Source organism: Ptychodera flava, chromosome 6, assembly GCF_041260155.1.
Source record: "Ptychodera flava strain L36383 chromosome 6, AS_Pfla_20210202, whole genome shotgun sequence".
Taxonomy (NCBI): Eukaryota; Metazoa; Hemichordata; class Enteropneusta; family Ptychoderidae; genus Ptychodera; species Ptychodera flava.
The window spans coordinates 21334553-21406641 of NC_091933.1; the positions used below are offsets into that span (position 1 = coordinate 21334553).

The following is a 72089-nucleotide window of genomic DNA, read 5'->3' on the forward strand; positions in this document are numbered from 1 at the left end:
GTCCCCAGGACAATCAACCGATATCCGCCCTGCCCTACAAAAAAAACTAAAATTTGCTCCCCTACCACCTAAAAACATGTCCCCTGCCCTAGCAAAATCAAAATTTCCCCTGCCCTCGAAAATTGCTCCTGGAATAGCTTTTTCGATGAATAGCTCCGTTGGCTGCACCTGTGTCTCTCTCTGTCTCTCTCTGTCTCTCTCTCTCTCTCTCTCTCTCTCTCTCTCTCTCTCTCTCTCTCTCTCTCTCTCTCTCTCTCTCTCTCTCTCTCACGTGTGTGTATGTACATGTGTGTGTGCCCCGGGTGTGTATGCGTGAGTTATTAAGGGCAGGGGTGAGGTTTTATAAATCCTAAGAGCTGATGTTTTCTATTCGGTAGTTTCCTTAAGTTGCGTCCGTATATATGTTTTGTTCCGTCACATGACAGTCGTTCTAATCGAACATAAATTTATGAGGCATAGCCACACGTTCCGTCCCACCAATCAAACAAAACTCGACGTCCTGTCAACCTTTGCATAGGCTATGCCATTATCGATTTGCAACAAAATGGCGATAATTGAAAACGTTCTACGCATACTGGTAGCACTGGCGTCGGCTATCGCACTAAGCTCAGGTAAGCTCGACCTAACCTCATGGCTGCCCATGTTTGAATTGTGTCTTGTATGATATTCCCTTGACTGTTTGCAGGGAGAGTAACTTAGTCGGGAAAAGAACTATTCTGTTGTTACCTCTTCAGACCTCATGGCCATACACGGTATATTGTATACATTATAATGTATCTAGGCCAACACTGTGTGTCTTTGGTCTATCATGGAGGTATACTCCATGGGTCTATGCACGGGTCTATGATTGTGTATTATTTTGTTTTCAGAGAGTGTCCATCGTAAATAAAACCCGGGAATAAAGTAGCTCTACCCTATAAAGTACAGTACCTCCAAAGTATCCTAGGAAGAAAGTTGTGCTTGTTTCCCGGCAAGCTATGAATAGACCGACAAAAGTAAAATGGCCTTCCCGTTTGGGGGTTTGGTGTCAACTAGATCAGTTGGCCTCTGGAGTGCCACCGTATAGTACACCCCTGCTGTAATAGTCTTTTATTGGATTATTCAGGACGGCACGTATTATCAGAACAAGACCCACTAGGTAGTGTTTCACTGTGTGGATTGAGAAAATGACTCGACTGTAGGCTACATCTAGGCTACGTTGACATGTATCGAACGTCGCAAAATAGCTTCGCGATTATTTTAAAGCTGTTAGCCTTGTTTACCAAAAGTTTAGAGGATATTCACTTTTCTCAATGTCCAACGTCGCGGGTACTTCGCGGCGTTTTGACACATTACACCAAGGCTAGAACCACAAAACCATTGACCCAGCGATGATAGGTTCATAATATTACATATGATCAAATCCTGCATGGTTTTGTAGTTTTGTTTTAGAACAGCCATTTGTTGCTTTCCGAGCCAATTCGCGTGTTACCGAGAAAAAGGAAGACCCATGTTCGATTGCCCGACAATATTGTTGTGCACATATGGCTCAGGGTTTTGTACTCTCATACTCTGAGATCTACCAAGTCCCTTAGAAAAGTCTGTCACACTCTCATCGAGCGAGAAATCCGTTACCCACCAACAGTGTAAATGTTCTGTATCCGTCGACGGCGGGACTCGCAGTACCAATGTCGCAGAAGTTGAACCCATAATACTGGTCAGAAAACTATCCTTTTTGAGCTGACACCTGTTGATTCCTATACAACTCAATTACAGAAAATATATTGACACTCAGCATTTTTCGCTCATTGTCCGACAGATGTACTGTAATTGTTCCTTTAATAATATTACAGATAGAAAAAAATATATATTAACGTTAATTCGATCTCGAGGAAGATTGATGAAAAATATTTGTTGACCCATATAGTCTCGAGGAAAAACTATGTCGTACTCAACTATCGAATGCACATGTGACCGCGTATATTGACTGTTAACATGTCGGCTTGGCGGTCAGTCACGTGATTATGAGGTTCATCACTATGGTTTCAGTTAGTGAACACTAAAGAGAAAAAAACCCACACAAATGAGACAGATGAGTGAAACATATCATGGTGACCGCTTTCTTTCCATGAAAGACAGTGGACAAAGGGTATTATTCACAGTGGCATGTTGGGTATGAGTAACCAACGGCCCCCTCCACCGTACCAGTTTCGTTGTGGCAGCATAAATCATATTTTAGACTCAGAGATATTGACTTGTTATGTTTGCAAGATAAGATTGGCTGATATTTACCAACAATATGTAAAATGACATGCTAAAACACAGACTGTGAACGGCACTCTCTGACACACGGGCTCTATTTGCTCATAGCGCATCAGACAAAGGATTTTGCTGAATTTTGTAGAATTCTTGCAAGGAGGTAGATAGAAGAGCCAAGTAGGGTGAGTTTCCCGTATCCCCTTCACGATAACACAAGAACTGTATAGTGTGCAATCACAGAGACCGACAGTACAGTCACACGTCTGGATTTGTGCGTTTGACAGACAGTGGTCGATCACCTGCTATGCCTAATTTATTCCTCGAGGTTTTCCCCTCGCTGTCCCCACAGCCGGTGGTGAGTACTGCGATGGATACCACGACAAAGACGGCGAATGGCACTATGGATTCGATTGCGATCATGGCTTCAATGTGTACTGTTGTGGGACCTGGCAAAACAAGACATGCTGTCCTTACGAGGGCAAATATGAAGAAAATCCTACTGCTGCCATGTAAGCGATTATTATATTCGTGACAAAAGAACAATCGAAATGTTTACTTATAATAAGCTATGCCTCCGATCCTAGACAATCGCATAGCAGCATAAATGTGAAAATTATCATTGATGGGATAACAGCTAATTACAGGAAATTGACTTTCTGCGTAAGTAATTTAAAATGGTATAGCCACAAACTGACGACATCAAATTGCCGTACACAAAACATAGAAGCCCTGTAATTATGACACTGTGTATTGTGTACGGCGATTTGACGTCATCAGTCTGTGGCTATACCACTTGTAAACTGTTGCCTAAGGGGGTATGCTTTTAACAGCTTTATCTCAAAACAAGCTGATTATCTGAAGACAACTTTCAAAGGAGGACAAAGGTTAAAAATCACACAAACAGTCAATGTCAACGAGCACTGATGAGAGAACTGAGGATTGAGAACTGCCGCTTTGATGAGGGAGTGCACCAATTGTAGGACAGGGCGTACCTGAGTTTATGATGACTAACATGTATCCACCAAACAGTATACTTTTTCACACTTCCAAAGATTAGAGGGACATAGTCGTCGGAACTGCGCTCAAAGGTCGTATGGGACCCATACGACCAATGGCAACAATGTATCCCAGGCACAATGGTGATTGATGACAGTTAAACATGTCTGTCATAATCTATCATCGTATAATTTAAATGTTGCAGCTATGATGATGAGGTGCATCTTGATATCGTGCACGAAATACATTGTTTGTAAACAAGAAACTCGAACAGGCGCAGATCCGACGACTATATCCCTTTAAGTGCTCGATATTTGCTATGACAGGCAACTTGTTTGAAGCTTGTCTAAGACTTGGCTCAGACTAGTTTTCAACCATGTAATACATTGTTTGGAGAAATTGAAACGGAACATCTTCCATTTCACAGAATTGGTATTATCGTCGCATCTGTGATAGCAGTCCTCGTTTTCATAGTTTCAACTGTCGTGGTGTGTATTTGTGTGTGCTGTATTGTGCGAGCTAGCAGAAGGCAACAGGCACAACAAACCGGTAAGTTGGGGAAGCGGGACGATGATTGTATCTGAGAGGCAGTCGACCAGGGTCGATGGATTGCCGATCAACTCTCAACAGTGCGTCACATGGAGATGCCGTTTAAATAAACATGTGACTTCATGAGCTGAGCTAATGTACAGAACGCAGCCTACAACAAAGCATGTAGTAGCCCTACATGTATTACTTCAAATACACGAACCTGATAACCAAAGTCACAGGTGCCTGGGTTGCCGGTGTACATGCATAGAGAAAGATTGGGCCAATCTCTCTCTATGCATGTACACCGGCAACCCAGGCACCTGTGACCCAAGTCTACAGTTGCCAACCGATTTTGTCATATAATCGGACTACTTATTTCTATCGCATTAAGGTAGAACGCACCTCGGGGACAGACATTTGGACTCTAAAACTTTTACAATTCTCTTCTGATATACAGCATGTGGGGGTTCATTTTAAAGCTCTTGGTGTAAGAAAACTTTTCACCGGATTAGTTTTTCGAAATTCGAAAAATTTCATTTTTCTCCATAGAGTTAACACAGGGATGGCGGCCATTTTGAATTTCTAAGAGGTGCATACTACCTTTAGATTACATACGAGCCACTGACTGAAAAAAAAAATCACACAAAAATCGTGTAGCGTGCTTTAAACTTTTACTCTGTCTTTTTATCAGTTGTTGTCGGGGCTACCCAGATGACGACTATGAGCACACAGCGTACAGCAAGCACTGCATACCCATCTGCAACCTACCCGACGCCGCAGTACAACACCCAGCGAGCATTCCCAACTGGCATATACCCGACTCAACAGTACACCAATCAGTCGTACTATCCACAGCAGCAACAGGATTACCCACGTGACCAGCCACCGCAGTATCCCGGCAAGCTGTAGCGCTTGGCTCTTCCAGATAATAGAGAAAGATTACTCATCCATCGAAGTTTGTGTGATTTGAAGGCAATTACTCATCCACCGAAAAGTGCGAGCTCCATTTTATTAACCGAAATGTCATCAACTTCAAGCTGAAAATGAGGCTGAGTTGCGCTAAATAGCGAAACAAATGAACTGTATATGATTTCTCAGGCGATCATCTCTCTATACGGGTTTTTATGATACTTTTCCACACCACAAATATTTACAAATGCCAATTATAGGAATGTAGCAAATATTTGGTCGGCACAACCTCCTAGCCACTGGGGAAAATTACTTACGTTATTTTGTCAGAACTGATAATCTAACTTTAATTATTGTTTGATTGTCTTGAGCTGTACAAATTTCTGACGAAAATGATGCAAAATTAGGCATGGCAGGAAATATGCTTGAAAATGTTTGATAAGAAACCGAAACTAAAAAATTGACCACCACATGAATTGTCAAAGACAAACGTTAACCTTCGGCGTTTATCCTCCGGGCGGCATCCAAGCTCAGATCTTTTATAATTTATAAATCATCAAAGTAAATATATATATATATATATATATTATATATATATATATATATATATATATTATATATATATATATATATATATATCAGAGAGAGAGAGAGAGAGAGGAGAGAGAGAGAGAGAGAGAGAGAGAGAGAGTAAGGACCAGTATGAGTCCTGTTTTTTAAGTCCTGAGCGCTGATGTTCTCAATTTCTGCAGTTGAGTGCGTCCGAATGTTTGTTCGAAACCATGGCAGACGTTCTAATCGAAGGTACTCGAATTTATGAGGCATATCCACACGCTCCGCTCCGACCCTCTGATCAAACGAAACATGACGGTCATGTCAACATGTGCAATGCATACTCCGTCCCGCTGAAAGGACGTCGACCTTGGTTATGTCCTTATGTAGTGCGAAATGATGACGATAGAAAACGTTCTACGCAATCCCATACTGATAGCACTAGCGTCGGGTATCGCTTTCACCTCAGGTTAGCTCGACCAAGCCTAAAGACCTCCTCTGTGTAAAAATGTGGCCTGCATCAGATTTCCTTTAATGTTAGCAGAGAGAGAAAGTTTATTAGGTGGGAAAAGAAATGTTGTACCTCATGAACATACGCGGTATATTGTAAACATGCTACCAGCATAATGTGTCCAGGCCTTCACTGTATGTCTTTGGACTATGCACGGGTCGATGATTGTGCAATATCTTGTTTTCAGTTAGTGTCGATTGCAAATACAACAGCCCTAAAGTAAGGTACAGTCCCTACAGATCAACTTTGAAAGATTTTTTTTTTTGTCCCGGCAAACTTTGTCGGTCAAATGAAAAATAAAATGGCTCCACAGTTTGGCGTGTTCATTATGTTTCCAGCTATACGAGTCTGATGTCAACCAGACTACTTTACCACTGATATGTCCGGAATGTCACCGTATAGACCCCCTCTCTATGATACAATAGCCTTTTGTTGGATTATTCAGGACGCCATGTATAGAGTACACAACTCAACACAACTTCTTGTCACCATAGACGATCTAATGAAATCCTATGACAAGAATGTACAGACAGATATAGCCATCCTGGACTTCTCCAAAGCATTTGACACTGTCCCACACAAGAAACTATTACATAAACTCAATCACTATGGCATCAGAGGCTCACTTCATAACTGGTTAATTTCTTTCCTGTCCAAACGTCAAATGCAAGTCGTCATCGAGGGAGAAACATCTAGACAAGTACCAGTCGGTTCCGGGGTTCCTCAAGGCACTGTACTCGGTCCACTTTTATTTCTCTGCCATATAAATGACCTCCCAGGCTGTGTTAAATCTCAAGTCCGACTATTTGCTGATGACTGTTTACTGTACAGACCAATTAGAACACAGAATGACCATAACATCCTACAGAATGATCTTGAAGAGCTAGAGAGATGGGCAACAACATGGGGGATGCGTTTTAATGCTAAGAAATGTTACATCCTTAGTATTAAAAACAAAAGTTCACATTTCTACAGTTTAAACAGTCATATCCTAAAACAAGTACCACACAACCCATACCTCGGACTCATATTATCTGAAGATCTCAAATGGAATATACACATCAACAATCTGTCAAAAAAGCAGCAGCATCTATTGTCGGCTTCCTGAGGAGAAATTTAAAACACTGTAGCAAATCATGTAGGAAAACAGCATACATTTCACTTGTCAGATCAACCATGGAGTACGGTGCAATCATATGGGATCCTTTCACACAAACCAACATAGATAAACTAGAACGCATTCAAAGACAAGCCATCAGATTCATTACTAGAAATTACACATCAAGACAGCAGGCAGCATCAGCAAAATGTTAGCAGAAAATCAACTTCAACCACTACAAGAAAGAAGACAACAACTCCGCTTGACATTTCTGTTTAAAATCACTCAAGATCTCATACCAGCCATTCATCAGGATACATACCTCATTCCACAAAAACCAAAACGCGCAGTTAAACCTCGGAAATTCACAGATTATCATCACAGCAACCCAGTAACTAAATATGCATGTAATAATTCAAAACCATTCCAAATACCACGATCAAACACAGACATTTACAGGAACTCATTCTTTCCACGAACAATCATAAACTGGAACAATTTAAGTGACTCGGTTGTAACATCAGCATCGGTAAACATCTTTAAGGCAGCTGTCCAGTGCGATTAAGCACCTGCCTCTTCCCCGTTGATCATATACCAGTATTGGTGTCTTCAACGTATTTATTCAGATTCAGATTCAGAGTAAGACATACTACATGTACTAGGGCAGTGTCACCGTTTGGATTGGGAACTTGTGACTGACTGTATAGGCTACATCTACGTTGTCAGCCAGCATTACATTTCGAACTTCGCAAAGTAGCTTCTACATTTAAAGCTGTTATAGCCTAGTTTACCCAACTATCAGAGAACGTTCACTTTTCTCTATGTCCAACATTGCTCTACTCATCTTGTGGGTAATCACCAAGCAAGGACCATGAAGATAATACCATGATATAATAGGTTCATAATATAACCATAGCCTCGTCCGGAGCCTCGTACGGTTGTGTAACTATGTTTTAGAGCAATCATTCGTTGCTTCCCGGAATAGAAGACCCATGTTCGATAACCTATAGCAATGCTGTTGTGCGCATAATTATTCCAATATTCTGATACAGCCCAGGATGTTCTACTCTCTTACTTTGAGATGTACCCATCCCCATAGCAATATTTGTCACACCCTCACCGAACGATAAATCATACCAACTAATCAATCGACGTCTAAAACTACTTTACGCGGCAAGGACAGGATACAAAAGTGGTATGAACATGATAAAATTTAACACATATGCTGACCAGAAAGCCGTCCCGTTTCAGTTGATACCTGTTGATTCCTATGGGGGCCTACAACTCAATTACAGAAAATGTAGCATTGGTTATTTACACTCAGCAGTTTAGCTCATTGCCCGACAGACGTACTGTAATTGCTACTTGAATAATGATGTTACAGGTAGAAAATATATATGTTAATCTTCATGCATTCAGTCTCGAGGAAGATTGTTGAAAATTATTTGGTCCTGAGGCAATACTATGTTGTACTGAACTATCGAATGGACATGATTGTGGCCGCATACATTTTCTGTTCACATATCGACTTGGCGGTCAGTCACGTGATTATGAGTTTCACCATGGATGCAATGGACAGACCCCATGAATTCACCCATTAAGGTCTATGTTTCAACGTATCAGAGTCCCTCTAAACACGCACTCACCACGGCATCTATGGTCTCAATTAGTGAGCACTCGATAGAAAGAAAAACACACAACTCTACGAGTTAAACAGGTCCTTGTGACCGCATTCTTACGATGAAAGGTCGCCACTCCACAATCCGTGTGTCGTCTGTGATAGTGCGATGATGGCATCAATGTGTATTGTTGTGGAACCTGGCAGAACAAGACATGCTGTCCTTACGAGGGCAAATATGAAATCCTATTTCACTAGCATTGACTTGTCATATATGCTACATGAGATTGCTGATATTTGACCACGATATGTAAAATAACATGAAAAGAGGACTCCTAGGCAATAGCACAATAGCATAAAAGTAAAAATTATCATTGATGGGATAAAAGCTAAATAGAGAAATTTAAATTGAATTTCTCCGTAAAGTAACTTAAAGGGATGTGTTTTGATAACTTTATCTTAAAACAAGCTGATTAAAGGTATACTGTCACCTGTTCCGATTTTGCCACAGTTACTAACCAATAACAGATTTTAAACGGGTGGCCGCTTTTTAAAAACAGCGCCCTCACATGGGCATTTTAAATACCAAGAACGCCCCTTTGTCCATATAGATTACAGGTAACTGTATACTTTTAACTCAACACAACTTTCAAAGGAGAACAAAGGTTAAAGATCACACAATCAGTCAATGTCAACGAGCTCTGATGCGAGAACCAAGGATTTAGAACTGCCGCTTTAACCAGAGAGTGCACCAATTGTAGGACAAGGTGTACCTGAGTTTATGATATCCACTAAATATCACAGTTATTTACACCACCAAAAATGAAGAGGTCAATAAGTTCAGTAAATTGTCTGAAGTTTGTCTAAGACTTGACTCAGACATACAGGTAATACATTGAAAAACATCTTCCATTTCACAGAATTGGTATTACATGTATCTTGGGAGTAGTGATAGCACTCTTCGTCTTCATAGTTTCGACTGTCGTGGGATGCATTTGTGTGCTTATAGAGCGAGCTAGCAGAAGACAACGGGAACAACAAACTGGTAAGTATATCAGAGAAGTTGGACGTCGACGATAAGTGCAACTGAGAAACCATGACGATGGATAACCGATCATCATCAAGGGTCCGTCACATGAAGATGCTGTTTCAAACATATCCAACTTTATAAGCTAGGCTAATTAATGTACAGAACGCAGCCCACACAAAGCATATACAAATGTAGTAGGCTCGCCAATATTATCCACAGCAGCAACAGCAGTACCCATATGACCAGCAACCACAGTACCCCGGTATAAAGCAGTAGGCCTTGGCTCCTCCTGAAAATAGGGCAAGATTACTCATCTACCGAAAAGTAGAGCTCCATGTGACAGATAAATAATTGGGATTCCGTGCTTACGACGAAAAAAGGCCGGCCCAGAACATGGTCGCTGTGCCATGCCTAAAAACTATAAGGAATATTTCATCAACATAAAATGGCATGTGCCAAATTAGAGAGAAGCTTACCTTGAGCACAGTCACCTGTGGTCTATTCCGCTCTGCGTCTATGCGCACAATAGACATGTGTACATATGCCTGAGAAGAAGAGCATATGTACACACGTCTATTGGAAGCATAGACTCAGAGCGGAATAGACCACAGGTGACTGTGCCTTGAGTAGCTATGAAACGTTAAAAAGCATGAAAATATATACCGACGTTACATATTTATGTTTGAATATATTTAATATAACGAATATAATCATGTACAAAACTTAATTACATTCTAGTTTTGTCCTCGCCACCTCTTCATTAAAAGGCCAGTTACTTTTACTTTAGATGATTGTTTCATTATTTTTATATTTTTTTGTCAATTGCAAGCTCTTGTACTAGTCCCGAAAGCATGTTGAAACATCAATATGGCGTCTATGTGTGTAACCTACATTGTTGTTAACATTTGAATTCTAGTCAAGACCAAAATTCACTCGTCAGCAATAATAATAATGCAGTCTGTACATACACAGTCTGAGTTGACAAGCTCAATACTGTTTATCTTGATATGCTTTGGGGAGTAAAACAAGGAATTATATTTGATATTAAAAACAAAAGTAGTTGAAAAAAAGCATCTGCGAGGTGAGAGTTGTATGTCACCAGGATGATCTGAGTGTGAGGGCGGTATATTTTTTTCCGAATAGTCGCATAGCTGCACAGCAAGTGAGTTCTCCTAGATTCAAAATGAACACAATATGTGTGTGGTTGGCCAGCTAAACCATGGCATATCTGTGTAGTGTTGCTTTGCGTAGTAATGTTTTCTAGGATAGAGACTTTTATAAATACTTGGACATTAATTTTGGTGATGAAGAAATGGATGAATCGCGCAAACATGTACACAACAAGAAAATTGTAAAGCTAGGATCATACGGACATTGCACAGCTAGAGAATTGCAAAAAAGAAAAAAAATGCACACACGTAGGCTACCGATTCTGTTTGATATTATTGAACAAATACAATCCTTCACCAAAACATTAAAATAATATTTCATTCAAGCAGATTGTTTCTCTTAAGCTTTGTAGAGAACCTGGTCTAGTTGTTCTTCAAGATGCTCCTTCCGTAAGTAGTAAAGTAAACGTGGACAACTGGGATGAAGTAAGAATTTTACACCCCATTTTATTCATTTATCTACATGAAGCGAAGGAAAAATTAACCATCCATGTAACTAAAGTATAACCCTGACCTATATATGAACTCACGCATGCGCAACAGCTGGCGCAGCAGTGCATTGTCCTGAACTAAGCGGGGAAATTCCCTGCTGAGCATGTTTATACACGTTCCGAAGGTGTACGGGAAATTCCGTGTGAGTCATCACCATCAAACTAGCCTATATAAAGGAGCTTTTTTTTACCTGTGTTGTCAGTCCGGCCGGTCGCGGAGTCTAGCTGATGTTGAACACGAAGTTCCTATCGGGGCGAACTTGTTCACCTGATAGATAAAATTTTAGTAATTTCCTCTGAACTTAAAATGTGACGGAAGACCATTACTTCAAATAATATGAGACGTTTCAGATGAATGGTACTGATATCTAAAGTGTTCACTCTTTTATCTCTACGTACAAATGTAGTTCCTAAGTCGTTCTCTATTCTATTCCCACCAACAAAACATTCAATACTCATTTCCCCTCCCCGATCTTTATCAATACTTATGATAATATCACAAGATGTTCTGTTATCTGTTTTCATAGCATAATATCCAACCAAATCGTCAAATTCATCTCCAGTAGCTAACTTTACACATCTAATGAGAACTGTACCATGTTGAAGTATTTTCATATTATCAGTCATCTGTTGATTACAGTCTGTAAAGTTAATTCAGCTGCCTCATCACCGACACTTTTAAGACCCAGTTTCGAGGCGTTGTGTCCCAAAATAATCTTACTGGAACTCCGCTAGCTGTATACGAGCAATAATTCTCCCCCTCGTTTATCCACCTTCTTAGTGTATTATCTGCCTTCATTATTGTATTAAGAGGACTAATTTTAAGATGAATTGGTATACCAAGAAGTGCAATGTATGGATTTGTAGGAGTAAGCCAACTACGAAAATCTAACAATTTATATTTGTTTACATTGCTATCAAAATAAATCACATTCGGAGTTCCTGGTGGTTCAGCAACACCTCCTGCAATTCACTATCCAATATATCTAAGATGTTACGCGGCACATTATAAGGCATGAATTCTGACTAGCCGAATCCCATGTCAGAGCAAAAGGAGTAGAATCATTCGAAGCCTTTGTGGCGTCAATTACAGTTTCATCAATGTCTTTAAGTTCGGAAAATTCTACAGCATGTTCGTGGGGTGGCGCCGCGGCATTGGCTAAAACGAAATATTTTTCGCGGTCTTTATAACGAAGGACGTAATCCTTATTATGATTAGCAGCCATCTTAGTATTATTGTTAACTTTAACATCACTCAGATCTTCAAGCTCAAGATTTTGCATACGAATTGTACCTAGACCGAAGCCACTTGGATCAGACATACTCCGTAGGGACCTATATACAGTGAAAATTAAAATAATACCTTGTAATATACAATACACAGTCATGGCTTCAGCTATAGGAATGACAGTTCTCGGTGCTGTATTAAATGCAACGGCATTCACAGGAGGAAATATTATCGGACAAAAGCTTTCTGGTAATGGTGATGCTCTTATTGAAGAGAAAGTCCGACATGATAAAGCATTAGAAAATTTGAACATGATCGCAACGTCTGGTCAGAAAAAGATTACTACAGGCTGATTGGGAAAGAGAAAATCAAGCAAAGGACGCACATGCTGCAGCTGAGTTAAGAGATACAGATGCAGAAATCCTTGAAGAAGCAGCGGCGCAAGCCAACTATGCATCAGGTCGTTCCGAAGGGCCAGTTCAATTCTCAGATTATTATCAACCCAGTCCTGAGCAAAAGAAATATGAAATGATATATATTGCTGGAGGATTGGTCGTGGGATGGTTTATCTTCCGTAGGGTTACACCGGTAGGGGCCCGCTTCGGGACTACTACAGCAATTCAATACAAAAGCTAATTGGCCAGTTATTGAAATCGATCATGTTCCCATCCTGATCTGTTATCCAGATACGCATTGAATTCATGTAATCTCCCCTTTTCTCAATGGCATAGAAATTGCTCCGTTTTTAAAATCGTAAGTAACCTTTTCACTTATTTCTCTCGTATCCCGGATGGGAAGTATTTGTAAACAGTTCGATACTTTCCCCTGTATGTATCCTCCGGAGGCACCCGAACCAAATGAAACATAATTTCCAGTAACATCGACTACATCTGAATGAACTATATATTTAGTGACTGTTAAGAAATCCACTTTCTTCGGACTAATAGTACTTTTTATAACTGGGTTGTCCTCAGGTTTATCTGAAAAACCAACTACGTTGGCAAAGCTACCTGTAGCATTGAAATAAACTTTAACATCTTTAGCCAAAGTTAGAAGAACGTGGTTTGCGGCAGATGTTTTTCAAAATTAATTTTTTGCTTCAACCCGATTGCTTTGTTTAACGTATCGATATTGTAGTTACCTGGACGTATTGATTTAGTCTTCTTCGGTTGGTCACCTTCTTGATATTTATTACATTATTCGTCGATGTTATGTTATGCCATGAATTATATAGTCCGCACTCTAGCAGTCTTATCTTCGTAAACTGTGTCGTGTCAATGCAAGGGTAAAAATTAACAGTGACTGGTTCACCTGTTTGGCTTTCAATCCAAATGATCATTGTTGTGCGCTGTATATATTACTAAGTATAAATGTTCGATGAATATTATTCGAAGGTGCCCATTACGAAGTATAAGGTTCTGCAGGAATAATATTTTTCTGTTCAAGGAGATCTTTGGTTGCAACCGCGGCAGCAGTCGCACCGCCTAATTTTGCCAATCGAGTCAAATTTGGACGACTTGGATCGCCAACCTCTATTTTCAGAAATTTGCTGGAGATCATAAGATATCCCATCGCAAGTCCTGCGATTACAATACCATCGTACATTGTGTTTACAACTGTTTTAATATCCATGATTGCTGACTAGTATATAAAATAAAAAATAAAAATAAAAAATATGGGGAGTTAATCCATCTCATACAATGTAGAGGAGCTGGAAACCTCTCCCTCCCCCTCCCCCTCCCCCTCCCCTCCCCTCCCCTCGGAACCCCTGTCGGAACTGTTCTGGATGGAGCTGCTACGGGCTCTGTTTTTTTTGCTTTCTGAAGCGGTTCCCGCGGTTTCCGGGGAGGACAGGGGGTATGCCGAGCACGCCCCCAATATAGCCCTAATGCAGTCAATGAAACTCCCACAATTCCTAAAACAAGATAACATTTATTATACCAGCGTGAATTATTATCACACTGTTCTTTCATTGTAGGCGGTAGGTCTGCCGCTACCACATCGCTATCATTCCCCACCATTGCTTGGCGTTTCTTCTCCTTGTTTTGCCTGTTCCATTCCGCTAGTCGCTTGCCCGCAGCAACTCTCCCTGGATGCTTCGGTGGCATTGTAACTTTCTCTATGTTGCGCTGTGTCAGAGTCGGGAAGGTCGTCCCTGACGGAGTCGTTTGCGGTGTGGAGGTCGTTTCCGTTTGCTGAGTCGGAACCGTTGCGAAGTTGAATCCATTTATTTCAGGTACTATATTAAAACCGATTTTTTTAAAATTTAAATGTTTACCCGTAATTAAACCGGTGGAAATTAGAGCAATCAGGGGCCCCCACGTGTACGCTATCCGTCCTGATAATCGTTTTATTTCACTGTTAGAATAATAAAATCCTTTTTAAGATCAGTGGCATAGTTATCTCGATCATCGATTGGAACTACCTGACTTATTGCGCGGGCTCCTAGATCTATGAAACTTTGAGTGATGGTATCACTTATAAGAGAACTGTATCTCGCTTCATAGACTTTAAATGCTTTATTCACCGTTTCATCTCCCCATTTTTCTACGTCAGCAACTGAAATCTCCTTACCAAAAAATAACTTACTTTGACCACTTGCGATGACACAGAGTATTTTTTCACGTTTCGTCTCTATTATGGATCGAGCGTCCGAAGGCACCGAAGGCACCGAAGCCCCTTCGGAACGCGTATTTGCCGCTGCCGATGACTTTATTAAATTCTCCATTGTTTGCAGTATGTTATCTATTCTTAGTAAAAAATAAAAAATTCGTTTAAACCTGAATCCGAAATAAAGTATTAACATAGTCTGGAATGTTAGTACCCCTAACAGAACCGTACCGTAGGGATTCCGACAGGGATTCCGAGAAAATTCTCCTCCATTTAAATCTATATGTATATAGAAACACGAATAATGAGTACAGACTTATTCCCAGTTGCTTTTCAATTGAATAAGACGAGCGTACCGACAGTACAGCATGCTGATATTCCTTCCAAACCGGACGGGGGAATAAAACCTATTCTCATGGACTTAGAAATATATGTAACGCCGACAGATAAATTTACTTTTCATCCACGGGATGTGTTCAAAGATAACGTAATCACTCATCGATCAGCGAAAGAAAGTAATGTCTGGCTGGGCAGCCCAAAGATGAAATACTGGGACCAGCAACTGAATTTCGCTGTATGGTGTAGCACGACTGGTTGTGGTATATCATTCACCCATCTCTTCGATAAGAAATTTCCTCCGCAAATACGATCATTCTGCCGTTTCCATGTATATTTTACAATACGTCGTATCCTTCACGAAATGGGCGTTGCACTTCCAGACGATACCCCACCTTCAAAGCGGGCGACAATCCGTACAATCTCGTCCAATATGAACTTCTATGTACAGAATTTGGAAATATAAGTCCAACGAAGTCCGACTTTCGTTATCGAAAAGGTCAAAATAAAGGTCTTGGTTATGGATATGAATATACACTAATCGTGGTCCCGTTCGACAGCCAAAAGCGATATACAACGGTCATGACTTTTTCCTCTCCGCCGACGGAGGCGTTTTCTATACACATACCATTTTTGGAAAGAAAAAACATGTACTGCCCGACAAAGACAGACCACACTATTATTTCTTCCGAAATGATGGATCGGAGGGACAATACAATAGTTTCATTCCTCTGAAGGGAGACTCGGGACTAACAAAGGCCGGTCTCGCTCGCCTCAATGAAAGCCTTGAAGCCTACGTATATTGCATACTCGGTGCACAAGCAAATATTCGCAGTACCATTGTGGGTGATACTGGCAGTGCACAGCAAGTCCGAAAAGAATTCGGCGTTCTCCTCGAAGATGAAATTCGCAATACCGACAAAGTAATTAGTTATAGGCGATATCAAGACACAATAATGAATACTGGTGTCAAACTTGATATGGCAGTTCGCCCAATTTACTTCTCTTACCGTCTGAGATGGTCATTCTTTCGGGCCCGGCGATCTCAGGTTATAATAATGAATTGCAATACGCAACAGAATCTATGTCCTTCGGGGTGAATGGTGATATAAACACGGAAGTTCGAGAAAGTGCTGTACACGAGATGGAGGGGAGGCGGATCCTGTGAAGTGGCAGGACGAGCCCGGAGAGTCACCTCACAATGACACGACTCGGATTCGGTCCCCTCCCCTCCCCTCCCCGGAACGGGCAGCAGCAGTGACCGGCGCAGACCCTATTCATGAATATGGTAAAATTGGTTTGTTATCTTTAGCAATATTCATTACATTATGTACAGTATATAGATCCGATGTATGCAACTGTACCATTCAACATGATTGTAACTGGACCGACAAATTCTGGCAAAACGGAATATGTAATGGATCTCCTCACCGGTCCGTACCTAGGAAAATTCGAATATATAGTTTTCATTTGTCCGACATTCATGAACAATAAAACGTATAATAAAAGATTCATTTTCACTGATGACAATGTGTTTGTGTTTCCAGTCGGACTCGATGCTGTGGATGATACACTAGCCTTCGTACGGAACGAATGGGTCGGTACAAACACTTTAATAGTACTCGACGACTGCGCCGCGTCCAAAGATATGAAGAAGCGCAGTGACGTTTTAGTCAAACTTGGTTTCAGCGCAAGACACGACGGACTATCTGTCTGGGTTCTGACTCAACAATATACTAGTATTAGTAAACCATTTAGGGAAAACATACAGATGTTAGTACTATTTTACACACCGAACAAGATAGACAACAAAACTATTATAAAAGAATATGGAATGGAGGTGTCAGAACAGGAAGCCGTGGGCCTAATCAAGCAATTGAAAAGTAGGCCATTCAGTAAACTAGTATTTCATTTACGGCATCCGTACGACATAAAATTTTTCGTATAATATAGCAATTATGGAAGCTGAAGCCGAAGGCTCCGCTGAAGGCACTCTTAGAGAATTATATTACAACCCGAAAACTGGTTTTGGAGGTGTACAAAAATTGTATGACGCAGCACGCGCCAGTGGACTCCACGTTACTAAGAAAGAGGTACAGGACTGGTTAAAAACTCAGCTAACTTATAATCTTCATAAACCGGTCCCTCGTACTCGTGGCGCGTTCCGAAGGGGCCGGCGCGTTTTCGTAACATCGATAGACGCTCAGTGGGAAGCTGATCTCGTGGAATTCCCTCCCCCGTTCGCAAAAGAGAACCGTAACATTCGATACATGCTAACAGTAATCGATGTACTCAGTAAATACGCATGGGCCAGGCCGATACAGTCAAAAACGGCTGATGATACGTTACAGGCACTACAAGACGTGATTAAGAAATCCGGGAGAAGGCCCGACAAACTTCAGACAGATGAGGGGCGGGAATTTACTAATCGAAAAATGCAGGGGTGGTTGGAGGAGTCGGGAATTCACTGGTTTCACACCTACAGTGACAAAAAAGCTAGCGTCGTGGAACGTTTTAATCGGACCCTCAAGACGATGATGTGGAAATACTTTACATACAGACAGACACGTGAATGGCTTTCTATTTTACCAGAACTTCTCGAGAATTACAACAACACCGTTCACGGAAGTATCAAAATGAAACCCAGGGACGTAACAGAGGACAACGATTGGCAGGCATTTTATACACTATTCGGTCCTGAGTTGGCAGCCGGGGAGCCAACCCTGAATTCAAGCCGGGGAGAACGTGTCCGAGTTACAAAATACAAGACCACTTTTAAGAAAGGATATTTACCAAATTGGACAGAGGAGATTTTCGTAGTTTCAAAAGTTGTGTACGCAGCTGGCTTGGGAACACCACCAGTTTACAAAATAAAAGATCTGAATGGAGAGGAAATACTCGGCACTTTCTATTCTGATGAACTTCAGAGCGCCCTTTCGGAAGGTGCCGACGAGCTGTACAGAGTAGAACGAATTTTGAAGACGAAAAAAATTAGGGGAAAGAAATATTATCTGATAAATGGCGCGGTTATCCGGAAAGTTTCAATAGTTGGGAGCGCGGAGGAAATGTTATTAGTACTACGTAAGTACTTCGTAAGTTCCTGTGCTGGTACTACGTAAGTACTTGTCAAGTACTTACGTAAGTACTAACGTAAGTATTTACGAAAGTTATTCAATAAGTACCATGGAAAAAGTCTTAATTTCTTGAAAGAAGAAAGTGTCAGTTTACCACCTCGCTTCCACCCACCTGGCCAAGTATTTATCATGTACTGTCGTAAGTAATGTTCACTTATTGCATCTTTTTCGGCAGTATGTGGATGAGGTGGTACCCCTCAGTTCCTGAACATATTAAGTTTGCAAGATCTTCAAAGCGACTTCTCATGTTGCCACGGTCCGTTCTTTCGAGCGCCCCTTTTTCAGCTTTATCAATAAGTTCTGGCTGAAGTATAATGTACACAACTGACATGAACCATAGACAAGTAACTCCAAAGTCCACCCTTTTCATCATATCAAGTGCTCGTAAGTCAAACGGAGCATTATAAGCACACACTGTTTCACAAGCATTAAGAAGTTTGTGTAGGTTCTTGAGTGAGACTCGACGTTGTTCTAGTTGTTCTTGACCAGGTGGATAATAAGCTTTTTCAAGTTCCTCCTCCTCGAAACCGTCTATTAAAATCCCTGGCTGCCGCCGCTCCATGCAATTCCAAAGTCAAAAGCTCGTGGATATTCTACTGGTCCGACTGTCTCGGTATCAATTGTTGGATTAAGTATATTCTTGAGAACTTCAGGCGTAAGGGGCTGACTAATTACCAAACATGGAAGCCTGTAGTCGTGGCAAATTTCTAAGAAAGTCTGTTTGAACTTGTTGTGAATCTCTTCTAGTTCTTTAAGGCGGTTATTTCGTACGACCTGGCTCGAGTCAACACATTCCGCCTGCAATAATCCCAAGGCATATCTTTGAATATGATAATGAAACTATGCAAATGGTCAAATGCTCTAGAAACAATCTTTTTTTCTTCCCACTCCGTGGAAACGCCCCGGATTCGAGAAAAAGTCAGATGTTGAATTATGGAAGAGTCACAAATAATGTAGCGTTCCGAAGGATCTTTCCCAGCCCGACATTGTAAACTAAGAGTATGTTCTATAAACTGATTCTGAAAATCGGCAATCGAAACGTGGCGCCATTATAAAAGTCGGCAATGTTGCTAGAAAAACTAGTGTCAAATTCTGGTACGTGAGACGCAGACAAATTTACTGCATCGTAACTCTTACCACTTCCAGTTGGTCCATTTATGAATATGTATGACATTTTGGGGATACTATATCATAGAAATTTTTTTAAAAATTTTTTTTTTATTAAGATATATACGATAAGACAATGACAATCCTTTCTATTTCAGATGCAATAAAAATACTTGAAACCGGAGAAAACATCAAAATTGATGATGGAGGCAAATTAGTATTTGGTGAATATGTAGATCCTATTATATATGTAGACAGTGAGCTAGAAGTGGTTTTCCCCATCGGACCTAAGTACGGTTCTAAAGATCCTGCTACATGCGATGAAATGTGTGTCCGTTGGCAACCGAGTCTTCAAAAGTTTACCGATTTAATAGTATTCCGTACCCTAGGTGAAAGTTTCGATGCAAGCACTGCTAAAAGTTATGCTGCAAGCCTGGCCGCTCACTCCAAGAATACTACTGGATTTTACAATCCATCTAAAGTGTATCAGAAGCGAGGGAGCGAGACACAGGGCGTGGCGTATTTTAAATTTCGATTTAAAAGAGGGGGAGGGAGAGGGAGAAATCACGATTTCGCTACATGTATTGATATGGTTCAAGAAATTGACTGCGGTTTTAAAACAGTGAGTCCGTTACTACCAGTCCGAGAAAATCCTGCTATTGTACCTCGTAATATCCGGAAAGGTAGTAAGATAGAATTCTTAGCATTTAAACCGCGCTTAAGTAAGCGTGGCCTTTCTTTCACTGTTGAGAGATTAATATTTTGTGCTGCACCTAATAAACCAGAAATTCAAGATGCGGAAGAAATAGTCGACTTAGAAAGATTAGGTGAGATATATAAACAAATAAATGCTGACAAAAATATTATAGTGGATTTTGATGACCTATCATAAAATAATTATTTTTCATTTTAAAAAATTTTAGGATAGTATATATCATAAAGATTATTATGTTTAGGATAGTATATATCATAAAGATTATTATGGCCCATCGATTACATGAGCATTCAAGGGAGCAGTTTTACGAAAAGAATTTCCTGAAGTCAAGCGAGTCGAGGATATCGGGGAGCTGGTGGATATTGAAGGTATGGTCAAAGAAACGGAACGAAAGATGTACTCTGTTTATACCGAAATGGAAGTCAAATTACGGATCCGAAAACTGGTAATACACAACCGCGTACATTGTATGTTAAATTAAAAGATACATACACAAAAGATGTAAGAGGATCGGGATCGGATGTGGGGCAACAATTAATAGATCGCTACGACCTTATGCTTGATACAATTGAAAATGTTGAGGGTTCTGGTCTCGTTCTCGAGGAGATACTTAATTTTGAAGTAATTCTAGTAGAAGTTTTACTCGGGGCTGGGGCTGCGCAGTCCAACTTCCCAGATGGTTAAAAAATAAGCATTGTGTTAGCGATCTGGTGCTACCTTCGGGCAGCGAGAACTGTTTTCAATACGCCATCGTAGCAAGTTTAAAGTTGGCCGACCCCGAGTTTCGTGAAAAGAAATGTGGTCAGGTAAGGAGAAAATGGAATACGTACGCTCCATTTATTGCTGACTACTGTTGGGAAGGTATTCCCTTTCCTACGCCCGCCGATATGACTGTATTCAGGCGCTTCGAGCAGCAAAATCCAGGCATCAAACTTCAAGTATTTCAGATCTACGAAAATGATCCCGCTCCCCCGTCCGACATAACTGTGTTATATAGTGCCCCTGGCGGAGCCCCTGATGGAACGGAAGGCGGAGCCCGTTCCGAAGCCGATAGGAATCAAATAGCAAATATCTTACTGATAGTTGGCGAAGACGGCGGCCGTTCTCACTTCGTACCAATTACTGCGGAAAATCGCCTTCGTAATTCTCGTACTAATCGAAAGAATGAGCGCAGACGGAAGTGTATTTGTATGGTTTGTAAAAGAGGTTTTAAGTCAACAGAAGAATTAGAAAAACATCAGGTATACTGTGGAACAGACACTGCCCAGCCAGATTTTCCTAAGGAAGTGTGTCAATTTGAAGGACATCGGAAGAAGGTTCCTTCTCCCTACGTCGTCTATGCAGATACTGAGGCAATTATTGAGAAGGGGACCGGCCGGCACATTCCAATTTGTCTTTCGTATGTTATGGTGGAACGGGGAGGATCGAATCCTTCGGAACGAGGCCCGGGGCGACCCACTGTTTATGGTAAAAGAACATTCACAGGTCTCTCCTGTGTTACAGACTTTCTAAAGGATATGAAAGAACGGGCCGAGTATTATTCTAAATCGTATTATTGGAAAATAATACCGATGAGGGATCCTTCTAATTACCGGCGCGACGGATGTGATCCAGTCTGTATTGCATGTGGAGAGCCGGCAGGATACCGAGTAGTGAAGGAGGAGGCGACCTTCTATTGCGAAGGATGCCGGCCGTCGAGAACCATTCCTATCTACTTTCACAACCTCAAGGGATACGATGGTTCTTTTATTTTGAAAGAATTACATGAAATCGACGCCGGAGGGGACCAGAGCCTAAAATCATAGCTAAGACGAGCAATGGAGGAATTATGGGTCTCTCGAAAACATTTATTTTTCACGCCTCAATTGTTGTTGCCGAGGGAAGAGGGAGATAAGAGACGTTTCTTTTTCTATAAAGTTTATGGACAGTGCTCAGCTGATGATGGGGTCATTGGCGAAGTTGGCAACGACTGTGCCGGACCACGGATGGACGGCAGTACCACTTACGTACCCGGACATTCAAAGGGCGAAAGGTTTCTTCCCCTACGAATATTTAGACTCGGTTGACAGACTGGGAGAGGAGGAGCTCCCGGAGAGGGGGGAATTTTATAGCGAATTGACGGAAGAGGGGATTTCAGAGTCTGATTACGAACATGCATTAAGAGTATGGGACGAAGTTGGATGTAAGACGATTCGTGATTATATGGAATTCTATTGTGAGACGGATGTTCTCCTTCTTGCTAATATATTCGAAAATTTTCGCGACACATGTTTAGAAGCATATAAGTTAGATCCGGCCCATTACATGTCAGCGCCTGGCTTGACATGGGATGCTATGTTACTTTACACGGGTAATAAGTTTGGGCTCATTCAAGATGCTGAGCAGATGACTTTCGTACAACGGGGAATTCGAGGCGGCATCAGCCAGTGTAATATTCATTATTTACAGACAAATCATCCGGCTTACGCTGGCCCCGCCGGCGGGAATACTTACGTTAGTTACGATCCGGAGAAACCGGTGACCGAAATAAAATATCTCGATGCAAACAATCTCTACGGCTGGGCAATGAGTCAGGCAATGCCTACGGGCGGACTTCATTGGATGACGATGGAAGAGTGGGAGGAATGGGAATGCGGGGCCCGAGGCGGAGCCGGCGGAGCGTGGGGCCCGAGCCGGCGGAGCTGGCGGAGCGTGGGGACCTGGTTCCACCTTTCCACCAAGTTTTCTAGAAGTAGACTTAGAATACCCAGCCGAATTACATGAAGAACACAGCGATTTGCCATTAGCACCGCATCACTATGAATTTCCGAGGCAGGGCGGTCGACTGATTACAAGTGTGATGGATAGAGAGTCCTATGTCTTACACTACAAGTTGCTGGAATTCTATCTTCGGATGGGAATGAGATTGAAAAAGATTTATCGGGTGCTTGCTTTCGATGAAGCTCCATGTCTCGCGAAATATATTGACTTTAACACTAAAATGAGGGCAAAGGGGAGGACAGATTTCGAAAAGAATTTCTATAAGCTGATGAATAATGCAATGTTCGGTAAGACAATAGAAGATGTTCGAAAGTACAGAGACTTTAAATTTGTTTCGGACTGGAACGGCACGGATAGTGGACGTAAAAAGATTCAGAAGTATAATCCAAAGATGAAACATATAACTTTCATAACTTCCGAAGAGGATGGTGATTCCTGCGACAGTGCCCTACTGGAACTGAAAACGGATGAGCATAGATATGTAAACCAGTTTTCATCGGCGCCGCAGTACTGGAACTTTCTAAGCTGCTTATGTATGAGACGCATTACAATTACTTTCGGGTCAGTTCCCTGGAATAAGATTAGCCTACATGGATACTGACAGTTTTGTTTACAGTGTGCCGATCCCGAACCCGGACGGCTCATGCGTCAGCACTTTCAATGATATAGTTCGGGAAGATGTGGAAAAGAATGGTGAGAAGTCTATATATGATACTAGTGGGATGAGCTCCGCAATAGGCCCCAACTTTCCGAAGATTAATAAAAAAGTGATAGGTAAATTTAAAGATGAGTTGAATGGTGAACCTATTCTTGATTTTGTCGGCATACGCTCGAAAGTGTATGCTTTTCGAACTCCAACTTCGGAGACGAAAAAAAATAAAGGGGTGAAAGATGTTTGTGTTAGAAAACATTTGAACTTTGAAGATTATAAAGATCTGTTTGAAACTGGGAAGAAGCCGGAGCCGGCACAGTTTGTACAGTTTGTACGGAAAAAGGCTGGAGAAATCCGTAGTGAAAAGCGTAGTAAAATCATGATGGCGCCAAATGATATCAAACGTGTGCAGTTATATAATCCAGACACGGGCGAATGGCTGGCAGAAACATGGCCGATAGGACGGACGACGGGTCATGGTTATGGTTAATATTGTAAAGACTTTAATCTACTATTTTCAACAGTGACCTGGGCATCACTGATAACATAAATGTGGGCAAATATATTATCATTGTGAGCGTCATCGCCACCCCCCGCGGTATCTTTCTTCAGGATCTCAAGTTGAATTCCGTCCTTTGTGTTCATTACTCTAAGACCATTTCCATGAAACTCAATATCTTTAAAACTACGCAGATCGATAAACAGACAGAATTTATTCTTCAAATAATCGACCTCATCTATATCAATTTCACACCAATCTTTATCTTCAGCAAAATACCGTCGCACCTCTCGCCAAAATTGTCTTGGTATCATCTTCTGAGCGTACACTTTATTTGCAATGCCTTCGATTGATACAGACACAGATTCAATGGATGGGTTAAAGAAAAGTTCACTGTTCAGTTCTGCCTGATTCTGATTTTTAGTGAAGAGTATAGCGATACCTCTAATGCTACGTCGTGGTACATTTATATTTCATTGATAACCGTGTCCGATTCTTTGAATGGGATTGTTCTAAAATAATGTATATGCTCGTAAAGGTAACTTTTTCCACCGTTGTAATAACCAGCAGTTGACCTCGCGAGATTGAGGTCAGAAATTGTTTCGTATTCCATTTGAATGTTTTTTAATTTATAATTGGCTGTAACAACCTGATTACTAACAAGTAATGGGAGGCGGGGGCCAACGTAATTTCCCATTCAATATGACTCCCTAACGCTTTTGGATATGCAACTCCATGACCTGTTATGAGGGGATGAGTGAGACGAATAGCATATTTTGTTCTATATGTGTTGAGAAGTAAAATATCACCCACGACGGCGGCATCTGCATCTTTCGCAACACTTCTCAATTTTCTTAGATTTTCGTTCTGAATTCCGTACAGTGTCATGTTCGTTCTCTCCTTTTTATGTTTGAAGAGATCGCGATAACATTCAATAAGGTTATATTTATTCAAATCGAAAAGTGTCTGACCCTCAAATGTGAGTTTCATACGCTCCACCAAATTTTTTGCAACATTTTGTACTACTCGGTTATATTCATCTCCCATTACTTCGAGATCAAAAACCAGGTCGAAAGTATCTGGAACTAAGAGTACTCCGCTTTCTAACTTCGGACATCGTATGATAAGTGTCTGGCCTGGATCTGCCTCACTTGGATTATGAGCAATCACATGATGAGTTCTTTCTGACTTCGTTCCATTCGGTATTCGGTTGGTGAAAGTCGGTGATAATGTTCTATCGTACCCCATTTTTCGTGTAATGTATATAGTAGAAGAAAAAAAAGAAAATTAAGTTTCACTTCGTGTATATAATGACTTAGAAGAAAAAATCACATCTTTACGTAAATATTTCCGTCTGCTTGAAAGATAAATCGATTACCTGTGTCGCGAATCAATCGAAGAACCCAATATTCTTGGAGATGATGAGCCTCTTGGTCATCCTCAGTATCCTGGAATACAGCTATGAATTCTAGTCGCTTAAAGAAGTTAGTCTTTTGACATTCCTTAATGAAAGCTAATATGTTATGATATAGATTATCATCTTTGAGTCGGACACCTGGATTTGCTCGAAGTATATGTCGATTTACTCGTCGGAGTTTGCACCATTCCAATTCGACAGAGAAACCAAACAGGTCTTTATTTTTAGAAAGAAACTTTGCAATATTCTTTTCACCAAACATGTTGATGCCATATTAATACATAATTTTATTTATAATGACTAATGTTAAACCAGTTAAAAATATCCATAGCTGTTCTCCGACAAATCCGACAACCGATCCTGCTGTTTTTAATAGAAAACTGACGAGGGAGCCGATTAAACCTGGTATTGCAGCAGCACTTTTTGCGGCCAAGGTTTTTAACCATTCGCCAAATTGCTTTACAATTTCTTTCGCTTTTGTATATACTTTGGATGGACCTGAACCTCCTGCGTTTGCTCCTGCTCCCCCTGCTCTCGCTCCTCCTCCTCCTCCTCTAGTCACAGCCAGGGCAATTGTTGATATTGTCATTCCAAGGGCAGTCAGTATTGCAGCGATTGTAATACCATTTCGTTTAAATAACTCAGTCAGCTTCAACCTAAGTGACAAATCTGGATCAGAAATTACATCACGAAGAGACCTAGTCGTAGCCAGTCTTTCATGTGCCCCACTGATCATATCAAGTTGTACTTCAATTCGATCATCAATTTTAGCTAGTCTTGTTCTGAGTTCGGGTGTAAGTTCTGTCTGCTCTAACAGATTTTCTCTTTCACTGTAAAGCTCATCAAGACGCATATTTGCTATCTTTAATTCATCAACAAAAGCTCTATATTCTGGGTTTAGATTGTTCCATTGGTCGATTTTATTTTCAAAAGCTCGTATTTTATCTGCATTACCAGAAGCATCTTGCCGTAACTCTGTCAGTTTATCTTTGTATATACCCATGTCTTTTGGTGTCATCTTCTCAGCCGGTATTTTATCGGTTATCACATCTTCAGAATGCAATTCACGACTCACATTTTCGGGCTCTGCGCTAGAGCGACCTCCGAGTACATCTCTAATAAATTCATGTCCTCCTTTTTCTCTCATTAATGTGGGGAGCTTATAAAATCCACCTCCTCTATCTTTAGACAGCTTGAGGTTTTTATAATACAGCTTTCCATCCCTAACCTCAGATTCCATAGTCAATACATTTAGTGCATCCGGATTAGTAATTTTATTCTCATCTAAGAATTTATTAACCATTCTTAATTTTCATTTGCTCTAAGTTCAGTCAAACGATCGACCTTTGGGCTAGCAAGGAAAGGATCAGCTTCTGCAAGGGCATTATCATCGTCTATGAAGTATGTTTCAGCAGTAGCGTCATCATCATCATTCAAATTTGCATCATCGAAATCCTGGAGTGGTATATCTTCTCCTCCTTCTGCCATATTGTCTTTCTATATTACTACAATTATTTTTTATCATCCCTTACATATACAGTAAAAATGCACATCTCAGTTGTTGAAAGCGTTGAACAATTGGCTGATTACATAGAAAGAACAAGTGCTGCATATCGACGAAGTTATAAATTAATGGGTCGAATTGATATGGCTCTTAATATTACTAAGGGAATTCTTGTAAGCTCTGCTGTAATAGCAGCAATTCCAACAGTTCCGGTACTGTTAGCCTTAACTCCTATACCTGGCGTCGTTATTGATGTAATACAAGGGAAAACGGGAGTATCAAAGAGGCGAGAGAAATATAAACATTATTACGTTCAATATAAACAGCTGCTTACACAAATACAAGAAAAAGGTGCAACCCTTCGGAACGAGGAGGCTCCGGGGTCAGAACTTATTCAGGACATATTTCATCAGGCGCTAGAAATTCAAAAACAAGAAGGATTTAGTCCGCCGCTGGAGCGATATCTACGATATTATGGATTGAATGGATATGAAAGTTAGTTCGCACCGATAGGAACTTCGTGTTCAACATCAGCTAGACTCCGCGACCGGCCGGCCGGACTGACAACGGGGCTCCTTTATATAGGCTAGTTTGATGGTGATGACTCACACGGAATTTCCCGTACACCTTCGGAACGTGTATAAACATGCTCAGCAGGGAATTTCCCCGCTTAGTTCAGGACAATGCACTGCTGCGCAGCTGTTGCGCATGCGTGAGTTCATATATAGGTCAGGGTCATACTTTAGTTACATGGATGGTTAATTTTTCCTTCGCTTCATGTAGATAAATGAATAAAATGGGGTGTAAAATTTTACTTCATCCAGTTGTCCACGTTTACTTTACTACTTCCGTACGAACAAGGCTGAGGGACCGTGCAAGGAACACTATATAAGAAAGATCACACTACTGAAAATAATAGAGAAAAAACCTCTTGCGTCATCTCTGGAATAAGGCAGCTGTATTGAGATATAACGAACTTGAATAATATTTCTTTGTTGGCTAAATAAAAAAAGTTGTTTTCCTTATAAACCTGATCTTTTCCGTTTCAAACTCGTTGACCCTTAAAACTAGCAGGTCCAAAACTACAATAAGAGTGGATTAACTTTGCTATTTTCTCTGAATCATCCACAGCAAAAACAACAAAAAACATGAAAAACATGCCCATGAAAAAATAAATTTGTATGAATGACCGACTGTATCTTTCAGACACTTGTTAAAACCAAAGGCACCGCTGTAGTTGACATTGCTTTTGGTATGGTAGAAAGGGTTTTACTACACTAAAAGCGATGTCAACTACGGCGGTGCCTGTGGTTAAAATGGGAAATACAAATACTTTGCCACACATTGGTTTGCAGCATCGGTAAGCGTGTATCCTCTCCAGACCATTTTGGATTGATTGTACACTCTGCAATGGTGTAAGTTGCTCAAATCTTACATCTAAAATCTCAAAGGAATTGATATTTGCTATGTGTTATTTCAAACTCTACCCTTGTCACATATTGGCAAAAATAGATCCTGATTATTACAGTCGTAGCAAATAGATATACAAAGAATTGCCGGACCTGTATGTAGTATAGATAGTACAAGTAAAGCTTTCGGCAACATGGCGCCCTCAGTGGCTGCAGCCAGGAAATTAGACGTATTAAACTTTAATGTATCAAAGCCATTCATTGACAGATATAGATATACAATAATAATAATAGACGAGATCAACTCATTTACACACGCGCACGCGTGCGCTCGCACACATACATACAAAACCACTTATTCCATATTTTGGACCCTTTTTTTTTGCTTCAGAGAATTACTCAAAAGGTGGGAACAATTCAAGCAGATTTACATGTAAATGAAATGCGAGTTACTAGCACTGGAGTTACTAGTCCTGATTACTGGTGGGCGGTCATTCCAAACATTCATATTTTTGACATTTAGCCAAACCGGGATGTTCTATGGACATTCTCTTCTTCTCCTTGAGGGAGCTATTGGTACCTTATTAGTCAATGGGTGAACAGCTGTCCCAAATATTTCTAAGACCCCTTCACAACATTGAGACGCTCAGCTGTGGGGGCTTACAGACAGTAAACACAACTAATGAACTACAAATGACCATTGATAATTCAGTCACAGTGATAAAAGGTTAATTAGTTTGAAAATTAGAATAGGTCAGGAATTAATATTTTTCATACATAGTCGTATCTAGGAAACATAATAATCAGATCATCTATTTCTAGAGGAGCTGATAAGGCTTTTCCAGCTGCTGTGGCCTAAATTTAACGCCAATCCCCACCATTTTCACATATAAAGATTCAGCCATCTCATTAAACAAAATGAGAATTTATAAAGTTCTGGTGGTGCAAAAGTTATAGGTTAAGGTAGCATGCGCCTTGGGGATAGGTATTCGGACTCTCAAATTTTTTACAATACTTTTCTGATATACCACTTGTAGGGCCTCATGTTAAATCTCTTTGAGTAAGAAAAATTTTTACGGTCTTAGTTTTTTGAAAATCGAAAACTTTACTTTTTCGTGGCCATTTTGAATTTCAAATATCGGTAAATGTTTATTAATTGCTTCTCTAGTACCAAACTTTGTATAGTGACCCCTGATTTTATTCTTTATTTGGTTAGGGAATAGTTGAAATTATCATTGAGGAAAGTTTGAGCAAAAGTTACAGTCTTTCACTTTTGAGGCGCATACTACCTTAAGCCTTTCTGAAGGTGTGAGCTATGCTGGCCTTAATCTCTCCTCATTGAGTATTTGACAGACCACCTTCAAGCCAGCCTGGTGGAGAACTTGAGTAATCTGGTGTCATCTGGCTTATATGAAGATCTGGTTAATAGTGTTAGTCAAGTGTATGACCTTTGCGAGTTAATAATGTCAGTCAAGCGTAAGACCTTTGCTACCCATCTATAGTAACAATAATGCTGTGGAGGTAAGGGACATGCTGACGGGCATTTGTAGACCAGCTATAGCACACAAGCATACAAAGTGACAGTGTAACTTCCCAGTGGTAGACCTTCCACGCATAATACTCTATACAAGTGTGCTCTATCAGTGGAAATCCGGATGAGGAGGCAGCTTCTCCGGCGGTACATATGGACCAACATCCCGGCAGGACGATCCCTTGCAGATACTGAGCATGATCAGCCTCTGGTTCTGCTGTTCGATGATGTATTCCGGAACCTGATGGACAATGTTTGTCAGCTGGTCTGGGTCCTTAGCCAAGTCATACAATTCAACAAAACTCTGGAAAAGACAAAGTAGGTCAATGACATATGAAAGAAATAGATAACAAACAGATTTAATCAATGAAAAAAAAAATACAGAAAAAAACAAAACAAATAAACACATAACTACATGACAAAGACCCAGAAACAAACAAGTAGATCATTCACCTATTAAAACAAACTAACGACTGAATGCATGGATGACTAAATATGGAAATAAATCAATTAATTCATTAATTACTGCATTAATTAATTGACTAACTACAACAATAGCAATGACAGGTTTAGCCAAGAATATGACTTAATGAATTGCTTTCAAGTGGTCAGCACAATGGGGTTTACCGGTCTATTCCAGATGTGAAATAAAACAAAATAATAGAAAATGTAAAATTAACGAATTCTTTGTACAAACTGAGTTGTGCATAGTTTTACAACACAATGTATAATGTGATAAATAGCTATTGTGCTACACCGATACTTAAATCTGCACCCCCGTAATGTTGATTTTAGACAACAGGAGGGACTTTCCGGACAATTTATATTTTGCAAAAAGTTGCTTTTTGGACTGTAAATATGTACTCACCTCATCATCATTGAACTCACAGTACATCAGCTTTGTGGTATCATTCAGCGTTCTAGTGCAGGAATAGGTATTATTCTTGGCGTCTTCACAAGTACAGTCCAGTGAGTGACATGCCTGTGTAGGATATACAAAACAAGGGCTGAGCAAATTTGATCCATGTAATACTTTTTGGTCCCTGCATCAATATCAATGGTAACCCCTTCACAACCATGGGTCGGCCAAAAAAACCCATTGTCATCAATGGTGATTGTGGACTTCATACGGGAAATTGAAGGAGTGAAAATTCCTGCAGATAAATTTGCCATTTGTGCATACATTCTTACTGTACTGCTTGTTTTCTGGTGTCAGAAGAGTAGAATATCAAATTTACCAGGGACAAAATGGTTAATTGATCCAACCTTTCACTGAGAACGTCAGATTTGCCAATTGAATTTCTACTGTATTGATTTCCATATAGCACATGTAAGGCTGATTATACCGGTAGTTGAACTTGTATGTGCTAAGCAATGTTATCAGAAATGAGACAAACCATCAAAACGCAACATACTGTACTAGCTTATACCACCTCTACATTCATAACCTTTTATTGAAGATAAACACACTATGTATAAACAAATATTAAGAGATATTAAACTTTTTAAGTTATACATTTAATCTGTTGATCTTAATGAAATACGAAAACGACAAGATGTATTAAAATTGGGCAATGAAATCATGGAGTGGCTCAAACAAAGCAAAATTACAACTGATCTTTACTCACTCCAAGATCTTCAGTGTTGTTACAACCGTGTATTCCATCAGGCTTGTACTCTCCGTTGTGTTCAACCAGGAAATCTTGCCTCCATTTTGAAGATTTAAACGTTGTGTTTGGATGCTACAGTGAGTACAGAAAGCAGAAAACATGTAGGAACTATGTGACATCAGTATTATAAAATTGGGCAAAATGGGTGCGTTCTACTATTGAGTGACACACTAACTGACATTTAAAATAATTATCTTCGATTGACGATAGTCAAATACGTAGCTCAATATGAAACTTGAAATATATGTATCTACGACAGTCTCATCAGCTCTGGGTGTATATGGTTTTTATTGTGCTATATCAATGAGGAATTATGGAGCCATTTTCAGTTCTTTGGATTGTGAAAAAAGGAAAGATATTAGACAGAATGATGTGTTCGTAAAAGAATAGCAAAATGTCTATCCAATATTAGTACATAAAATACACATTCTGTCACTACAAATAGAGGGCAATGTTTCTCTCCAATTGCCTAATCTAACAACTGTTCCAATAAGCAGGCTCATAACAATAGCATTCCATTACACAGATGGAGTAGAAATCAGTAACAGTGATTTTTGAATTGTTTGATTTTCTCATTATACACATTGTCTTGTGTGCATATTTCACGGTCTACTCCGTAGAGCACGTTGAAATAATGAGTATTTGGCTTGTCAATATACACTGAGACATGTGTCTAGGAGATGCATTTTGTTATTGTAGGTGATTAATTTCAGTCTTGATATACATGAAACTTCAGTTCAATATTAACAATGCACATAACTTAGGTTAAGTGTGTTGACAAGCCAAATACATGATATTTTGACATTTTTCAGAGAATGGTTAGTTTCTTTGGCCTGGAGGGGGTTTGGATAATTTTTGCAGACATAAAAAAGTGGCTTACCTCCCCCTAAATTCTAACGTTTGAACACAGGGTAACCCCCCATGAGACAAAGGTCAAACAAAAAGGTGAAATATTAATACTGTATATGTATGTTTTTAAAGTTAAATTTTAAACATTCAGTCATTTTTTTGAAATTGTTGATATGTCAATTGTTGGATGGGAATTTTGAATTTCAATTTTAAAGTGTGAATACAGTATTTTGAATGAGCTGTGAATTCTGAAATATGTTACTGTATCAAATGTATTATGAAATATTAGTACATGTTGCTCCCTCATACAGAGTTCTCACTGAAAAAACAGAAAGGTATCAGGATTTTATCATGCTTTTCATATGAACTGCAGATTTCATAAGGATTAGTACACTTTGCAAAACTGACTTTCAATTCACAAACATCCAGATATCTCTGATATATACCTCTGATATATTAAAGTTCCATTGCTGAAGGATGCACTGAAAACTGTAACTGAATTCATTGCTGGTTTGATGCTTTGCAAAACAGACTTTAAGTTTACAAACATTTAAATAAATCTAATATATATCTTTCTGATATAAGAGTTACGCGCCTGAAGGGTGCACCAAAAATTGCAACTGAATGATGCAAAGGTGCAAGTATAAACCCTGTGGCATAATTCAAGAACACACAGACACCACCCCCCTTATTGAGCATTTAGAAAACAAGGGGGACCCCCCCCCCCCCCCCCCCCCCCCCGCCCAAATCACCAAAGTCAATTGCAGGGTGACTAACACATCCCCCTAGGCTGAAGAAACTGACCAGTCCCTTAGGGAGTAGACTGTGAACCCACTGTTAAGGCTCAGAAAAAAACATTAGTTTAAAATATCAAGTTAGATTTTCTGGGCCTGTTACCCACGGTTTTCTTGCAAGACAGTAACCCTTTGAAAATGAAATGAAAAACAAACAAAGAAATTTTGGTAATAAGTAGATTTTGGTTTTATTTTCTTTTTTTTTCTTTCTCTCCAAATCTACACACCTAACTTTTAACTACTTATACTGCTGTAAATACTCATTTAATTGGTACAAGACAGGAAACAGCTCAACTGAATGCTATCATGCAAAACAAAATAACTATTCCATATTTGTGATATAGTTTGTGTACTGTACCAGCTGATGAAATAAAAGCCCTTTCAACAGTCACTCAAGAATTATTTGCTTCGCTTTTCTCTATTTTTTGAAAGACTATGTAATGAGATATTGACCTGGTAAAAGTTACAAACCATAAATGACTGAACAATGTGTTACCATGGTTACACCATAATGAAAGTTTTCCGAATCCCCTCTAGAGGGCGCTTCAACTAGGTGATCAAAATGACCACTGTATGTGACCATCTTTATTTTGAAAAAAAAACTGGTCTGAACTAACCTATTTATTCATAAAAAATTACATGTTTCTGACTGACATCAAGGTGAAATCATGATAGTTTCTCATATCTGCATTTTTAACTTTCCTATGTAATCAACATGGCTAAAATGATGCCTTTTTTATTATCTTCTCATGAAACTTACATGCCTTTGAAACTGTACTTCTCTACTCATTATCAAAGTACACAGGCAAAATCAAGGCTACGTAACTCACAAAACAATCAATAAATTGTGACAAAACTCCTTTCTGTTCTAGTTTGACTTGATGAAAATATGACACATCAGGAAAAAGCTAATGGCTAATATTAAGTGTTGTCTGACTATACTATAAGTAGGGATGTAATTCAATCCCATAATGCATCATTACCATGGCAAAGTTGCATGAAATGATATTTCTTGATGTCAAAAAAATGTGACCAAATTCTGCTACACCTCGCTTGCTAAATTATAAAATTACGACAGATGCTCATGTGAAGAATCCATGCACAGACTTTCAACTGTTGCTTGGATTTTTCCCGCCTTCTTTCTTTTGTAAATAATTTCAAACTCTAAGTTCTTGTGACCGTCGCAGCTTCAAAATATGGCGACAGTTGAGACAGGTGGCCTGTGAGAGAATTGTTAGCAACATGATGCATTTACTTATTTTGCTCTCTGTCCAATCTCAGAGTAAGTTTACATAACTAATTCAAACAGAGGGACAAAAATGTACAAGCATCAGTTGAGAGTCTGGGAGAAGAGCACGAATCAGGGGTCACAACTCTACAATATCAAATCTGTCCGATTAAACACCCTGAAATTATTCTAAATATCACTTTTTAAAAGTAATCTCTACTGAACATTTGTTGTGATATTGCAAAATCACACTTTCATGTGCTGTAAAATAAAAATAATTCAATGCATTCTTCGATGAGTTCGGTGCTAAAGATTACATCTACACATTTTAATTATTTTAGAATGATCATTGACATATGTAACTTACTGACATGCCTACTGCATAATATTCAGAACCCTGTTTATGAACTACATATTGCTTACGTCTCTATTGTTCAAAACAATTTTGAAAAAAAAACGGAAATTGGTAAATGATAAGCGTTGTTTGAAATTAGACAACATTAAATCTATGTAAGGTCCAATGACTATGAAATTACTAACAATGTAATGATTTTTCAGCTACTGCATAAAACACTGATTCATCTTTCACACAAAATTTTCTTGGATAATAAATGATTCTGAACGCATGGTACAACAGGTTCCTTACAACTCAAAGATACAAAAAGCAAATGGGGATCAAAAGACAGACAGAAATATGAAACTTTTGAAGTAACAAAAAGATGAACAGCATACATAAATATTTGCTGTGAAAAGACACTACAATGACAGAAGTGTACAGAGGATTGGTCTGCGATTTCTTTCTAATCACAGAAGCTACGGAACAATCTCAGTCAGTCAAATTTTTTGTCTGCCCCACAGCAGAGCAGAAAAGCGGACAACGAAAACAACACAACATGGTGGTGAAATAAAGTATACAATGAAATATACAACCTCATCTTATCAATTTCAAATTGATACGACAAATTGAATTCCAAGTAATAAATTTGGTATTCTCTTGCAGAATGTGGCAGCAGTTAAAATTTCATCAATTGCAAAAGGCTCTTTCAGATTGGCTACTGGGTCTGAAATTGACATGCTTACCTATCCAAGCCCTTCTCACAACAAACTAATTATAGATAGCATCCTATAGTGACTGTAGAAGCTCTGAGAAGCTAGAAATAAATCTTCTGGAAATAAACAATTTGGTGGATGTTTCAAGAAGCTCCATTCGCTATCGCTCTGTATGTATGTTCCATTACTTTTGTCATGTCTACAAAACACTGTTTCTTGTCCTCCTACCTCCTGTCATTGAGAAGCCCAGTGTTCAACTCATTAATACAGCTTGTATTATGCTTGCCTACTCAAGCAACTGTCTGCTGTCATTTTTAACAACTGAATTTCAGTCTGGACAAGAATCTACCGCATATTGTACACAATCATATATTGTACGAAAAGCGTAATGTTGGCAAAGCCAAAAATTACTATTTGCAACATACTTGAAGAAGAGGGATGAGAAAACATACTTGTTCCATAAAAAAAGTACTGAAATATTATTACATGCTACAGTTATTGTCCCTCTATGATTGCAGAGGAGCGTGTTTTACTTTTCTCGGATAATGACAGTGTGAACTTTTGTTTCGTAAATTGCTGCTACACAACATAATGGAAGGTGAGTGAGGGGTAAGACTATCACTGGGAACAATGATGATGATGTCATGTGCTCGTTTATTCACCACGTTGCTGGACAGTGGTATGGGAACTTCAGCCTCAAACTAAAAGATGTGCTCTTATTGTAAGCCCATCTTGTAAAGTACATGTAGGTGTTGATAACAATTACGATGATGACATGAGTCCTAAATTTACCCTTATCATGCCAAGACTACACGTCACAATCGAGTCAAGCTGGTTAAAACCAGTGAGGCATAACATGTCCTATATGCTGCATTTTGATGATGGATTGAACATTTCAAGCCCCTTGAAAGCATAGATACTGAAAACATGATTTATATTGACCAAACCTGCTATAGCACAGTACCATACAAAGTATATGCAAAAGAACGTACAAATTTTCATTCAATACAGATTTTCACTGACTCAACACATGGGAAAGTGAGAGTCCTGGCAGGATTAAGATTGAAGGAATTCCACACAAGTACTTACTTTGCAAATCACTGATTTTCACTTTTTGGCCCATCCAAACAATGTCCCCAAATGCAAAATGTAAGTGATGTTCCATGAATGAACATGGCTGACATGCCACTCTTACCATATATGGATATATGCAAATTGACAGTAACTGGGTCGCCTCCCTGTTTTAATACTCAAGTGCCTTGTACTGACAATAAAATATGTACACCAAATGTTACAGCAACAAGTCATCGTTGATGACACAGTCCCCACTTGTTAATGGGTACTTTGATACAGGTCCTCAGAGAGGATAGAGTCCTCTTCATTAGGTCTGTGATAAAAATACTTTTGAATAAATTCGCTTGATACATGTGTGAGTTGTAGTTCAGGACATGGAAAAATCGTAATAAAATGGCCACACGGTGGCCATATTGGATCGTATCACAAAACAAATATATGTGCATATGTATGACATAGGTCAATGTCCTTGTAGCAAATTTGATTAAAATTGGTTGAGATATGCCTGAGTTATGGCTTGTACATGAAAAAATCATAACAAAATGGCCGCACAGCAGCCATATTGGATCGTATCACCAAAACAAATTAATGTGCATATGTATGACATTGGTGAATCTCCTTGTACCAACTTTGAATAAATTCACTTGATACATGTCTGAGTTATGGTTCTGGACATGAAAAAATGTGATAAAATGGCCACACGGCGGCCATATTGGATCGTATCACATAACAAATCAATGTGCATGTTCATGACATAGGTCAATATCCTTGTACCAAGTTTGAATAAAATCGGTTGAGTTATGCCTGAGTTATGGCTCTGTACATGAAAAAATCGTAACAAAATGGCCGCCTTGCGGCCATATTGGATCGTATCACAAAACAAATTGACGTGCATATCTATGGCATTGGTCAATGTCCTTGTACCAACTTTGAATAAAATCGGTTAAAACATGTCTGAGTCATGGCTCTGTATATGAAAAAATCGTAATAAAATGGCTGCCTGGCGGCCATATTGGATCGTATCACAAAAAAAATTGACATGCATATCTATGACATTGGTCAATGTCCTTGTACCAACTTTGAATAAAATCAGTTGAAACATGCCTGAGTTATGGCTCTGTACATGAAAAAATCGTAATAAAATGGCCGCCTGGCAGCCATATTGGATCGCATCACAAAACAAATCGACGTGCATCTGTATGACATATGAAGTAATCCTTGTACCAAGTTTGAATGAAATCGCTCCAGGCATCTCTGAGATATCTGCGTGAACGGACGGACGCACGGACGGACGCACGCACGCACGGACATGACCAAACCTATAAGTCCCCCCGGACGGTGTCCGTGGGGACTAACAACCTAAAGCCATAGCATTTGCAGGTACATTACTCAAAACTGTTGAAGAAATTACATGAAAAAGAATACACAGTTGTGGATATGATGCTTCCAAGATATTTTCTCTCGTTAAATTTGAAATAAAACTTTGTTTTCATATTCTTGTTTCAGGACAAATTTGCAATCAGCTTTTGATGAAATTGATCTTGAAAGACCGAAATGTGACATTGCTGTTTAGCGAAGGCTGATTGTACATATTGATTTTACACAAGAAAAGCTGTAATGTTACAAATTTGTTGTTGTTTTTCTTTCAAACCAATTCAGCCATGTGCATATAAAACAAAAACCTTTGTCAAGAAAACCTGCACAGTGTGAAAAACGTTGCTTGAAATCCTAAATACATAGCTCTCTAACTTTCAGATGAATGAGGAAAAATGTGGAAAAATGTCTTTAAAGCTGAATGATTCCAAGATCTACAAGTGTCAAAAACATGGCAACTGTTGATATCGTATTTCACAAAGTAACGTGTGTGGTGGGGGCAAGGTGAGGCAATTACTGTGTCAATATTGTTCAGTGTTCCAAACATATCGACTCATGGTATCACTCACTCAAATTTCTAAAATAATTTATTCTCGTAATTTATATGACTAAGTGAAAGAGAGAACTTGAGCAAATGAATATAGCTGCCATAGACGACAAATGCTGTTTCTATTTTCTGATCCCCTGACAAGGTTTGTATTTTGCTTCGGCCCGAGTCGAGATGAGTGGACACAAATTTTTGGATACAAACTAAAATGAGTTTCTTGGGGCTTCTAGTGAGCGCCCTGTCCTAATCCTAAATTTAACCCTAACCCATAATGACTCCCTAGGTCACTTGTGATTAATGTGAAATGCCCTCTATGTCCACTAATCTTTACTCTTGCCATGGCATTTTTTGTAACACTATAGCTCCAAACTGATGGAATCAAACCCCCCATAAACACTGAGTGCTGTAAATACTGATTAGATGTCTCAGGTTGCTATGGGCGCCATCACTCTCTGTCTGGGTCACCTGACCAATGTTGTCCAATGGGGCCAACTTGACGACAGGAGGCGCCTTGGCAGATGCTCAGCATGATGAGTCTCTGGTTTTGCTTCTCGATCACTTTGGGATCAACCTCTTTTATGATGTTCTTGAGTTGGCTTGGGTCTTTGTCCAGGTCGTACATCTCTACAAAACTCTGGAAAAATGCACAGAAAGAGGATGAATATTACAAGAGTCAACATTTTGTGATCAAACCCTCAAAATTCTTAATGAGCATTGATTTCATTGACGTTAATAAGTATTATTTATTGCTGTTGTTGTTGTTGTTGTCATTATTGTGATTGTTACCTCAAGAATATTAGAGAATAGATATCTAAAGAAGAACCTGTATGCGACCGATTTGGTGAGGGCAGTGGACAATTTTGATCAATACATTAACATCTGCAACAGTTCTGAAATGTAAACCTGTTTTTTTACACCTGTATTGATACGCATATTGTAACTACTACATTGATAACACAACAGAATTTGAACCAAAGCATTATGAATAACATCAAAAAGGAAAGCTAAGTTGATGACCATGGCATTGGGAATTTCAAGGCCAGTAATTTTAGGTATTTTGTCACAGGTCATAGGTCATAGGTCAAAGAACAACTAGGTCAGGATTTTCTTGGACTACATGTGAGAGTTAACTATTGCAATACAGCCTTTGATATTCCTAGAAGTGCTTGAGGTCGCATTGTGTGCCAGCACACTATTTAGTTCAACTAGAGTTGAACGTAGTGAATGAACCATTTTGTATCATACCAACCTCTTTGTCATTGAATTCACAGTACATCAAATTTTCCTTGTCTGTCATTGTCCGTCTGCAAGAGTAGGTGTCGTTTTTGGAGTCTTGGCAGACACAGTCCAGGATATCACATGCCTTGATAACGTAGAAAAATACATGATGAAATTCATGAAACTCTACATGTCTAACAATTGGATAAAACACCCAAAACAATTTATGGACCTAGTAGAGGCTTGGAACTCACAGTTAATTAGAGTACCAGAGGGTTAACCTACTGAACATCATATCACATATTGGTTACTCTATTGCACGTCCCATCACTTTCACTGCACTACATTTTCAGCCAATCAACAATCAGCACCACTGAAGTACATGTATTTCAATGAAAACATACTGTACATGAACATTGATTGTTACAGATGAGACAAACCAACTTTTTGTTCCATCACGGTGCCATGGTGATGAAGGAACCACAATTCAATAAAAGCTCAGCAACCTCTTTCCTACATATTCATGGAATGATGGAAGCAGAGGCTTGGTCTTTCTCGTTACCAAGAGAACGGATGATAAGCAAGATTGGTGCAATTACAAAGTAGGTTCATGGCAAAGTCTCTTGGCCAGTAACCTTATTCCCCCTCCCAAACTGTTGACTACAGAGAGAGTTCAAAGGTCAATACTCACAGCCATATTACCGGTATTTTTACATGGTTTGTAGTGGCCGTCTGGTTCGTACTCTCCTGTGTGCTCCACAAGAAAGTCTTCTCTCCACTTGTTGCTGATGCCAACTTTTGACTTTCCCGGATGCTGCAAACACCAAACCATGACACAGTGGCACTTGTCAGAAGAGCTTATTATCTAAAATCACCGAACTTTGGGGAAATATTGACTCTACAGTGAGACAGAAATAATGGCTCCCCCTACACCAAAATTCATGCACATGCACCATTACACATGTAGGAGTTTTTTTCTTTGCGAATGGGCACATTTTTACGTAAAAATGTTTTCGTTTTCAGATATGTAATTGTCTTGCAAAAACAAAAATTCTAGGCTTGGGAGTGAACTACAGCCTGACACGAGATTTTGGTAAAGTAAAATGAATGTGCAAAATTTAGACACTGATGCTGGAGCTTGCTCCAGCATCTGCGATTCAAGCTCAATGCCGTATGATTTTAGAAATTAGCTCTTTTGAACAGAAACATAGAAGAAAATAAGCCAGAACCAGGCTTTGTTTCGATTAAGCATAAGTGACGGAAAAAGCCAGAGGTTACCCCCTGAGGTCACTGCTTTGTAAGAAGAGGAAAGGAAACAGACGTACGTGCTCAAAGATGACAATAAGGTATAATGCGCCTCGGGGACAGATATTGAGACACTCAAATTTTTACAATTCTTTTCTGATCTACAACTTGTGGGGGCTCATTTTAAAGCTCTTTGAGTAAGAAATATTTTCACATGCACACTACCATAACCCTTTGAGCGCTGTAATTTTCTCCCGCTAAAACTTTAGTGCAAAATTTTACCAATTTTTATGAATTTTTCTCTAATTTTTTTCTAATTTTGGACCAAATGGACATCACATTTCATTGGCTACAGTTTTTTTCTCAAAATTTTGGCAAAAATCTGAGAAAAATTTACTGATTTATTATACAAAGGGGACAAAAATAGACTTGGCACTAAAAGGGTTAATCTACTAATCTTTCTACCTTAATCTGTGCTACCTTTACAATTTCTATTGGATTGCAGAGTGCACTAGAGTGAGTATTACATGTACATCACAGTTTCATATAGGGTCACAGTGACTAACAAAGACAGGATATGCCTTCTCACTTCCTTTCATGGAAGCCACAGATCTAGAGAACAATAACCTTGGTTGTGAAACTTATGAAGGACACATCATTGATGGAGGACATATATAGTGTATAGTCACCTAGCTCTTTGCAAAGGGAAGCTATATCATCACTTGTTACTTAAGTATCCCTGAAAACTCTACATGAATTAGCCGAATGGGATTGCTGAAATATAATTGAACACAAGCAATATTTGAAAAATTTTAATTAAGACTACATTTCAATGATTTTGTACACCGAAAGGCAGCCACATTTGTGCACTGTTATACATAAATCTGCCAGACACAAATTTTAACAATGAGGGATGATATCAGTCCATGACGTGTATTTGTCAGTCTGCAATTCTTTCAGTCATCACTCAGAGCATGTGAACTAACAAATGTGACAACAGGGAAGTGATGAGAATACTAGTGAGGCGCTGTAATTCACAAGTTTGTCGTTGATACTGACATTGGTGTGAGAGGATGTTCAACATTACAGATATGTGCAAGTTAAGTGTTGCGTGCAAAAAACATTACCTGTGATGGTATTTAGAAACCCTACGATTCAAATCTACTGAGAATTAAATGGAATGAGAAGGTATATCCCTTTAAACCATGTAACACTTTACTGTTCTACTGCATTTGGGAGATATCTGCATGCTGTGAAACTGAAACAGGAAGCCTCTTATTTAATCGGAGTGTAAAGGTTTCAATTCTTCAAAACACAAGGCCAATGTGCAGCGTCTCAGAAGCTTTTAGCTGATTGGTTGACTGGAACTCATTGCTTTTTAGTGAATCATTTCCAAACAGCCAATAAGCTGCACAATAGCCCTAATTGCAGACTCCCTAAGATGCTGTAAATAACGACAATCTGCCAATCAGATATAACCTCCCAAGACGTTGTATATTGACAGCAAAAACACTGCAAGGTTATCGGGGAAAAAAGCCAACTGAAGCTGACTGGTGTACTAATACAGAACAGTACATGTACATCATCACTGCCTTTGTTTTAAATAACATCTCGCGCAGAAAACTGTGCTGTTGCCTGTGACAAAAACTTAACCATGGGTGCAAAAAACATGGTGCATCATTAGCAATACTGGTATGGCATGTGACATGTACCCAGTATGATTACCATGACCAACGACAGATACGCTATAAACTAAACCTGAACCTGTGTCATGGTGAGAAGGAGACGGAAAGCTATATCTAAAGTATTACTTTGTGGGTGACTTTATTCAGAGAGGGACTACAATTGACACTCACCAGAAGTGTCAAAAGTGATCTTCCGTCTACGTTTGAAGGCACTTCATGTCCTGAAAGTTCCACAAAGGTGGGCGCGAGGTCGATGTTCAGCACAGGTTCATCACAAATCTTGCCAGCCGGTACATTGGGTCCTCTGACGATGAGTGGCACCCTGATGTCAAACTCATAAAGTTGTCGTTTATCCCTCGGCATTGAAAACTGACCTAATATATTCCAAGAGAGAGAAAAAGATATCAAAACATTTCCAAATGTTTCCATGAACATAATTTCTATCAAAACAGCTGTTGTAATCTTTCATGGTAATCCACAACATTCAAACAATAGACTGGTTGGGCAAAACACTGAAACAGCTGTCAGACGCAAGGTACACCACACTGACAGTTTGTCATTTACTCATGCCATTCTGTTCCAAAAATAGAATTTCAAAACTGCGTGCAAATGGTGGTGGTTTTAAGATTTGAGATTACCATTAAACTGTACCAGGGTCACTCTATTTAATTTATTGACTGTTTCCACCAAAGAGGCAGACACAGTTAGTGTTGCATCAGTTCAAATTGGCGAAAAAACAAAACATGAAATGTGACAGCTGCATGGATTAACAGCAATTTAACCAAATGACAGAAATAAATCTCAGACTCTAACATAATGACCTAGCCTGGCCTGGAGCTATTAATGACATTTATCAACATCTGATTGTTAGGGATGAGTTAGGATACATGGATGATGTTGTAGATATTATTTTCACAACCAAAAAGCTTGTCCTACATGTATCAGCATTCTTCTTCAGGCTTAAATACTTTTGTGTTTTCTTCTTTTTTTCTCATTATGATCAATGTACATAATTATTGGAGGAGGCAAATGAAACAAAAAATGCACACTTGAACTTGACTTCAATACTTTACAGGGGCAATGCGTCCATGCTTGCCAGTAGAACTAGGAATTTCTTTTTAATGCTCTGAATTAGCTGCATGCTTTTTTAGCCTTTTGGGGTTTCATTGCAACCAGCAGGTTTTTGGTTTAGCTAAAACGAAATTCTAACCATTGTAAATGTAGGGAAAGTTCAAATTACCAAACTGACAGACTTAGCTTATTTCTGTAAAAAAGGACACTAGCTAAAAAGATTTTATTTACAGTTCTCTCTTGTGTCACATTTTATGAAGAAAGTCTTACTATAAAGTTAGATCCAAAGACTGTCATGGCCAGACTGGTATCTATACTCACCTAGATGGTAGCCATTGTCCGAAGAAAACACAATGTAGGTGTTATCCAGGAGTTTCTTGTCCTGCAAGGTGTTGACAACGCCCTCTACCAGGTCATCAACGGACAGCAATGTCCTCCACCTGCATAGAACATGAATAGCAACATACAGAGGAATAATCATACCTTTTACTTGATCTGAAACACGGATTAGCTGTGCCATATATTAATGTCATATATCAACAATGTGTCAAGTTGAATGAAACAGTCCCAAGCAGGAATTTTTAGACTGGCACTGCAAACAAATGTGGCAGACAAGTTTGGGTAAAATATCAACATAGCTGAGTAGGCACAGTCGAAACTTTGTATTTTGTGTGTGCACACACAGACAAAATACAAAGTTTCAATTGTGTAACAGTTAAATCTTCCTTAAATCTTCCTAAAATTCCTTTTTTGATCTATTTGCCCTAGTCAGTACAAAGGTCACCTGATGGGCTCCAATCACTAAATTGACAGGGTTTGGACTATGAGTCTGTTGCCAAGGAAACCACTTTGGGTTTTCAAGGGCATGGCATCATCCAAAAAATAACGACACATACACAGCAGTTGATTAAACTACAAAATGTCTACTGATAGGAGAAAAGATCAAGTTGGTGGGAAACCTGTATTCCTGTGAGCAAAATTCACTGGTATTATAATATCCAAACATACACATCACAACAGAACCCAACAGCTCTGACAGCATTACAAAACCCAACATATCCAGACATACTGTAGTACATGTATGTACATGTATGCTCTTGGTTCATGAATGCTGATGTCTCTGGGATTTTAAGTGAAGCGTTGCACATACACCAGTCATTTTTAGACACAATGTCAGTATTATTACCTTCAACTGTATTTTCTCTCCTTTTTGTTATGTTTATTACACTGTTTATTTTTCAGGAACCTTGATTCTAGCACCGCAAACCTGAACACATTTCAACTTTCAAGTACATCATGTACATGTGGACTGACTCACCTCTTTCTGAATATGTCATCGGTGTCTTGAACTGAAACATTCAACATGGGTGTCTTCTGACTTCGAACCAACCAATGCTTGTCCTGTTTGTATGGATGTGAGAAAAGAACACGTCCTGAGTTTGTTGGTGTTGATCTCTTCTGCTATATCTAAATGGCAGGTGTAGAAACCCTGTTATACCATTATCACAAGTATCAAAACATAAAACAATTAAGATTTTGAAGATTTGTTTATATCTTTGCCTCTTTTTTTAAACCAATCTGACTTGAGAGATTGATTACAGTATAGTCAATTAAAAGTAGCATTGCCAGGTACATGTAGGCTCTCCAGTGACTGATAACATTGTTGAAACGGCAGTTCTACATTGATTGACGTTTACTGTTTGTGAGGTTTTAAGCCTTTAGTCCCCTTCGACAATAAAGCTGATGACCAAACTGCACCTCGGCCCTTGATTTGACTATAAAACAGCCCCCTCCAAGAATGATTATATATTTTACAGTGAGGTCATAGTTTCCTTACCTGCAGGCAATTACAATCCATAGGGGCAAGGCAACATTTGTTGATAGATACAATGTATAGCACTAACAATGCTGATTTGTAGAATCTTTACAGTACATTTACATTGTATGAAGCATATGTTAACAACAGTGTATTCATCTAGGGCAAACACTAATGCAATTTTCACATTGACAAAATATTTTCATTTCACTAATTCTTGGTCTTGCATACCACATGAATGATCTTAATCTTTACAATTTGCTAAAATTTCAGCTCGTCATTACAGCTGTGATACCATTTCCATTTTACAATTTATCTCATGACATCTCACACCAAATCTCTCCCACTTACGCTTCCGTGTTTGTTGTAACTGGGCGTCCTCGGTGCCTTCTTGTTGGTGAAATTTTTGACGTACTGCGGCGCCGAATCGAACGGTGCATGACATGCGGGTGTGGAGATCATCATGAAGAATGGATTGTTTTCATTTTGAAGTGTCAGGAAATCTTGTGCTTTTCGTGACTGTAAACAGACAACACCAAATAAAGACAGTCAACTTAGACCTTCTAAGTACTTGTATTTTGTATGCTGGAAATTCCTGGAATCGTAATGGATTACTGAACACCTTCAGTGCCATAAAAAATTATCAAGATCTTATACATGTTCAGGATGTATTCTGTATGTAGGATACTTGGCACTTGTAATCAAGAGTTTAATGAACTGAATACAGCCTATAACCTTTGACCTAACTTACAGAACAAGACATTCTTAAACTTTGCAATGACTTGGGGTATGCATTTTGTTTCCTGTTTGAACTATGTAATGACAAATACTGAAAATGCAAAAACTGCACAGAGAGATATACTGCAGAATAATTCAGTTTCACTGTAACATTACTTGTACATCACACGTACTGTAAACAATGCAATACTTAGTGACAACAGGTCTGGCTTCCAACAGCCTTGTACAGTTATGTCACACACTTGCAGGCAACGAAGGAAAACAATGCTGACTCATTCTTGCGATGCATATTGTGTAAAGTTACTCTTGGCTGGCAAAGAGGCATTCTGCTTTAACAAGAATTGCATAACCTGAATTGTACTAATTGAAACAGGATCACCAGAGGGTTATTACTGGTAAAAAACGAAATTTCACAGCCAGTTATACAGATCAATTTTTGAGAAATCTTGATCAGAAATGAAAAATATATAAATTTGAAGATGTATGAAGAGTTGTAGTCTCATTAAAATTTAAGCGTGTAACTACAGACTCTTGCCTGACAGAACAGGCCACCATGCATACATGCCATAGACAGTACTGTCGGTGATCATGTTAAGGCTTTGCAGATTTAGAAGTCCCGTGAATAAGATAAAACAACAGAAAAACCCTGAGTTTTGTATGTTGCACATTCTCAATGGCATAATTGCAGCTTTATGTTCAAACAACAACTTGTACACATGTACATGGTGTAGGGCCTGCGTCTTCATTCATAATGCCTTATAGCAATACCAATAGAAACAGATAAGTACAATTGTTCAGTCTGCTTTGGGTGGGGAGATGTTTTATTCACAGCAGTATGACACCAATCTTACTAAGTTCCCAACTGACCAGAAAATAGTGTAAATGAGTAGATTGTTCCCTAGGATTACAAATGAAGTTGTTTGTGATATCCTCAGGAGCCATAACAGCCTTAAAGGGTCTAAGGGGAGGGAGATATCTAACTAACTAGAGACAGAGACATATGGGGAGAGAGAGAGAGAGAGAGAGAGAGAGAGAGAGAGAGAGAGAGAGAGAGACTCAGAGAGAGTCAACAGTTCAAGGAATCCTTCTATCAAATCTGGATCCAAGGCACCAGTCATGGTTACCGTATGTGCAACAGTGATAAGCAGATTAGGTTTACATATGACTTTTAAAAGTCATCATAATATCATTATTTCAAGGTAAAGAGTTTGTTGTAAACAAATAAATCTTGAACTTGAATTACAAAGCTGAACTGACATAAATCATTAATGATAATATCTAGACATGCTGCAAAATATTTTGGAAGGAAAAGACTTTTTGCATGTTTGTTCCCTTCATTATGAAACAATTCATATATATTTAAGAAAAACTAGGTAACTAGGTACAGAATGTTTCCATCAATTTTGAAGTAATCATTTCAGACATAATTAAATTAATTATTGTACAGTATCACACATCCATCAAGCCGTCGTATTCCTGTTGTCATAGTAGACATTAAGATTCAACTTGACTTATACCACAAACATTCAAGAGTTTCAAGTGTCTGTCAAAGTTCATCACAAAAAAAGCCTTTTAAGGATGTGCAATGATAACTTTTGGCTGTGAATGTTACTCATCACAATTTTGTTTCTGATACAGCAATGATCTCTCTCTCTCACATTTCTTGACTACATTTATTCTGACACTGCAAGTTTGCACATGATTTGAACTTGTCTGATCTCAGCAGCACTAAAAATACTGCCATCGATAATCATTTTTACTTATTACAATATCATTTTGATTACAGATAAACTATCATTATTTACAGGGAACTACTTTACTCTATTGAAATTTAAAGACGAACTAGTCAATCACTGAATTTTGACATCAGTCGGCCAAAATGGACATCTTTTTAACTCTCTGACAGTGTGCAGCTTTAAAATTTGGTTCTGCAATTCTGTATCACATGTATGTGTACCCTTCAAGTACCGCATCAAATTTTTGTTCAAATTGATTGATCTTTCACTATAGTAATTGCCTTTAACACAACACTGAACAAAATTCATTGGAAAGCGTTGGGCATTAGCCCTCAGGGATGTTGTACGTCAAAGTGTGTCCAAACTGTCAATTGGTGCAACTACTTTACAGTTTTAATGAGAATCGCTGTCAATGCTGATCCTGACTTGACACCTGTCACTAAAAAGACGTACATTTTCACATGTCTTACAATATTTAAAGTGCAACAATCGAAGAAAAAGAAAGTCTTTCACACCAAGCACTCACCAGTAAATCTGTCAGATAGTCTGTTTTGTAATCTTTGCCATGTTTCTCTGCTGTCCCATTGACAGACAGTGTGTAGTCATAATACACAGAGTTGTGAACCTGAAAAGATACATATTAAACATTGTATTTTTTTTATAGTTACAAAATATACCTGGTCCCAAAAAGTGAGACTGTTGTACAAACACTGTAATCTAACTTGCAAAAGAGTTGTATACTCCCAGAATGCATTATGAATTTCACCTATCATGCATAATTTTCTGGTTCACTCTCATAAATTTTGTATCAGCATTTGTTACCTTAAAATTACCTTCTAGGCACACTGAAATAGACAATGATTGGGAAATTGTCAAAAATGCATCAAATTTTGATGTTCCTTGCAAAACAATTTGAAATTTTGACTCAAAAATAATAATTACTATTATAATTATTATTACTTATTATCCATATTAGGAATCATTTCTTGGGATGACAAAAACAAAGGCTATCATGAATAGGGAGTATAACAATGTACAAGAATGTTTCATCTTCATAGCATAGTTAAATTTGAGATTTCAAATGTCCATTGTATCGCTGGACCACATAAATACATACTAGTACAAGGTCGTACCCCTGAAGTTCATAAATTGTATATTCCTACGCGTATAATAGGGTTGCTACAAGACATTGGCCTTGGAAGAGGCTGGCCGGTGTGATTATGCAACGACTATAGCCTTGGAAAACCTCCCTGGCATAACCACTGAAGTGTGTTTCCTACACAGCCAAGATAAGGACTGCAAACCATGTGTAAAATGTAGCAAAGACAGGAACTCACCAATCCTATCCACCAATCCCAGCCTGGAGGAATGTGTTCAACTCCCCCAGCCAGCTTGTCACCGTACTGAAATAATACAAACATTATATTAAGGTCAGAAATTTGAATAAGTGTTGGTGAAAAGAGGAATGTAATATGCATCAACTGTGACAATACAAATACAAACGAATATTTCTTCTTGATTTGATGTATAGAGATTCATTATAGTAATTTTCAACAAACAAGGCAAGTTGTCCGCAAAGTACAACATAAGACAAAGAAATATTATCAATCAAAGGTCACTGCATAATTTTTGACCTGAGTGTGAAAACAACAAGATTCTGCGAGGACATGCAGGACAGAAATCATGTAGAGAGATTATATATGTGGAATTCCAGCACTTCTTGTGTGGAATTGACTGCTGAAATCTTCCATCCGATTAAAGGAAACTTTGTTTCAAGCTTTCAATATTGGCGTTTATTACTTATTTTAGACAACAATGACAGAAGACAAGTATTTAAAAACTTACTGCTTGCTCCTGTATAAAGAGTTTAAATGCATATATGGGTATGAAAATACTAGTATGGCGATACAGTATTACACTGTACATTGTGAATTTGACAGAAAATAATGCTAAACAGCTTTGAACGCATTCATTTCAGGCGTACATCTCTTTTTGGGGGGTTTGTTTTAAAATTTTCAATTCGATTAATATGAAATCTGAAAATTCTGCCTGAGGCCTTGCAAGTGAAGGTTTTTGGTAATTGTTCAGATGTCTACTCTGAAAACACATGATGTATAAGAAGAAGTAGTTATGGATTCATAAAGTGTTTACATACATGTCACTAACAGATATTAAATGTCTTGCTCAGCATATTCATTACAAGAAATGCATTTGATAACCTTTAATACAGGAAATGGATGTCATATTTGGTGGGCTTAAATCTGGCTTGTGCTATGTAATATGGTTAGCAAATACTGTCCTTGGAACATAGGAGACCGAGCACCAATGTAAATAATTCAGTGGTTTCGGTAATCTGTAATCTGATCCAATATCTAATCCTTACCAGAGATTACATTCAGTATTGATTGACTAAGGTTGCTACAAGGCTGCTGATGGAACAGAAAATCTGCTGGATTAGACCAGACTATTATGGTCGTATGAGTTCGCTTCTTCTAAATTTATTTAAGGCAATTTTTATCACAACTGGAAGTTGTGATATAGAGGTGGTTTCAACCGATGTTTGATGTCGTCCATTTCCGTAAATGACAAAAAGTCAAAAACTGCTGAACAGACTGCATTGATATTTGATACCGATACATAGACTGGTTCCAAGGTTCCAATTCCGAAAAATGGAGCCAAACGGAGCGCCAGTTAGATAGTTTTGGGAAATTTCTAACCCCCCTTTTTATCTAATTGATTTTAGGGGTCTTTCATATATGCAGTTTTGGAATGTACACCAATCCTGCATTGTGGACTGTTTTATGAGTTGTTGAACAGAAATGAGGTTTTGATGAATGTTAGAAATATACAGGATGGCTGATTCGAAGTATAAGAGATTTCTATGGTCTTTTGGGCATCAAAAGCATTAAAAAAAACATATTTCATAGTTTAGATTCTCACTTTTGAGATGACCCTAGGCATTTGTTAAGTAAACATCCTTGAGTCAATATACAGACTTTGACATTCCAGAGATTAAGTATCCACAACCTCACATGTTACAGTCTTTCACTACAATGGTATGGCCCAAACCCATTGTTATCAATGGAGAGTGTGGACCTGTCTACAGGAAATTGGGGTGAACAGGTTAGACAATGACGTTACAAGTTGTAGGTTAGTTATCAAGGTAGCACCAGCATAGAGTCCTGAGCATCTGTCCATGTGTTCTCACAGCAAATTACAGGGAAAAAAATTATTTGAGAAGTTTCTCTCCTTTAAATAGAAGTATATTACAATTTAAACCTGTCATGGATAGATTGCTCTCAAATGATCTGAAACACAGTTATTGCCCATTAGCAACAAATCTATAGCAAGATTTATGTAAAGTTCATGAACTTACACAAGATATTAGACAAAAGATGACCATGACTTTGCTACTTTTCAACATTTATTTCAATCAGATTTCCCCAGCTTAGTGTATAATTTTGTAATCTTAATTACTGTCAACTTAGCTTTACTAACTTATTCATACCTCATTATTCTTACACTACTGTTATACCTTATAACCACAAAATTTCAAGAGATGCATATATGATTGTCACTTAACAAACAATTTACAAATATGTCTTCTGCTTTTTCTCCATATACATATACATGTCTCTTTTCTCATAAAAATGAGCTTAAAATCGCAATGTGAAAAATAGTCTTTCAGCTATATGTTGCTCATTGACTTCGTGGTCTGTCTAATTCACAGTGAGTGTGGTTGTTGATAAATGCCGATAATACTAGGCGGTCATTATGTCCAAGCGCCATTGGCGGTATTTTTTAACATAATGACCAAAGGTCATTATCACATCTCGAAGTTGTGATATAGGGTTAGCTTCAACCGGTGGTGGACAGTGTCCATTTTCCGTAAACGACAAAAAGTCAAAAACCGCTGAACAGACTGCATTGATATTTGGTAGAGATATTCAGACTAATTCCAAGGTTCCGATTCCGAAAAATGGAGCCAAACGGAGCAGCGGTTAGATAGTTTTGGGAAATTTCTAACCCCCCTTTAACTAATTGATTTTAGGGGTCTTTCATATATGTAGTTTTGGAATGTACACCAATCCTGCATTGTGGACTATTTAATGAGTTGTGGAACAGAAATGAGGTTTTGATGAATGTTACAAATATGCAGGATGGCTGATTCAAAGTATCAGAGATTTTCATGCACTTTTGGTAATAAAATTGATAAAAAACAACATATTTAATGTTTTAGATTTCTCACATTTGTTATGACCCTTAACATTACAGACTTGATGACATAACTAGCTGCTGGACCTGTTTACTGGCGCATTGATTTAAAGACAAAGATCGTTTTATTTTGTAATAAGGACGTGTGATTTCGTAAAACATAGTCTATTAGCCTGGAAATGTGATTTTTGCGAATATTGCTTACCCCACTGACAAACAGTGTGGTTTGAAAATGGCTGGAATTCGCTACTTCGGGACTTTGTTTTCTGTGTGCATTTACAGACAAACTCCAAACCCGCAGCACCTACCCATTCAGTATTTCATGTACAGGTGTACCCAGAGATAGAGTAGTTTCACAATGTGCCAGTTGTGATCAAGTGCCATTGGCGCTATTTTTTATAAAGAAATCAAGAAAGTGGGAAAAGATGGATGGTCCTTCAAAGAAAACCTGTCTTGCCAATTTTGAAATGACATTACTCTTCAACTTGGTAAGTACATCATTGACATTTTTGAGAAGCTGCATGCAAAGGATGGATTAAGTCTGTGTTTTTTGACAATGACAAAGTGAAATTACCAACAACAACAATCTATTGTTTATCATTAGGAGTTAACATGTGTTGCCAAACAAATCTGTAGATTTCATGAATCATCAGGCGGATATGAAAGAGACCGATCATTCTGAGACCTTGGGTGAACCAAAAATAACTTCTGTAATTTCATCACTTGACCTTGATGCAAATGCAATGCACAGGTGTAAGTAATGTAACGGTGAATGTCATTATACAGATTAACAGATAATACTGGTCATTGTTGATGTCAAAAACCAGTAAAACAGCTTAATATAGCTGTCAAACTTTTCTACAGCTTTACCTGGTTCAGATACTTCCCAGCGAAAAACGTGGAATATCCCATCTGTTTAACGTAGGTGATGAAGGTGTTTTTCTCAGCCCCGTCCTGCCAGGCCGGACTGCTGCAGTTGCCCGATATGCTGTTGTTGAGGGCGCCGTGATTGTGCACATAGTTGCCCGTAAGAATACTGGATCTGCTGGGGCAGCACAATGGACTGGTGGTGAACTGAAAGTGAAATGAAAGAAGTATTCATCACGATGGATGCAAGAATGCATGGATTCTTTCTTGGTTTTGTCTCTGCTTGTGATTTTTTTGGAGCGGGAGAAGTCTACAAAGGAGATGTTGAAAGAGATGGGCAACTCAAGACAACGACAAGAAATCATCTTTGCCATTGGTACACACTCCCTATTCTATCCGCCTGATACAAACTTTAGCAACATTGGAGAAAACATTATTTTTTAACACTTAATCTCTTAACTTATTCCTTTAAAATGACAATTTACCATTCATTGATAATACTAATGGTAGCATCATTTAGTTATATTTACTCAAGACCACTGAAGCTAAAACACTACTCTTTCACACACTCTTGTCGAAAATCTCTTGATGGCCATTTGACTGTACCTGTGATGTCATTACCTAACATTTCAACTTGCTGCCCTTCTTCACTATCCCAATGCAGACGTGATGCAAATCAATAATTCAATTATTTGTTCATTTATTAAAGAAATACTGTAAGTCTAACACAGATTAAAAGGCATGTAAAAACTGGCTGGGATCTGTGTATGAGCCCGCCTAATACTAGCATTAAACAAGTAATCGAATTCAACTATGAACATTACGCAAGCTGCAAGAATAACATGACTTTGAATCCTCCAATCCTGTTCCCTGGATCCAGCCGATACAGAGCTCATGAGCATTAGGCCAAGTAACAAAGGAAAGAAAATTCTAAGAAACTCAGAACAGCTGGTTATAGTCTTGTAATGTGAATATGAACTGTTAGGCCTTGGATATCACTCAATATCATGTGCTGAGCGAGTGCACTGATAAAACTGAATGCAAGTACAGCTAGTACAGTTTGTGCATGTGGACTAATATCATGAGGGTTTGTGACAATATTAGTATTATGATCGTCTTCATAAATCCTTCTTTACATGGTACAAATTCAGCCAAGCTGTGTTCAAAATACATGTAGCTCACAAATTGATCTAAGTATTGGGGTCTCCTTGGAGTTTGCAAACAAAGAATAACACTGGTCATTTTAGACCATGAGTGTATGACTGAACTTCTTTGTAATCTCTTTCTGCTCTGAAATTGAATCTACAACACTTTTGGAGATGTACCTGGTAATGGTATAGGTATGTGTTCAACAATGCTTAATGTGGCCAAAATAGGGTTGAATTGAAGCTCATCCGCACGCAAGCCAATCTTAGTGTTACAGTGATTTGTGATCTTTAAAAAACACACACGTACATGAACCAGTACATGAACTTAACAAGATTCCCTATACAGTGATATGGGTTCAAAGCTAGACAAACAAATTTTGTGGCCTGACTGACCTATGCGACATCATATCATAAATCTATGTGGCACTCAGAACGTTGAACTGACATCCTTATTCAGTGTTTGTTCTTTACTTCATCTCTACAATAGCCACAGCTGTGACATGTTATTTCGATGTCAGCTCCACACGAACCAACTGAAGTTTTGTTGACCAAGTAAAATGCATGCAACCTATTGTTCAATGTGGCATTATTGTTATCACAATTTTAATTCAAAGCAATGACTCAGAGTCACTTTGACAGAGTGTGGAGACAGAGTCATAGTCACTTGCCTGGATGCATTTATCACTCGCAGTGCACAATGGACATCGAGTCGCACACAGCAACTACAAGTCATGTAGAGTCACATGACGGGTCATTTCAAGAGAGCACAATTAAAGTGATTTCACCAGGGACCACAGCACACTGCCACTCCCCCCTAACATGGCACTTCAGATCTCAAAACTTTCCTACTTACCATGTTGCTAAAAGTCAAACCAGCATCTCCCAACAGTTTTTTTGTCTTTGTCATGGGCGTCTGAAAATATTAAAATGAACAAAAAACGAAAATGATATCAAACAATGGAAATGTTGCACCTAATATTATGTTGTTGTAGATAATAGTATTTCATTAATATCAATATTCGTTTACACCAGATGTTTGAGGCAATAATTGCTTAAAATGTTCAGGAGCTGGTTTTCTCCTTGAGTATGTTTTGGCCTATAGTGATCGACACACATGAAACAAAAGAATTTGTACAATACGGTAATTGCAAACTTGTACATAACGGCCAATTCTGAGTACTTTTCGTTTCAAAGAAATAACAACACGTAGGCTAGAGAAGGGCTGTACTTGTAAAAACCTAGTCAAATAGGTTTGGCCTTCACAATACACAGACTTATTATTTTCACATATTTTCATGAATTTTACATGGTTGCTCGGGGAGTACGTGCAGTTGTCTGTAAAGCAATTGAAGGGAACGTTCACAAGTTTCAGGAAGTGATTTACATATAACTGTGCATGCCGCTTTGCTTTCAGGTTGCAGTTTTGCAGAATTTCTGTGAGCAGCTGGTAGTTTTTGATCAACTTGTGATTACATTCAAAGACACACTGCCAGGATTGGTACGCGGGAATTTCTTTGAATCCTGGAGGACAGCTGGATATGCGCAAGGCGTCTGTAGCACCTCATGGCTGCAAAAACTGGTCTGTCCAGTAAAATTTGACTGGACTGCCATCGAAGGCGAAGGTAGAAGCAAACTGTTAAAAGCCCTAGACTAGACGGTCCTAAACAGTGATGCTTATAAACAACTCCTTGAACGACATAGTATACCAAAAACATTTGAAGAAGTCGGTTGCAACATCGCTGGCCTGTTGGCGTCTTCGCTTCGTGCCATACATATGTATGCACATTCACGCTGAGCGTGTATAGCAGTCTACTGTATGGACGGACTGGACGTTTAACCTTCGTATTTTTTAAAATTTCCACCAAGCACGAATTACTCACCAAACCGCCTAGCACTACATCTTGGTCGTCCGTAAGAATGAAAACGATATTCGGCTGCTTCTTGTCTGCAAAACAACCGAGGCAGAGGAACGCCAGTCCGACGAGCAACACGCGAGCCATGACAAGTTGAGTTGCTGCGGCACAGACGCTGGTCGCCATTGACTGGGGTCTGTTGTTGTAATCATGTGACGCAGAGCAGCATCGTCATGTGACTTACAGCCTTGGTCGATGACCTCCTACGTGAGTATTGGATTATAAGCACAGTCTGTCGTCTACTGTCGATGATTCGATCAATAGATGTCACGGACATTACCGTAGGCTGACCGCAACACTGGCTGGTGGAACACAAATTAGGAGTATTTCGGGATTTTTTTTTTTTTTTTTTTTTTTTTTTTTTTTTTTTTTTGGGGGGGGGGGTGTCAACTCGACATGGCTCGTTGATTTTAGCAGTTAGGCCTAAAGTTTTATATACAGTGGAATTGAAATTGAAAATGTGAATGCCACACAAAAGGACATGGCATGGCAATGACCTAGGCCGCGCCAATGCCACTTGAAACTTATGGCTGATGTAAAAACATCATTTACGAGCCTCCCGGTGGATGAATATTTACATGGTAAATTTAGTTAGACATCAACTGCTTTCGCTTTAGTTAATAATATTTTGATAAAATTCTAAGTTATGCTTCTCGAAGGCGAAAGACTGAAACTTTTGCGCAAACTTTCCTCCATTAAACTTTAAATCATTCTTTCACCAAATCAAGAATAAAAATCATGGGTCACCTTGCAAATTTTGGTACTAGAGAATGACATATCGATATTCAAAATTCAAAATGGCCGCCACCCTTGTGTTAACTCTGTAAGGAAAAGTACAATTTTTGATTTTCGAAGAACTGGGACAGGGAAACGTTTTGTTACTGCAAGAGCTTTAACATGAGCCCCCACAATAGGCAGGTCGGTAAAGAAATGTAAAAATTTGAAAGGCACAGAAGCCATGATGTTATTGAACGATTTGGTCCCTAGTTTGCGACAAAGAAAGTTGCACTTGCAAGGCAATTGATCTCTCCGATGCAGCTGCTGTAAGCTTATGGAGTATGTACACACAATTTGACAGACAGTGGGCTTTGAAGAGACAAAGTCGCTCTTTGTTACCTTTTTGTAATGTCATAAAGTCAATCGGATTATCAGACGATGGTACATAACTGCAAAAGTGTCAAAGATTACCCCTTTGCTGAATGCAATCAGATGCTTTTGTTTGTGACCTCAAGGCAAAATGATATTTTTTTCCTTTTCCAATCGCAACTTGCTTACTTTCCTGTAACAAGAAAAAAAAACATTGCCACAATGTGAGGGAAATCTGCTATCCTTATCTATATGAAAGACACCGCTATGAAGATTTCATTACAAAAACTTGCATGAGGCCCAAACTTTTGTAAAATGTATGTCAAGCCATGCATGGCGACAGTTGTGCACGCAACTTGATTTTTTTAGTACAGACCGTAACAAGTTTCACTGAATGTTTAATCTTGCCTGGCTGCAAGCAGAGTTGAGGTTGTGCACAACTTATCAGTACATGTAAGCTTATATATTTCAGCATGAACATATTTAAAGAAGTCAACCCACGAACAAAAGATAAAAGAGAGGGACTTTGTCCCTTTACCAGTGAGGATAGTCACTTCAAAATGATGTTTGCAACCCAGATACGTATTACAGACAGTAGTTTAATTATACATATAGATCTCCGCATACACGTGCAACAAACCATCCTTCTCTCCCCTCTTCCTGACGGTGCCTGCGTTCTACCTCTGTTGCGCCCTCTACCGTTAGGCTCATCTGTTGGCCTTGCACAAGCATTGCAACCCCAGTAACCAGGCCAATTTCAAAACGTGATTGTCGAGCATATTGAGTATCTTTTAAGAAAATTATCTATGCCCAGGGCAAACGATACTGCTCTGTTTATTTTGTTTTTCTTATTCACTCGGGTGATATCGTGTTGATCATGGAAAAAAACTTACAAAGGGTGACTCGACATGTATGAACTTTCAAGCGTATAGCTACAGACAAGGAAAATTGGTACAACGTGGTCAGATTTGGAAGCTGCAGTATAAACATAGACGTTACAAAAAAGCACCTCGCAAGACTTCATGGAGGGAAGGCATCCTCATCAAGGGACAAGTCATAAATTTACGCCCTTCTTAAAAATATACACCTGTGGATTTACAGTAAAGGATATGTCGTAGAAGCCTGAGTGGTGGCAAATAGATTTATTTCAAGTTGCGCGTATAAGCGCCCGTGTTACAGCAGTATGATATTCTCGACAGTCCCTTTCACAAACGGACCCATGAATCTTAGAGAAAGTGTCTTTTATAACTTTGAACTTCAAGACATTATCAAAAGTCACACGTCTAGTTCTTTTTAGAGAGGCGTTTTGTTTTTGATGGCTGACCAGTAGGCCTAATCATGGGAAAAACCGTTGTCCTTCGTGAAATTCAGCTGCATTCACAAATACCAGGAGGGGGCTGGAGGAATGCAGGGGTGATAATTCTGGGGGTAGTAGAAGGGAGAACTTGAAGATTTTGCTCTTGGTAAAAGGGGGGATTTGAAAATATTTTGGTTCCCTTGTTGTTGCTCTTTTACATTCAATTCAGATTCAGATTCAGATTCAGATTCAGATCCAATGGTTTGGCAGGTAATTCTTTAAAAAATGAACAATATTTTTATGTCATCCAACGGTTATATTGTTAGTAGTAATTGAACAAAATTTGGAACGTTGCAATTTTATCGCGTTTTATATAAAAATGAAATTGAATTTTCATGAGAAAACGACAATGTTTCTCTGCAATGTATAAGATACAGTTTCTTGCTGTTTCCCATGCAGCATCATGCAGCATGCTGAAACACACAACTTGTGTAATCAGCTTGTCAACAAAGCCCATATATGTAAACGCTATTGTCGATGACTGAATTTTAAGTCCAGACTGAAAGTCAATTATCAATGATACAAATGCACAGGCTAGCTATTTTGGCAAGCTGAATACTGGAAAGTTCAACATGCTAAAACAAGAACGCAGTTGATAAACTGAACACAAATATTGTCAAAATTACTAGAGTAATACAGCTACGGCCCTACAACTGCCTACGGGCAGTGTCACTGTCACTACACACCAGCAGTGACAGAGATAGCTCTGACTCTGATGTAGTTAAAACATTGAAGAAGAGTTTGGGTCAAATGACGCTCGCACATGACAATGCAACACACTTATACACAAGATAAGGCCGGGGAGCGACACATTGAAGACCAAGAGAACTGGCCATTTAATAGTGGGGGACTTGAATATTTTATAATAAAGAGGAGAGAGTTGAGATTTGTTGAGGTATTGAGAGGGGGATCTGAAAAAAATCAGATTTGAATTGCAATTCCTCAAGCCCGTCCTTCTCCCAGTATTTGTGAATGAATGTAGCTTTAATTTTCTTTCGATCCATGTAAGATTTGCAGACTTTGCTTTTTTATCATTCATCATCTGAATTTCATTCAAGCTCCCTCACTCAGTGCGATCATTGTGTTCATCTACCGGATTTCTCAGCCCCCACCCACCTACTACAATGACTTGTGCTCTTCGCTCGAGATCTCCAGTTCGTTGGCTCTCTGGTAGTCTGGACTCAAGAGGGCGCATTTCAATGCGTAAAAAGTGACGCTCCACATGTGAATGCTGCAACCACTGTCTCATCAGTCAGACTGACGGTTGCCAAAAGTTCACATCAAAGTGGTATACATGTAAAAGACAAACACGATTGGAACTAATTTCGATTTAATCTTCAAGCTTATTTCTTTTTAAGCTATACACTTGTTTTTATGATTAATTTGTAATATTGCAACATTCAACTATAGGGCACCTAACACTTCAAGTTTCGAATAATTTGAAAAGTATGAAGATCAACATTCCAAATTAGTTCCAATCGTGTTGACATTTTTCGATCGCTTTTGAACTTCAGAGGTCAAAACGACATGACGAAAGCCAGTCGGATATTCGCTATTCATTATCGTTGGTGCTTCAACATGTTACCAAACTCGTCTAAGTAGCAGATTTATCACAGTCAACGTTGTATCTCTACTTCAAAATGATGAAATATATGCGTAAACAGAAAAAGTCAATACTTTCAATTATTGTATGTTTTAGCATACCCTTTCTTTCATTGTCACTTTCGGTTTTACAATTCTATTCGACATAATTGTTCTGGTCTTTTATATGACATTATTCACACAGCGTATCTTGAATCATCCGTTCAAACACCTTCTAATGCTTTAACTTGAATGTATCATATGTTCCGTAAATTTCACTCGTTTGATATTAGGCGGGCCGGTTTTTCGTTGTGTTACGTCTTCCACCAGATTGACACAAACTTTTGAAGAATGAAGTTATGGAATCTGAGGAAGTACTTCTCGCAGATTCGTTGCCAAGTAATGGTGTTCTTTCGGTTGCAGCAGTACTACTTCTATTTTCCGGCTCTCTGCCCTGACGGAGTCTTGGAAGAACATTTGACGGACATTTATCGTCGTTGTCATTAGTCATATTACTGTTGTTGCCGCGTTCATCCCAGGGATCTTGTAAAAACTTGACCTGATTTTTGTACTCCACGTCTTTCAGGCTTAGAATTGCCATATCACCGAAGAAGCTGGCGAAGTCGAGTCTGGAGAAGATGAGATAAGTATGTACATTATATAAACGGAAGAAATTGGATATACCGAGTAAATGGCATCATACTTGTTTCTTGTATGATTACGATGTGTATGTGCAGGAAATCCTGCATTTTTTGTACTTTTCCGCGGAGTTTGTTTATATAACTATCAAGTAACAGGTAATTGCATAACCTTTCAAAAATCAGTTTTCCCTATGTTCTGTCTCAATGCTTTGAGATATGTGGCTGAAGTTTGTGTGAGTGCAAGCTGTCCTAAGGATCTTCCAAAGTATGTCTAAGAATTTTTTTAAACCTTCTAGAACAAATTGTATATGCCAAAAAAACTTCTAGAGCAGTGAATTTAATCCTAGTTGATTTCTTTAAAATTGTGCTCCAAAAAACCGAGCAGGATATGACAAATCTGATACACACTTTGGAAGAGCGTTGTGACAGCTTTTGAGACAAAACATAGGGAAAACCGATTTTGAAAGGTTATACAAATTACCTGTCACGTGATAGTTATGTAAACAATGGTGACACTATGTTTACCAATATGTTCTCCTATATCTAGGCTTTCAGAAAAAAAGTACAATTTACGGGGGTTCTGAGTTTATTAACCACCAGAGAATTGTTAGATTTAAAAGGTCAATTTCTTGTCTCGGAAACTTAAACAGTAGGCATGGTCCAAATCAGCAAGCAGTGATACTTCCATACACGTCCTTCAGTTAGCACATTTACACGAGCCGACGTGGTTTGAAAATAAAATCATGGAAATAATGCATAAAATTCGCAGCTATTGCAGTTTTAATTGTTGTGATATTACCGGTTGGCTTTGGGTAGTTTGTCAGCCGAAAGTGCCCCAGGGTCCTGAAACTGTTTTGTTTTTGTCAGTTTGTCCGTTTTAAGTTTATGCTTATGCAGATGTCGGTCTGGAGCCTTTGGCAGCCGAAAGTCCCCAGAGTCCTGAAACTATTTTGTTTTTGTCAGTTTGTCCGTTTTAAATTTATGCAGATGTCGGTCTGGAGCCTTCGGCCATACCTTACACACAAGCATTGTTTAGTTGCGAGAGTCGATTACTGCCTGGTATGATCTCATTTGATGATCAGTATTCTCAATTGAATCACAGCGAAAAGCAAATACGATTCGGTTGATTGCTTTATGAAGTTTGATGTATCAAAATTAAATATTAACCCTTTCACCTCCATGGTTTGGTCCAAACCCATTGTCATCAATGGTAAGTGTGGACCTGTATACAGGGAATTGGGGGTGAAAAGGTTAAACTCCCAAAACGCCAGCCTGAACCGAGTTGCACCTCTCACTATATCTGAACGGTATAATAAGGAAGCAATCGATATTTCTGAAATGCCCAACCTAATTTCTTTAATTATTAGTATTATCACTCTTACTGAACAACTTGTCAATCGCCCATGGGTTTTTTTTTCATTTAAAAGTATTCTAGGGACAGTAATGTTTAATGACGGCGAGTTCACTTTATTGCCGGTGCCCTTTCAACTAAAACCGTTATAAATTATTTGTTTTCGAAACTAGTGGCAGGACCAAAAGGTCAGCAACGGTGTTTTTCTTCATTTTTTATTCAGACTAAATTTGAGGGTTTCACTTGTGCAATTGTATAATCTGACGTAAAACAGTAAAAGTATGACGCGGCTGTTGTTAGGATCACATATGTAGCATTAGGATTGTTCATAGAGAGTGTCTCTGTATAGTTTGCTTTACTACTGTTATGTCAAAAATGGACTTTTTGATGAAAATTTCTTTCGAAATGGCATATGTACTGAGACTTGGATCGAACAAATGTCTGTAAATTGTTGCACTAACCTCAAAGCGATTACAACAGTCATTCCGAGGAAGTCAAAGGCATTCAGTACATGTTTATGCTCTGTGGGAACATTTAGTGGTGTCATGGTCTTCGTGATGTAGACGGTAAACACTATAAATTCTAGTAGATTGGTCAGGCAGGCGAACAAAAACAAAGCAAATGACAGTGCTTTCATTAGATTTTTTCCCTTCGCCGACCCCCCGCCTTCTTCTTCTGACTTTTGAGCCTTCTTCCATACACATGACAATGAACCATTTTCATTCGATAGTGTTAGAAGCACAAGCCATGAAGTAACTCCAAATGTCAATGATATATAGCGGTAAGGACCTGTGTCAAATGACGCTAGATTTCCCGCATATACAAGTGCATAGTAAACTATTGCCAGCAACGTAGGTACAATTCGCTTCACACACCAGTTCTGTCGGAGCACTTTGGCAATGTCCTTTGTCGAAGACGAGCAACCCACAAAATAGAACCAGAATACCAGTACTACCAACGCCACCGACAACAGTGGCTCCATTATTCCCACAGCTGTAGTGTGGTTGTGATTCGTGTAAGTACAATTGACGTTAGGTAAGTTCAAGTCCAAACATTGTATCTCAAGTATGACTTGCCATACAGCGAGGGCGATTGAACAAAGCAGTATTAGAGTCAAAATCACTCCGATCAGCAGCAGGCACGTTCGGTTTGCCATTTCGTATTTGAAAAGGGTAGCTTGTCCACTCTCCTGTCTGGTGTTACTGCATTAGCCAATAAGTGTCTGGATCTTGCCTATAGAGAGATACATGTAAAACTACTATGGCAATGGTCAAGCGTTGCATGTAGGCATGTCGCCTACGGGAAGGTACTAAGCGTATGTCGGGGGTCATAATTACCCACGGTCCCTCCCTCTTTTGTGGAGGGGCCGTGATTTACCCAATCAGAATGTGCACCCCTCGATTGAATTGCAGTGGTCTAGTCAAACAGAATGTTTCTTATTACCACTATCCTTCACAGAGTAAAGGGTTTATGAGACTTTCTTCGACCAGGGTCACTATTTGCATCCGTTTTCTGACCATCTTGTAATTATTCGTAATGTTTTGAAAATTTGTGATATCGGAACCAGAATTGGCATGCGTTTATTCTAAGCTGGACTTTAGAACAGCAACTGTGCATAACAAATTTAATCGAAATAAAAGTCATAAAACCAAAGTTATAGTATAGTTGTCAGGAGTAATATCCGGTATTAGTAATAAATCATAAAACACAAATTATAGTATAGTTGTCAGGAGTAACATCCGGTATTAATCAAAATCAAAGTCATAAAACGCAAGTTGTAGTATAGTTGTCAGGAGTAATACACAGTGTCTTGATAAAGAGTCTGTAAGGTGGAACAGACGACGTGACCGATCGTCACGTGATCTGGCCAATATCATATCCTTCATGGTGAAGATGAAGGCAATCAGTTCTTGGATTTGTTTTAAACCTGAATCTGGGCAACCTCACTGGTATTGTAGATAGAGGGCTGCATAATTCTATTTAAACTGTTGTCATTGACCCCGGAGCGAAATCTACAGATTTAATACTTGGTGGTCATAAAGATTTATGTATTGTGTTGCTTCCTGGAACTCCAGTCAATGATATGCAGAGAGCTATTTCGTGCGTTAAATTTTGAACCATACAAGCTAACTACATTCTGCTAACTTGCTATGGCGAAACCAGTGTCTTGATCTTGCTGTCGTCAACACAACAATAAACGTCTGAACACATGTAAGTCACAGGTTGCTACTAACTGCAAGTTTATAAAAAACTGAATATTCAACGCAGATTCATCCTCATGCAATTAGTAATTCCTGGCCAAAGACCCTTTAGGTCAAAAGTTACACAACACACCAGGGCCACTCACGTCAGACAGAGAAACATAAACAAATCATCACACTTTGCAATGTCATGTATGTATGTAGGTCAAAAGGGCGACTTTACAACTACACTGTAGTCTATGCTGTGGGCTGAATTACCAATCTTTTTCGATATATTTACCTGAACTTGAAATTTTGGACACTGGAAAATAGAGTGCAGAATAGCAATGATTGTTGGTTTCAGAGCTTTTCGTGTCTGAAATAAAATAACGTGTAGCTGATTAAAGATGTAAACAAGACCACATCAAGCTCTGCTGTGTTAATATTGTAAAAATCGCTGATACACGTCGATTAAAACAACACCTTGGCGTATTGAGTTTTGCAGCTTGATCGAATTTGAGTATTTTTGGAGGTTTAAAATTTAGGACTTCAGGAGGCTTAAGGGTTTATTCGGAATTTATTAAAACCAAGTTGCTAGCTAAAATGATAGATAGATAGATAGATAGATAGATAGATAGATAGATAGATAGATAGATAGATAGATAGATAGATAGATAGATAGATAGATAGGTAGATAGGTAGATAGATAGATAGGTAGATAGATAGGTAGATAGGTAGATAGGTAGATAGATAGATAGATAGATAGATAGATAGATAGATAGATAGATAGATAGATAGATAGATAGATAGATAGGTAGGTAGATAGATAGCTAGATAGATAGGTAGGTAGGTAGGTAGATAGATAGATAGATAGATAGATAGATAGATAAACAGATAGATAGATAGAAAGATAGATTGATGATTGATAGATAGATAGATTGATAGGTATGTGTGTATTGTGTGTGTGTGTGTGTGTGTGTGTGTGTGTGTGTGTGTGTGTGTGGTGTCGGTAAGAGGAGTATTTGTTTTCAACAAAATGAGTTATTTCGAGGGTAATCATATTATTTTTATCATTCACACTGATACAGAAAAGTTTATTCTGATTCCATTCATTCTCATGTTTTCAAAAAATGACGATATAATGATTGCAGAATCTACCTGAAGGTGGCTAATTTGAAAACACAAATACCCTGGAAAGACATGAGTACAACTTGCAAAGAACAATGCAAACTTTCGGGTGACTATTGGATGTGGACATTTTGAAGGGTTTGGTAGATTTCTTCGATTGACTCAAGATGGCTGGGAAGATTTTTCTTAGTTTCATTTTGAAAAAAAAAATCTTTTAGAAGACCTGGTACATGTTAACTAAGAAAATGTTTTGGCGTTTAACGCCTCGATCGTCTTTGCCCTCCGTACGGCATCGCAGGTCATAGTGAGAGCTAATTGTGTGTCTAAAGACAGCCCTCTTGAAGTCGATTTTAAATGGATTTTGCGATTTGTGATTAGATAAAATATGAAAAGCTGCGAGAAAGACTGTAATGAAAACACTGATTTACATTTAAAAAGTTCTAACTTTTGCGGAAAGTTCAGTTTTGTGAAAATTTTGTTGTCTGTCCGGGAAGATTCCGCCACAGTATCGAAGCTTGCCAGTATTTTCCCGTTGTTTTGAATTGGGTGGATGGGCGTAATATTTAGAGGGAAATGGAAGTACAAGGGGGAAAGGATGGCGTGTTTACTTTGGTATATGAGCTAAGAAGTTGTAAAGTAATTGATGGAATCTATCTGTGGCATCCATGTATGCCGCGTGGTTTGCATTGCGTATTTTATGTGTCTGTATATTTGGAAGGTTCTGCAGATGTTCGTAAGACGTAGCTCCGAGGTCCGTGTCCAGTTCTCCGTACACGATCATGGTGGGTACCTGAAGAGAAACGGAACGGAGTATAAGGTAAGAGTAGTAAATCAGTTCATCGGTTTTGGAACTCTCATCAAGGCCCATATAAACCATCGCTTTTGTCCCATCTGGATTCCGGAAGAGGATAATTTTATAAAGCATGTAACAGGTTAACTTAATGGACGTAATATTTAGAGGTACCAGGTACTGGTACCTGGTACCTGGTATATATGGGTCTCTGCACACTCTAACCCAAACAGGGTCGGAGTTGGTGGAGACCCATTCACGACCGAATTGTTCCGTCTAATAACAGATATTCTAGCTGTTCTAGATCAATACCTGACATGATTTGTCAACTCTGCATAGTATACCACATTAGCGTTTAGGCGGCATAATAATGTTGCTAAGTTGAGGTGTTGGCTAGCAGCTTAATAACGGTGCAAATTCTAGACAGGGGTGCAAATTTTAGCAATGTGTGTTCAGGGAATGCAAATTCCTAGTACAGGTTGATTCAGTCTAAATTATTATTCACAGTTTTGCCACTAACAACAACGACCTCAGTGGAGACTTTTAAGATATTTCATTGAAGTGAATTGATCAATTGTTTCAATTTTTAAAGTGACCTACAGAAAATTGTGGAATGTATTTCTGGGCAAATATGCACGGTATACCTTGGTCTATATCCACTACAAAACACTGCCAGAATGGGAGTGTGTCTGATTTGTTCAGATCTGGAGAACTCGGTGTATTTCCGATATTGTAGATATTTTCCGTTCTTATATGTCTTTCATTCCTTGCAGACCAATGGGAAATCATGTTAGCGATTACTGTATACTCACGTTAATGGCTGCATACTGTTCGGCCGTATAGTTGCCTGTCCCCACTGGAGCGACAGGGACAAATCCGCGCACCAGCTCCGGGTGTTTGAAGAGAAATGGGAGGGAGTACTGCCCGCTCATGGAGGGGCTGACGATGACCGGCTGGCCGAGACTCAATTTTTCGATAAAACTTGCGACCATTCCTCCTGCGTCGCCCAGCAGTTGTACGTCTTTTGAATTCACAAAGCCTTGTTGGGAGAGAGCAGAGATGTCGATTTGATAGTTACTAGACAGAGAAGCATCAAATTATTGGCTAAAAGCGCCTTCAATTGTTCAATCGTGGGAGAAATCCACTAAGGAAAAGGATTTTCACAAGAATTTGTGCGCAATATTAACCCTTTGAGTGATGTATTTTTCCCCCCAAAAAATTAGTGCAACATTTTACCAATTTTTATGATTTTTTTGGTAATTTGTAAATAATTTTTGACCAAAAGGACATCGCATTTCATATGCTTCAATTCTTTTTCAAAATTTTGGCAAAATCTGAAAAAAATTGACTTTAAATTTTATTTTGAGGGCAAATATTGACTTTGGCGCTCAAAGGGTTAAGATTTATCGGTCGCCTGAACCGTTCACTGTAAGTGGTGACCAGCAAAACAAAATTTAGTGTAGAGTGATTACTAGACTAAACTTATCGGAAGTCAATATACAACATTTTGGATGTCGGTGAGCGATGCGATGTATGCGCCAAACTGGAGCAGTCTGTCTCACATAACCAACTGACAAGATGGAAACTTCTTAATTTCTTGTAAATAAACTATAATTTAGCACTCGATAAGATATCTGAAAAAAGTTGAAAATATCATCCTTTAAAAAAAATATCCTTTCTGTAGAAGAGTTCTTCACTTCGAACATCTTCATTGTTGATGACTTTTTAATATGACTGCGTCTGCTCTATTCTGTCGCCCTGTGTTGTTCAGTAGATTTGATTTCAGCGTATAACAAGTTTACCTGGTAAATCAATGGCTAAGGCTCTGTATCCCAACTTCGCAAGTTGATGTAGAGTTCCCAATTCAAGCCACGTGTGCGATGAGTACAGCGCTCCGTGTAGTAACACCACACTTCCCTCGATGCTGTCCGCCCTGCTCTCGTCCAGGGCTTCGCGGAAATACACGGGTCCACTGGCGCCCTCTAGCGACATCGTCGCCTCGCGAATTCCTATCGTCGAGTAGTCGTTCCCGACTTTCAGTTCTTGAGGAATCTCCTCAATGTCTCGCTCTTTCCAATCTCGAGGGGGCTCTGTCTTTGTGAAATTTGATTCAGATTGTTCAAATGCACCCGAACTGGAGTTTGAAAGGTACATGCCCACCTCATAGCTGTACGAACTGTGCGAGAAAATGAGCTTGAAAAACAGGAATGTGAATGTAAAAATCAAAGTTCCCAAAACGCCGACGGCTCTATAGTTGATCCGCACAGGTTGCATTTTTAGGTGAATAAGCCCTGAAAGAAGAAGGCAGAAAACGACAACATCAAACAACTAGCATAGAAATGATTCATAATGTCTGCAAAATGTTTTGACAAAGACATTCGGATCATTTTGACGTAGACGATGGAGGGGAGACGTCGCCCCCCTTCTGCCTATGAATCTACGCATGTGACGTTGAACAACTAAAGACGTCCTCACCTTCATAACTATCTTTCCCGTGCCCCGACACTCAATTTGTCTCAAATTATCGAAAGCCTAGTAACGATACAAACGATGATGTCATCAAATTACGTCGTGGAAGCGTGCCATTGGTCTGTGTCTGTTATTTTCCTAGATTTACTGGGATGTTTTAATTGAGTATCTATTGCCATGGTTACCATGCCCTGGACACGAAGTCTACATAGTGCCCTGGACATGTTTTATTCGTTATAACGGTGACAGTGTTTATCCAATTGCTCAGGGCAGATTTTTATACACTGCAATGGGCACAGAGATTTCTCATATTGCCATGGATACAATATTTTATATAAACATTGATACAATATTTATCTTGTCTAAAAGATTACAGTACCCTCCAACTGACACACATTTAGGTTGGCAGATTCTCTTTTTTTTCATGGTGTCATAGTATTTATTTATTATTTTCCCGAGGTCCTCGAGAATTAACGTTCTCGTTCCGTGTTTTCAATTGCATTTGATGAGAAAGAGATGGATTAATAGACTAAGTGCACTAAAAGGCGATGCGGACAGGTAGAAATGGGAGTGATTACAATTTGAACAGGGAAAGTGGAACATTAGTTAGCACAACTTAATTTGACGGAACTGTCTCATAAAACGAATATTTGATTTCTTCGTATATGTACATGAGTCGGCTATGTTCAATCTAATCCATCCCCACTTTCCCCGAATCTAGCTCCAACTGATCATTCGGGTCAACTTCGGCCAGGCCGAACCAAACATTTCAGCGTTGTAACGTCGAGCAGGGCTAAAGTCGGTGTTTTTGTAAAACATTTTCTTTCCGATACAAAAAATAATTGTATTAATTTTCACACATTGTCTGAAAATGAACATTACGGTGAGCACTACTGCGCATATAACTCGACTGAATCACGTGCTTTGGCTACTAATTTTCATATTTTGACACGTGGGACAAAAAAGCCTCTATCCCTCACTTTTCACTTTTCAGCTCAGGAGTATACTCAATTTGAGGAATGAAAATTTATTTTTGTCGAGAAGATGGCAAAAATTGTGGTACCTTTGTTGTCTAGAGGGACATTAAATCGTAATTTTTGATAAAATATTCATCAATTTTGTATTAGAAAGTGAGTTAATTTTTCCTTGTCTCCTAAAATATGTTGAAATGCAGAGAATCTGCCTTGCAAACATCATAAACTGTGTACAGTGCGCAAAATTATTGTTGGAAAAACGAATTCAAGATAAAAAGCATGTCTATTTCCGTAAAATGCTGTTTTTCAAAGAAGCTTTGAAGTACTGCATATTCAACAACAATAAATCAGGGTTTGTGATACCTTCGACCCCCACTACGTCACAGATTTGAACATTTTCAGTCTTTAAATATCCGCAAGCTGTTCCCCATGATATTATTGTATTCGGCCTCGACACCGTTGAAAGCATCTGTGCACAGAGTGTATTGTGACGTATCACGATGGCGCGCCTCAGACATGCGCGCATGGACTTCCACGCTGTAGCCACTGCCACAATAAATGATGCCCGGGTTAATTTGTATAAATGTCTAATATAGCCAAAATATTGTCCAAACGATTAAATTACTTTTTGTGAATCCATTCGGGCATATTTTGGCCAACAAAGAAGAAACTCTTTTTGTGGGGCATGGTCGCATGATAAAGATTGGACACCATGTTGTGAAACCAAAGAAACAGACAAACGTATCACTTTTACATCTGCTGACCTGAATATTTTTTCGTATTTTTCGAATATAATTGTGAATTTGTCAAATATTGCCCTGACCTTTGGACCATAGTCCACAAATAATAAATATTTCACGGGAAGATCGTCTCCCGGAGGCATACTACAAGAAACAGACATTTTTTTGTCTAACAAAAAATCAAAAAGGCAGGAACAAAAGAGACAAAACGACACAGAGAGTCTGAAATAAAATTTAAAAACATGATCATATGTAATATTTAAATGAAACGTCAGAGAAAGATTAGAAAGTGTTTTACACTGTACATCATAAATGCAGGTCATCAAGTGATATGCAACTTATGTGCTTTTACGTTTTGTCCGATCACTAGGGCGAATTTTTCGGTCATGACTTCTCTACCAATATGGATAACCAGTGTCAAGCGACATTTAGATGTGTTGAAAAAACACTATACTCATCATTCCTTTCATATTTTCTCATTAAGTAAAGCACAATGATTCGTTGTGCTCAAACGATAAAATTACGGTTGCTTTCTAAAACGGTGTTGGTTTGAGTTTTTTTAAAACCATCCAGAAGATCACTTGCAGCTGTGCAATAGTCAAAAAGTTCATGTTTGATTTGGGGTTAGCCGTTGTACAAATATCGGCTCAAATAGAATTTCATGACATTGTCCTTTAGCCCATGTTTGAGTACTTGAATCACGTGACGCAGATATTATGGTCGTCTTCTGTAAAAAATAGAAATTTTCTCCGATATAACAAATGAATTTGAACATTGTAACTCCACCATGTATCATGGTAATACAACATCGTTAGCGGTTATCATTTTATGACCAACCATTATGAATACTAAGAGTGATTGATTACCGACGAAATAAGAAATATTTTTTACCTTTTCCCAGCATCTCAAGTCCACTATCTTTAAGTACGAAATGGCTGTGCAGTCAGGGTTAGTTATCCTGAAAAACTATTATATTCCGTCAATATAAAGTCCCGCTTTGTCGAAGTTAGGCCATGTCGGCTGTGCATACATGGCAAAAATGGCGGGTGTGTCACGTGACTTCGGTGACTAGCATGTCACTATGCTCTTGAAACATGTGTTTTTAAAAAGCGACGATAACGATTGAAAAGGGAAAATACGCGGATAATTCGTCTGATCGCTTTTGTGGTTGTAACATCAGCGTTTGGCGGCCGGTCGGGGAATTTAAATTCACATTTTGAAAAAAGCAGATGCCGGTATACCACAAGTTTGTTTTTAAATGTCTTAAACGAGGATGCAAGACATACTGTATGAACCAAACGTACAGTATAAAGGATGTTATTCCATTCTGACTGAGTGCAAGTAAGAAGCTAGAAATGCTTTTTTTTCAGAGTGAAAAATCAGTCAAAGAAGTTACAAAACACGAGGCCGGCTGAACTCAATCTCTAACAGCTAATTCACTCAGAAGGGAGAAATCTCAGATTTTACCACCTTGTCGAAGAACAACCGTATGGTTTACTCGCATTTAT

The 72089-nt window shown here is 38.9% G+C and overlaps 3 protein-coding genes across 5 annotated transcripts in view; 1 reads left to right on the forward strand and 2 right to left on the reverse strand.

Annotated features, from left to right (window-relative positions):
• Positions 1-471: 471 nt before the first annotated feature.
• On the forward strand, positions 472-5227 carry LOC139135136 (protein shisa-4-like). The gene is made up of 4 exons (XM_070702386.1): positions 472-611; positions 2588-2747; positions 3662-3783; positions 4457-5227. Exons 1-4 carry the CDS (start codon positions 521-523, stop codon positions 4672-4674), a joined length of 591 nt encoding a protein of 196 aa, XP_070558487.1. The 5' UTR covers positions 472-520; the 3' UTR covers positions 4675-5227.
• A 4925-nt stretch (positions 5228-10152) lies between these two features.
• On the reverse strand, positions 10153-56440 carry LOC139135137 (N-acetylglucosamine-6-sulfatase-like). Of its 2 annotated transcripts, XM_070702388.1 has the most exons (13): positions 56252-56440; positions 55225-55284; positions 53227-53430; positions 49479-49544; positions 48668-48766; positions 46019-46186; positions 45170-45252; positions 44173-44291; positions 42952-43154; positions 31675-31788; positions 30915-31028; positions 27953-30350; positions 10153-11038 (listed from the first exon to the last, which is right to left on the reverse strand). In XM_070702388.1, exons 1-12 carry the CDS (start codon positions 56408-56410, stop codon positions 30156-30158), a joined length of 1584 nt encoding a protein of 527 aa, XP_070558489.1. In that variant the 5' UTR covers positions 56411-56440; the 3' UTR covers positions 10153-11038; positions 27953-30155. The 2 variants fall into 2 exon arrangements, with proteins under 2 accessions (XP_070558489.1, XP_070558488.1); XM_070702387.1 differs by lacking the exons at positions 10153-11038; positions 27953-30350; positions 30915-31028; positions 31675-31788 and adding exons at positions 33523-39266; positions 39882-39995; positions 40542-40664 and having other exon boundaries at positions 56252-56439.
• A 9101-nt stretch (positions 56441-65541) lies between these two features.
• LOC139135138 (putative protein-lysine deacylase ABHD14B) overlaps positions 65542-72089 on the reverse strand; it is an 8598-nt gene continuing 2050 nt past the window's right edge. The window contains exons 1-4 of one of the 2 annotated variants that reach the window (XM_070702390.1): positions 71473-71656; positions 68201-68689; positions 67211-67437; positions 65542-66398 (exon numbers count right to left, since the gene is read on the reverse strand). In XM_070702390.1, coding sequence (XP_070558491.1) covers positions 66213-66398; positions 67211-67437; positions 68201-68689; positions 71473-71485 — 915 coding nt within the window. In that variant the 5' untranslated portion in view covers positions 71486-71656 and the 3' untranslated portion in view covers positions 65542-66212. Of the gene's footprint in view, positions 66399-67210; positions 67438-68200; positions 68690-71472; positions 71657-72089 lie in introns of those variants that run through there. The other variant, XM_070702391.1, reaches the window with a different exon arrangement.

Coding starts and splice junctions, on each gene's coding strand:
- LOC139135136 (XM_070702386.1), top strand. CDS start 521: ATGCCATTATCGATTTGCAACAAAATGGCGATAATTGAAAACGTTCTA. Junction 612..2,587: donor GGCTATCGCACTAAGCTCAG/GTAAGCTCGACC, acceptor CTGTCCCCACAG/CCGGTGGTGAGTACTGCGAT. Junction 2,748..3,661: donor GAAAATCCTACTGCTGCCAT/GTAAGCGATTAT, acceptor TCCATTTCACAG/AATTGGTATTATCGTCGCAT.
- LOC139135137 (XM_070702387.1), bottom strand. CDS start 56,410: ATGGCGACCAGCGTCTGTGCCGCAGCAACTCAACTTGTCATGGCTCGC. Junction 44,292..45,169: donor GATGACATATTCAGAAAGAG/GTGAGTCAGTCC, acceptor TGTTCTATGCAG/GTGGAGGACATTGCTGTCCG. Junction 39,267..39,881: donor GTGAATTCAATGACAAAGAG/GTTGGTATGATA, acceptor GCATTTTTCCAG/AGTTTTGTAGAGATGTACGA.